The 70,730-nt window shown below is 44.9% G+C and overlaps 3 protein-coding genes across 6 annotated transcripts in view; all 3 read left to right on the plus strand.

The window, feature by feature from the left end:
• TTL (tubulin tyrosine ligase) overlaps positions 1-6,087 on the plus strand; it is a 22,688-nt gene extending 16,601 nt beyond the window's left edge. For both annotated transcript variants that reach the window (XM_054575564.1, XM_054575565.1), the window contains exons 6-7: positions 2,681-2,824; positions 5,036-6,087. In XM_054575564.1, the coding sequence (XP_054431539.1) occupies positions 2,681-2,824; positions 5,036-5,150 (259 nt within the window). In that variant the 3' untranslated portion in view covers positions 5,151-6,087. The remainder of the gene's footprint in view (positions 1-2,680; positions 2,825-5,035) is intronic.
• An 8,504-nt stretch (positions 6,088-14,591) lies between these two features.
• On the plus strand, positions 14,592-35,241 carry POLR1B (RNA polymerase I subunit B). The gene is made up of 15 exons (XM_054575566.1): positions 14,592-14,824; positions 16,041-16,208; positions 16,443-16,589; positions 17,797-17,929; positions 18,816-18,952; positions 19,616-19,839; positions 20,798-20,969; positions 22,216-22,387; positions 23,074-23,355; positions 25,022-25,155; positions 28,323-28,493; positions 29,068-29,224; positions 31,902-32,098; positions 32,549-32,802; positions 33,407-35,241. Exons 1-15 carry the CDS (start codon positions 14,648-14,650, stop codon positions 34,287-34,289), a joined length of 3,408 nt encoding a protein of 1,135 aa, XP_054431541.1. The 5' UTR covers positions 14,592-14,647; the 3' UTR covers positions 34,290-35,241.
• A 2,726-nt stretch (positions 35,242-37,967) lies between these two features.
• On the plus strand, positions 37,968-41,421 carry CHCHD5 (coiled-coil-helix-coiled-coil-helix domain containing 5). Of its 3 annotated transcripts, none has more exons than XM_054575530.1 (4): positions 37,968-38,140; positions 38,970-39,110; positions 39,438-39,603; positions 41,375-41,421. In XM_054575530.1, coding segments are annotated over exons 1-4 (333 nt in total). In that variant the 5' UTR covers positions 37,968-38,138; the 3' UTR covers positions 41,399-41,421. The 3 variants fall into 3 exon arrangements, with proteins under 3 accessions (XP_054431505.1, XP_054431506.1, XP_054431507.1); XM_054575531.1 differs by having other exon boundaries at positions 39,438-39,570; XM_054575532.1 differs by having other exon boundaries at positions 39,438-39,540.
• Positions 41,422-70,730: the final 29,309 nt, after the last annotated feature.

Below are 70,730 nucleotides of genomic sequence, written 5' to 3' on the forward strand. Positions count from 1 at the left end.
ATGGAACTTTGGGTTTTATCTCATGTTTTAGACCTGTAATGTATCTGCATTGTTATGTGTCAGGTTTCATGTTTTCCACAAGGATTTCTCATTGACTTGGGGCCACTTGTACATAAGGCTGTCCTTTCCCCGCTGCACTTCAGGTGCCTTTGCTACAAATCAGGTGGCCGTTTATGTGAGACTCTGTTCCTGGGCTCTCCATCTGTCTTACTGGTCTGTTTATCTGCTGCCATTACCACCCTGTCATGAAGGCTGAGTCTTTTTCCTTAAATACTTTTACATAGAGGCCAGCAGAATATTTACAACGCTCTGAGTTCCATTTCTTCAGGGATTATAAATGATTAGGATTCTGATACCAAATAAATCAAGTATGCTGAAGAAAGAATTCCTATTCCAGGCAAAGCACTTGTTGGATATTTGCTGCAAAACCCTCCCCACCCCCATTCTCTGCAGAGAGTGTTGGTACTTTGGTGCCTGGGGCTCTCTCACCGCCCCCAAGGCATTTACCCCACTACCTGCCCGAACTGCCCACTCCACCTGAACAAAGATTCCTGTATAAACGCTCTGATGATGAAAAAACTGTTTTTAAAGTGAATTATTAATCTTGAGCTTCCATCAGATAAAAAGTAATATTTAGTTTCAGTTTGGTTCTGGCTCTCAGTTTTTCCTCTTTGTGCTGGAGCATAATGTTCCTTTTACTTTTGTCCTCCAGTATTTTTGGATTTTTTTCCCCACTTTTTCTCCCCCCTCTCTCTCTCTCTTTTTCTTTACCCTGAGCATCTATTAAATATTTTTTCTTAATTATAATGTTTTAATTAAAACAAAAGTTAAGTATTGTATAGCATAGGGATAGGATATAGGGGAAAAAAATGTGATACATGGCTTGCCAGTGCAGGTTAAAGATGAATGGAAGAAGAAATTCCTATTTCAATTGGTCTTTAAATGGCTAACTGTCCAAAATTATTATTATTATTATTATTATTATTTTAAAGGTTTTATTTATTTATTTTTAGAGAGAAGGGAAGAGAGGGAGAGAGAGAGGAGAGAAACATCAATGTGAGGGAGAGACATCGATCCGTTGCCTGTTTTACATGCCCGACCAGAGACTGAACCCGCAACCCAGGCCCATGTGCCCTACCCAGGAGTTGAATCGGCGACCTTTCATTTTGCAGGATGATGCCCAACCAACTGAGCCACACCGGTCAGGGCTCCAAAATTATTTTTAAAGGTTTAAACATACATATAGAAATATTCTCCTTTTGGGGAAAAATAAATAAATAAAAGTAGCCCTGCCTGGATGACTCAGTTGGTTGGAACATTGTCTCATGCACCAAAGGGTTGTGGGTTCCATCTCTGGGCAGGACACACACCTAGGTTACGGTTTGATCCCTGGTCTGGGTGTGTACAGCAGGCAACCAATGGATGGATGTTTCTTGCTCACATTGATGTCTCTCTCTCTCTCTCTCTCTCTCTCTCTCTTCTCCTCCTTCCCTCCCTTCCTTTCTATCTAAAATCAATAAACATATCCTCAGGTGTAGAGTAAAAAAAAATTAAAAATACATAAAAGGAAACTGATATTTGGAGAGAGGGGAGTGGTGGAAAGAGCTTGGAAGGGCAAGACCCTGGCCCATGTTCACAGATGCTGCAGGTCTTTAAACTCATGCATTGAAACCTACCCACACGGACACATCCTAGAGTTAGTCACATGGAAGCCTGCACATTTTTCCTTCTAACAGTACAGTTGAATAGAAGGACAGCTATCTCTAGTAATCTTAGAGTCACCATAACGTATTTTATTACTAAGATAGGTATTTTCCCCAACATTCATTGGGGAAAGATTTTCATAAAACAGAAATGGCCTAAGTATTGTGGGACGGCTGTACTAGAGAACTGTGATTTGTTACTCATAGGTTCCTTAAGTAAGTACCTCATTGAACCATCTGAGCACCAAGAGTAGGTATTATTTTACCCCTGACTTTATGGAAATCAAAGCTTGGCATGAAGAGGTTAAAACGCAGTCCAACATTCTGGCAGCAGCAGCCTGAAACTCTGACCTCACTTGCTTAATCACTATGTTTCTGAGATTCACTTTCAACTTTTATATTTTGTTCTTGAAATTTTTATGTATTGCATTTTCAATTTTTCTGTGTTTTTCCATTTTTTCAAACAATAGTAGATGTTGATAATTATTCTGTTTCAACACTTAGTTTCAATACATGAAGCTCTTCAATCTTTTGATTAGTAACAATTTGGCAATAGAAATGGAATAAGCAAAAGAAATGAATGAGGCCAATATTCTTTGTGCAAATTCTGCTCCTCACTGATTAGTGATCCACTTCTTTTATATGGAAAAAGTACATGGAACTATTTTATTTATGACAAACAAAATGTGGCAGCAGCCATCCTGTCGGGGGGACCCACTTTTACAGGGGTCACAGTGACAGCACTGAGCTGGGACAGCAACCTCTATTTGTGAAGACATGGTTGGTGGCAGAGTCTTCTAACAAGCTGCTTGATGAGGAGCATTGTCTTGAATGATCTACTAGTAATAACTTTAAAAGAGAGAATTAAATCAAGGGTGATTTATGTCCACACACTGGATTGCAGTCATCCAGGTCCACCTCGTCTGCTCCTCCTGCCTCGCACCCTCCTCTCAGCCAGCTCTCCCCTCTGCCCTCAGGAGCTGCCTCATGAGCGTGGAGCCCGCCATCAGCACCCGGCACCTCCCTTACCAGAGCTTCCAGCTGTTTGGCTTCGACTTTATGGTGGACGAGGAGCTGAAGGTCTGGCTCATTGAGGTCAACGGCGCCCCTGCTTGTGCTCAGTAAGCCTAACACCACTGGGTTGTAATGAGTGGAAGTTGGTTCCACAGTTGGAATGACCTGTCTCAACAGGATGGTGCACTTGCCTAACCCTGGACTGCTGCCAAGGAGGAAGTGACAGGACAGGAGTCCCTGGGGGTGGGCCCTCTGGCAGGGGCTTTGCTGAGGCACTTCCTTCCCCGTTCCCCCTGTGCGTGTTGAGCAGTGACACAACTTAGATCGGTGGTTGTTGCTGTGAGAGTTTCAAACAAAGCTCGTAGTCCAGAGGAGACTCTCTTGGGTGACAAGCAGTGAGCAGGCTCCTGGAGTGGAGGGAATAGTGATGACCAAGAAAGTTAGAGCTCCTTGGGCAGCAACTGGTCTGAGAGGCATCGGAGATGCAGTGGAGCTGGAGCTGGGACGTGAGAGGAGCGGGACAGGTGCCTGGGGGAGGAGAGAGAGCTTTCAGGACAGGGACACAGCCTTCAGTGGGACCTTGCTCATTGCCAGGCTCCGTGAGGGGCGCAGGTGAGCAGAACCTGCCCGCCCTCGGGGAGCTCCTGCTCCTCCTGGGGAAGCCTGGCTGCCACGTGGTGTCGGTGTGGAGCCGTGAGGAGCGACGAAGGATCAGGTGAGCCAGGACTGCACCGTGGAAGGCCTTACACCTAAGGGAAAGTCGTTTGGACTTGGCCCTTAAAGCCTGCTCATTCTTCTGAGCTCTACATCAATCATTTTCTCCCTGTCCACCTCCTGGAGAAACTTAGGAGACAGCCACATAAAGATGAGCGTCCTCAAGGAGGTCCGCTGGAGGAGACAGGCGGACACTGCCTGATTCGTTACTGCATGAAGCATATTGGTACACGTCTGTAATAGAAAATAAACAATTCTGTTTTAGGTATATGATTTTGGAAGGGGAGGACTTCTGGACGTGGTGGGGGGACTTAGAGTGAAGTGGCCTGGAAAGCCACAAGGGACCTGGGCCACACTGAGAGGCAAGCAGCAGTCGATGTGCCAAGTCCCAATTTTAGTCACCACCAACACGGCCTCACAGGCCTCCTGCCAGTGTCCAGTATGAGTGGGAGGCTGAGTGGCTTGGAACATAGAAGCATCAGCCTCAGGGCAGTAAAAAGCGACTGAGGGGGTGACTAGGGTGGGGGAGAAGGTCCTGTGATGGGGAGGGGGACAGCAGGGATCTGCCATTGCATTGGGAAGGTGGGAAGCAGACTGTGTGGATTTTCTGCCTGGTGGAGATTGGAATGCAGGACAATAAAACTTCTGTTTTTCTAGACCAGGGCGACCTGGGCACCGCCCTTGGCTCTAGCCGCCTGGATTCCAAACGTGTCTTGAGCACGTCAGGTGTGTGGCCCAGAGCACAGTCTAGATGTGGGTTTTCTCTCTGGACCACAGTCTGGTTTTACCCTGCATTAGAGGCCGTGCTGCGGGGCCGTCTGGGGCCTCGTGAGCTGCCCTAGGGAACAGGCAGAAGACCTACAGGGAAAAGTGGCAGCGGGAGGTGCAGGGCTGTGTTGCTCTTTGAAGTTTTCCTCCTTAGCCTTTCTGCTTTGGTGCCTCCCTTGTCTGGATAAAGTCCAGACCCCGGGACCTGGCCTCCGGGTCCTATGTGGCTGGGCCAGTGCCTTGTCTGCGACCTCAGCCTTCACCGATCCACTTCCCCAAATGCCTGGCTTTCTCCCCTTCATGCTTCTCTTTTCCTCGTGCTTCCCTGTTCTCCCCTCCACAGCTCACTATCTTTCTCTCCCCGTCCTCCCTCCTTTGTTATCTTTGTGTCTGCCTTTGTCTCCTTCATCCTCTGCCCTGTCCTCCACTCTCTGACTTCATTCATTCCCGTGGGCTCATCTTAGCTGTCACTCATAGGGAGTCTCTCCTAAAGTCCCCTCAACCACACAGAGTGAGTGCTTTCCATGGGGAGGCCCGCCCCTCCGTGCGTCCCTACTGCAGACACTAAGGTGGTCTCTTGGAATTGCCCATTGGCCCTGCAGTTCATGTCAGGGCAGTTCTCCGTTCCCCTGGGAGGCCTTCCAGAAACATGTGGTGAGGGGGTGCTACCTCTTCCCACAGGGCCTCCTATGGTATTTGTACAGACAGTGGAAGCCAGTTGTACAAATATGGTCATAGGATGGAATTTCTCAGAAGATCTTGGTGAAAAAAACTTTGGTTCCTTGTTTGCACTTTGATGAACTTCCTCAATGATATTTTTTTAAAACATGTTTCAGGAAGCTCTATGCAGAACTGTGCCAGGGTATCGTGGACATAGCCATATCCAGCGTCTTCCCGCCCCCTGACGCTGAGCCACAGCAGAGCCAGCCGGCGGCGTTCATCAGGCTGTGATGAGGGAGAAGCGTGGGGTCCGGCTCCAGGGGAAGGAGAGACATCCGATTGCTCCACGTGAAGCCAAACTGAGAAAAAGGCAGCTCACAAAGGTGCGATGGAGGAGACAGCGTGAGAGTGAAGGTGACTCCCCAAGGGGCTCTCGGGTGGAGCTCTCTGCACTGCTGTTGAGATTTGAAGACTGCAGCAAATTTCCCCAAGAGGAGAGCAGAATGTCCTTCTAAGGGGAAAAGGCAGGGATTTGGTTGTTTTCTGTTTTCATCCTTTAAAGAGTTGGATTTCTATCCCAAGGCAGTGTTGTAAGCAGCGCCTCTTCTACCCGGGGACCACTGGACCTCAGCGTGGTGTCTCCATCTGCTGCAGCCTTCGTGCCTTAGCTCTGTGCCCAGCTGCAACCTCTGTCTGCACGGGGATTGGATGCTAGAGCATTTGGGAGCTTGCCATGTGTCCCTGCTCATTCCCCCATGACACTCTGCCTGTGAAATCTGGACAGGCATGCACCGGCAGCCCGCAGTTTCGTGCTGTGTGCCACCTCGCAGGCCAGGGTGTTCTCCCCATCCTGTTCCTGATGGCACTGGGTAGGTTGCCTGTCAGGGTTGGTGTGGGCTGGGCACCAACACACCAAACACTGTTCTCAGTCTGCTCTCTGCATGTTTTAGAAGCTGAGCAGCAAGTTGGCCACAAACTCGTAAGCATCAAATAAGCATGAGAGAGGAAAAAAAATTATGTCTTGCTTTACTTAATGGTTGGGTGTCCTTGAAATATGGTGGATCTGTTATCTGTTTTAACCAGAATTCTTCATGCACTTTTGCAAAGTTCCCTGCTGTTCACTCTTTTTTGGTTTTCACTTTTGTGAAAACCCTTCTGGGGGTAAGAAGAAGGTAGAACTCCCCTCCCCTCCAGGGGGCACTGCCCCCAACACAGCATTCTCCCCAAGCACCTTCTGTGGGAGCTGGAGAGGCGGGTTTTGTTCCAGTGAGGAGTCTGTCTCAGGGAGAGGCTCTCAGTGAGTGTCTGTCTCGCCTGAATGAGAGTCTCCCAAAAACAAGAAAGACGTGGTTTTAGAGTTTCACACAGCATCTTGTAGGTCAACAGATGTGTCCTGTCAGGTGTGGTTTTCCCTTACTGGATCGAGGAGTAGTATTCTGCAGACTTTTCAGGAGGCCATGTCACTAGCAATGGGAAGAACGAGATCCATTTGTGTTCAATGAGCTGAGTGAACGGGCCCTTCTTAGAGAGTGATGGGATCCCAGCAGAGCCATCGACAAGGCACCCCTCCTTGGAACGTGCTGTGTGCGTCCTTCATGTATATGTGTACTCCGTTAGGCATTCTACTTGCACACAAAAAAAGCAGTTCTGCAGTCGGGGAGTTGTTTTCAAAAAAGAGAAGAAAAGGCAGCAGTTCCTAAAATATGATGAGATGTGGGAGCTTACATGTGTGTATAGGATGTGAAGGTGTGATGTCCAGTGAAGTGGAGAAAGGCCCAGCTGGGTTGGCTTGCATGGGTGGGGATTTGGGATTACAAAGGAAAGTCCTCGTGACCCACAGTACAGGTCATGACGTTGTGCTGAGCACAGTCAAACTGTCCGTGGTTAAAGTCACTCCTGGAGGCCCGCGCAGTTGCTGGGTTGGCATTTGGGGACTTAGCAGACCATGGCCAGGTGCACACCGCTTTAGAAAGTGTTGGATACTGGGTCCTTAGGACGTCTGTGTGGGGAGGTAATGGGGAAAGCATGGAGGTTTTTGTAGCGCTAACCCACATGAACACAGATGTGTAATGATCTTTGAGACCTAAGTCAATTACAGGAATGTTTGAGGGTTTTCCAGCTGCTACAGTGATAGAGCTAAGAATTCAGATGTTAGGGTCTTGACAGATTTTCTAACAAAGCCGAGTCAATAGCATATCTGTGAGGAAAGTGAGGTTCTAAAAAGAAAGTGATACCTCATTCCTCATGTCTTTTCAATAAATATCAATTTTATGTGTTTATTTCTGATCAGGGGTGATTGGCTCAGAACTCTTCTGTGCCCTTCCGTGCTCTCCTTGCACAGATGGTCTTGCCTTGCTGCCCAATCGGTCTTCCTATGTGTGTCCGTGTTCATGTTGCCAGTTGCTGGGGAGGAGGTGTTATTCATTGGAGATGTCCACTCCAGTCTTGGCTCTGTCATTGGCTGCTCAGGGTCAGATGAGCCGTAACCTCTCTGTGCCTTAGTTCCTTGTCTCACGGAAGAGATTTTTGCCTGACCCGGGACTACCTCACAGGCTTTAGTGCAGACAAGTGAGACTGGGAAGACTCAGGAACCTACAGTACCAAGGTTCCCAAAGCTGGCTAAGTGCTGGAACCACTGGGAAGCCTCTACGTGTTGGTGTCCACACTGCCCCCCTCCCCGCCACCCCCGAAGATGGAATCAGAACCTCAGGCAGCAGTGTGCTTTGTAGTGCCATGAGAATGAAGGACAAACATATGATTATTACCTTGGAAGAATCAATGCGTATGGCTTTTAAAAAATTCCTTTTGGAAGAATAGGCATTTCTTTAATAATGTCCAGGCGTTGACACGTGTATTCATGCTACAAGCAAGTGCCGTCTAGGCAGGTTCTTTCTTTGCTTCTAGTCAAACCTGCCTTCATCTGCTTAAACAGTTTGTGAAGCCTTGGCAACAAGTGTAAACAGACAGGAATTTGTCAATCTGCTAAATATGCATTAAGGTTACTAATTATTGAGAGAAAAGCCCCTTTCCTCACACTTAACTCCTGTGCTATTTAGAAACTCAGTTTTAATCAGAACATTCAAGTGCCTCTGCCCTGTGGTATGCTGGAGCAGGGGCTGGCATACTTGCAGCTGAGACGATGTTTTCCTAGCACCGTGGATGTTTATCACAGACCTGGAATGTGTGGCAATGCTGGATGGGTGGGGGTCCACAGGACCCACGGGGCAGTGAAGCTACAAAGTGTGTTTAACAGTTGCGGTTGTGTCACGTGGGGTAGGTCCAGCCCTGCTGTGCATGTGGTGGGGACTCTACTGGAGAAGACAAGGCACCAGAGTGGTTCCCACAGCATGTGGGTGCTGTAAAGAAAACCCAGTGATACACTTGTCTCTGATCCTGGACACAGACTCTGTACTAAGAGGAAATGACTTCTGAAATGAGGTGATTTTATGAATATTTAAAATGCCTGGGGCATTAAAGTAAAGTAATAGGATTTCAAATCTTTTTGTCCCCTTTGGTTCTGTCATTTTATTGTTGGTGTTGACTGTCCTAGGATATCACTGGCTGTCTGAATCCATGATTCTGTTACCCAGAGGTAGGCAAACTTTCTGTAAAGGGTCAGATAGTAAGTATTCTAGGCTCTGCAAGCCATAAAGGGGCTTTGATGCATTTTCTTCTTTTTTTCCCCAACATTAAGGAAATATACAAAACATTCTCAGCTCAAAAGCCATACAAAAATAGGCCAGATGTGGCCATCGTTGGCTGAACCCAGCATGTCATCCAATAGATAACCCAACAGATTTTCTCTAATAACTTAGATGTACATAGATTTTGAAAACCTTCAACATGTTGCTTAAGAAAACAGAAGGCCACACACACGCTATAGGGCTGCGTGTGTGCCCAGAGGAGTCCTGAATTCCCTCAGCTTTCACCTCTGTCTGCCCAGGAGGGTCTTCACAAACTAGAAGTGAAGACTAAGGCAGAACTGTAACCTCCTTCCTGTGCATGAGGGCATGCCCCACACACACCTGTGCATGCACACACACACTCACACACATACACACAGTCCCTTGGCAATGATTTGGAGGCTTACTCGTTCCAGGCATTTAAGGAAATCTCTATTAAATCAAATGACCACTAAGTTAACTGAGCAGAGACTTCAGTATCCACACACAACAAAGAATACACATTTTACAGGATTAGTTAGAATTACGACAATAACTCCTGGAGAGGAGGGAGCATCTGATTTCCAAAGTTGCCCCTTATATTGTTAAAATTTTCCAATTTTCAATGCAAATTATGGTATATGCAAGGAAAAAAGAAAGTATGGCCTGTGAGGGAAAAGGCAGTCAATAGAAATGGTACCTGAGGAAGCCCAGGCATTGGAGTTATCACAGAAACACTTTAACTCAGCTATTTACAATGTGTTTAAAGAACTAAATGAGACTGAGAATGATGTGTCATCAAAGATAGAATATCATTAAAGAGAAAGAAGTTGTGTGTTGAATAGAGCCAAGTAGAATTTTTGGCATTGAAAAGTACAATGATACAAATGAAAAATTCAGTAGAGGTATTCAAAAGCAGGTTTGAGCTGGCAAAAGAAGGAATCAGTGAATCTGAAGTCAATTGAGATCATCCAGTCTATGGAACAAAAAGAAGGAGGAGGAGGAGGAAGGAGAGGAGAAGGAGGAGGAGAAGAAGAAAAATAAACAGTGCTCCAGAGACCTGTCCAGAGACATGTATGCATACCAACATATACAGAACAGGGGTCCTATTAGAAAACGGGAAGAAAATATTGGAAAAAATACTGGCCAAAAACTTACTCACTTAGATTAAAGACATTAAAAATGCATGCAAGAAATACAGCAAACTCTAAGTAGGATAGCTCAAAGAGATCTACACCAATACACAGTAATCACTAAGAAAATAACTTTAAATGTATAGTGTTGCGTTGCGCAGTGGTGAGACGGGGGGCACTGCCAAGGGGAGCACCGCCTGGGTTGCTCCTGGGAGCTGAGGGAAACCTTCCGGGGCCCAGCTGAGATGGGAGCAGGGCTCTGAATCCCTCAGAGCCCGTCCTGGGGTTGTCGGATGAGGGGGAATAAATACAAGTCATCGCAAACACTTCTCTGTTTGCCAGGAGAGGGGACGTGGCACATCCCTCGCGTGGGGAAGGCCCTCAGTCCCTTTGTTCAAAGGTTTTTATTGAAAAGGTTATCAGTGGGGCTAGGTTAACAGGAATGTACAGGTTATCTCATTACATCCATGTTAATGTTCACAGAGAATGGGTGATTGAAAGAAAACAAATGGCAGGAACATACCTATTTACATGGGTCCAAGAGGAGACTAGTGAACAAGAGAGATGACTAAACATGAGAGTGTAATAAACATAAGAGTGCCTAAGGGTATAGGGTTAGGGTCTGTGAATAATGTAAATTTCCTTCCCAGCATGAGCTGGCCATAGCTTCTGAGGGAAAAACAAAGCACACTTTAAAGAATTGACTTTTCGGCCTGATTTCCCTGGGAACCACCAGATCTGGTTTAGGACTGACTCAGGGGGAAGGAGCCGCCAAGAGACGAGGACACTACTTTCCGATGGAATGAGGACTCTGGCCACGTCCAAGCCAAGCCGAAGGGTGCAGGCCATTTTGCCCTTTCTCCGTGTCCCCCAGTTTCTTGTCTGCTGCCAATATTCGATTGGCATCTGTCTTAGGTTGTATATCTCAGCTCAAGATAACTTACCTGTCTTTGATCACTGATTATCCATGGCAAAGCAGAGAGGCAGGAGCTACATCCCTGCCAGGGGGGACAGGTTATATCTCCTCAGGAGCCTGTTTCTCCAAGGCCTCCTGATTATTTCCAGCCTTCGGGCCCTCCAGCCTGTCGGCGGGGTTACAATTCCTGAAACCAGACAGGGCGTTTCCCAACAATACAGTAAAAGAGACTTGGGACTAAAATGTTATACTTCAAATAACTATTTAACAAAAGTGAAGGCAGTAGTGAAGAAATGAAGGGAGATAAAGGCAAATAGAAAACAAATAGCAAAATGGCAGACATAAATTTTACCTTATCAGTAGTTTCATTAAATGTAAATGGATTAAACACTTGAATCAAAAGGCACAGATGGCACCCTGGCCAGTGTGGCTCAGTTGGAGCATCGTCACCCACACCAAAATGTTGTGGGTTCGATTTTTGGTCAGGGCACATACCTAGGTTGCGGGTTTGATCCAGGGTTGGAGCATATATGGAAGGCAACTGATTGATATTTCTCACATCAATGTCTTGCTCCCTCCCTTCATCTCACTCTAAAAAGCAATGAAAGAATGTCCTTGGGTGAGGGTGAAAAAAAGGCACAAATGGCAAAATAGATTAAAAAAGAAAACCAAAACTACCATGATCCACCTCTATGCCATCTACTAAAGACACAAATAGGTGAAAATAAAAAGATGGGAAAAGATATACTGTGCAAATAGTAACTCAGAGAACTTGAGTGGCCATACTAATATTAGACAAAATAAGCTTTAGGAAGCGAAGTTGTTACTACAGGCAAGAGACTGTTTTATTATTTTTTCCTTTTTATTGAATTTATTGGGGTGACACTGATTAATAAAATTATACAAGTTTCAGGTGCACAATTCTATAACACATCTTCTGTACACTGTGTTGTGTGTTCACCACCTCAAGTCGTCATCCTTCACCATTTATCCCCCCATATCCTCCTCCACTTCCCTCCAACCCCCCTCTCCCCAGCAATCCCCATACTGTTGTCTATGTCTATGAGTTTTTTTTCTTTTTTGCTCAGCCCCTCCACCACCACCCCACCCAGCCCCAGCCCCTGACAGCTGTCAGCCTGCTCTCTATGAGTCTGTCACTATTTTGCCTGTTAGTTCATTGTGTTCTTTAGATTCCACATGAGTGAAATCATATGGTACTTGTCTTTCTCTGACTGGCTTATTTCACTTAGCATAGTGCTCTCCAGGCCCATCCGTGCTGTCACAAAGGGTAAGATTTTCTTCTTTTATGGCCACAAAAGACATTTTTTAATAATAAAAGGGCAAATCCTTCAGGAAGATATAACAATTATAAACGTATGCACCTAGCAACAGAACCACAAGATACATGAAGCAAAAACTGGCAGAACTGAAGAGAGAGAGAGAATTTAACAATATTAGTTGGAACTTTTCAATCCTCCATTTTCAATAGTGAATAGAACAGCTAGTCAGAAGATCAAAAAGGAAATAGAAAACACTATAAACCAACAGGATATGACCAATATCTATAGAACTTTCCACCTAACAACAAAATATACATTCTTCTCAAGTGCACATGGAACATTCTCTGGAATAAACCATATGCTAGACCACAAAACAAACCTCAGTAAATTAAAAATTATTGAAATCATACTACATCTGTTCTCTGACCACAATGGAATAAATTAGAAATCATTAAGAGAAATTTGGGGAAATCACAAATATGTGGAAGTTTAAAAATACAGTTTTAAATAATCAGTGGATCAAAGAAATAAATCACAAAGGAAATTAGAAAGTACTTTGAGATAAATGAAAATAAAAACATACCAAAATGTATGGAATGCAACTAAAGCTGTGCCTAAAGGGAAGCTTATATCTTTAAATGTCTACTTTAAAAAGTGATCTCAGATTGCCCTGGCCAGGTGGCTCATTTAGTTGGGACATCATCCTATACACCAAAAAGTTGAGGATTCGATCACTGGTCAGGGCACATACCTAGGTTGTGAGTTTGATCCCTGCCTGTACAGGAGTCAAATGATGGATATTTCTCACATTAATCTCTCTCTCTCTCTCTCACTCTCACTCTCTGGTCAGTAAACATAGCCTCACATGAGGATTAAAAAAGTAACCTCAAATCAGTAAGGTTTTTTCCCCACCTTAAGAAAGTAGGGGAAAAGAGTGAGTACATCCACAAAATGTAGAAAAAATAATAAAAGTTAAAGTGAAATGAAGTCAATAGAGAATAGAAAAACAGTAGAGCAAACCAATGAGACCAAAAGTTGGTGCTTTGAAAGATCTGCAAAATAGACAAAACTTTAGCTAGACTAATCAAGAAAAAAAAATAGAGAAATCAAATTACTAAAATTAGGAAGGAAAGAGGAGACATTATTAAACACAAAGAGGATTATAGAGGAATACTATGAACAACAGTATGCCAACAAATTAGATAATCTATATGAAATGGGAGAATTTCTAGAAAGACACAAAACTAATGACACTGACTCAAGAAGATATAGAAAATTTGAGTACACCTAACAAGTAGAGAGACTGAATAATCAAAAACATTTCCAAATGGAAAAACCCAGGAGAGCTTTACTGGTGAACTCTACCAGGTGTTTAAAAATATATAGAAGCAGAGGGAATACTTCTCAGGTCATCCTATGTTAATATTCTTGATATCAAAACCAGACAAAGACATCACAAGAAAGCAAACAGCAGACCAGTATCTCAAGAAAGAGATGAAATGGACTAGAGAGAGGGGTTCCAAAGGGACAGAACACTTGGGAGTGGTGTTTTAATTCCTTATCTTAATTGTGGCAATGGTGTCATGAGTGTGTCAAAACCTACCAACCAATACAATTTGTGTGTGGTTTATTGCCTGTTGATTTTACCCCAGTACCACACAAACGCACACGAAGTTGAGACACTTCAGGCCCAATAAATTGCCTGATAAATCCCCATTCTGAGATAGTGATTCCTAAGACTCAGACTAAAGCAGGGATCCCCGCCCCTAGGCCACCGACCGCGGCAGAGCGCCAAAGAGCAGGAGGTGAGCGTCAAGCGTTTCAGCGAAGCTTCATCTATATTTACAGCCGCTCCCCATCGCTGGCTTTACCACCTGAGCTCCGTCTCCTGTCAGATCAGCAGCGGCTGTAGATTCTCATAGGACCCCGAATCCTAATGCGAACTGCCCATGAGAGGGATCTAGGTTGCATCTTCCTTACGAGAATCGAATGCTTGATGATCTGAGGTGGAGTTGAGGCGGTGATGCCAGTGCTGGGGAGTGGCTGCAAATACAGATTATCACCCTCAGACTGGACCATCTATTTAAACAACTCACGGCTCCCACTGATTCTGCATTATGGTGAGTTGCATAATTATTTCATTATATATTACAATGTAATACTAGTAGAAATAAAATGCACAATAAACGTAGTGCGCTTGAATGATCCTAAAACCACTACCGCCCCCCACCCCCCACGTGGAAAAATTGTCTTCCATGAAACCAGTCCCTGGTGCCAAAAAGGCTGAGGACCCTTGGGCGGCCCCTTGGACGCTGCCATCCCCCCACCCCTAGGACCCGGCCCACAAGACGAGGGGAGCTGAGCGGGCAGCGAGGGCAGACCACTTCTTGGCCCTGCCGTGAGGAGCTTTTGCAACTCGAGTTGGGCAGAGAAAGCAGTCAGCCAACATTTCCTAGAAAGCCAGACGCTGTGCTCTGCCCAGGATCCGCACCAGCAAAGGTCGGAAAGCGGTCTCGGGGAGTAGGGGGGGACCCTCGAAGATGGCTCTCCTCGAGCCCTGACTGATGAAGGAAACGAGAGCCACAGGGCAATGCTGAGTTGGGCAGGTCGTACTGTGTCTCGGTACAGTTTCAAATCGGCCCCTTCACTCCACGGTTTCGGTTCCAAGTCGACCCTACAAAATGAACGGGCCGAGATCCGGCGGAAGTAGAGGCGCTGCATTTTCCAGCAGGCCTGTGGATGCTGTTCGTCTTTCCGGCGCTGGGCAGTCTCGCGGCTGGCAGGCGTGCGGGGCGGCATGGATCTTGGAGGCCGTTGGCGGGACTTGCCCAGCGGGCCCAGTCTCAAGCACTTGACCGATCCCTCTTATGGGGTCCCGCGGGAGCAACAGAAGCCGGCGCTGCAAGAGCTGACGCAGGCGCACGTCGAGTCCTTCAACTACGCGGTGCGCGAGGGGCTCAGCCACGCGGTGCAGGTAAGTGCGGGAACTCCAGGCTCCCCGCAGCTCGGCGCTCTCAGGCGCTGCTAGGTCGAGCGGAGGAGAGGGCCTCGCTGGGCAGGAGGCGGGTAGCGGGTGGGAAACGCGGGAAGGGGAGACCCAGGAGGCCGAGTCGGGCACAGACTGGAGGCAGTTCCAGACAGATGAGATGGCTAGGAGGTCATAGTATACAGTAATCGTAAGTAGCTGTATGTATTTATCGTGCCAGGCTCAGCGCAGGTTCAGCGCGGGGCTTGAGCTCAAGTCGACCAGGGGAAGTTGTATTTGTGATTCCTGGATTTATATGGGATTGGGAACCATAGTGTTTTGTAGGACAGTGGGTGCTGAATAAGAGAGTAAGTGGCCCGCATGGGTTGAGCTTCCCAGCCATAGTAAAGTGTTTATAGTTAATACGTAAGAGAGGTCAGTGGGATAGCAAGGCTTTCCCCAGGGAGTAGTACAGAAAAGCAAATGCTGTGGAAAGGAATAAACCGCCGTGGTAGCACCTTTTTCTTTGCATGGCTCTGGCTTCAGTAGGAGAGTACGCAGAATGAAATGTACAAATATCAGCCTAAAAAATGGCATTAACCCAGGCTTGTGTGGCTCAGTGGATTGAGTGCTGGCCTGCGAACCAAAGGGTCGCCTGTTCCGTTCCCAGTCAGCGGTTGCAGGCCAAGTCCCCGGTAGGTGGTTTGCAAGAGGCAACCAACCAGTGTGTCTCTCGCACATTGATGTTTCTCTTCCTCTCTTTCTTCCCCTCGTCCCCTCTCTAAAGATAAATAAAATCTTAAAAAAAAAAAAAGAAAAGAAAAAAGAATGGCTTTAAAGTGTCAGGTCCTGTATCAGGTGATGCTTCCATATCCTTAGGACTCTGTTAGCAGCACTCCTGTCAGTCTTGCTATGTATGTAGAGGATACAGGGTAAGAAAGGAGAAGGCCGGCTCTTGATTCAGAGGACAGCATTGTTCTGTACGCAGTGGTATCCCTGGAGCCTGCCGAAGAATCTGAGGCATGATAGACACTCAGATATCTGAGTTAATGCTTTATAGTTTTTTGTACATAGTGAGGGTATGAGTAGACAGGATGTAGCTTGAAGTGTCTTTTTAGATGTGTCACATTAGCATAAGAGGCAACAATATTTGTAGAAAATTCATGGTATTAATGAAAAGATGCCTTGGAAATGGAAGCAATTAATAGTGTCGATTGTATTTCAGGCTATACCTCCCTTTGAATTTGCTTTCAAAGATGAGCGTATCTCCCTTACTATTGTGGATGCTGTCATCAGTCCCCCCACAGTTCCCAAAGGGAGCATCTGCAAAGAGCTCAACGTTTATCCTGCAGAATGCCGGGGGCGGAGGAGTACCTACCGGGGAAAGTTGACGGTGAGTGACAGTGACAGTGTGTGACTCACACACTGTACATGTCTGAGAATATTGGTGTCCAATAAAATGTAACCAGAATTCTGCTTTCTTAGTACTGTCATCCAGGAGATACCAGCTTTTAAATCCAAAGCATAAAGTCATCTAATATATAGTCTTCTTCCTGTTTTAAAATACCCATTTGTTCTTGTAGATCCAGATACTTTTCTTTTTTTGTAAGTAATTTTTTTCATTTAGGCCGACATCAGCTGGGCAGTGAATGGAATCTCAAAAGGAATCATTAAGCAGTTTCTTGGTTACGTTCCCATCATGGTGAAGTCCAAGCTTTGCAACTTACACGGCCTATCTCCAAAAGCCCTCATTGAACACCATGAGGAACCAGAGGTAATTTCAGGGGTCCAGGGCACTGAATGACCAGGTGACAATAGAAGGGGCCTGAACTGAGAGTGAGAAGATGTGAAGCTTGCCAGTGGGAGTCAGTTTTCTTTCTCTGCCTCTAATTGTGGATAGGGAAATGGGGCATATATATCTTGCTGGCCTACTGTGCGCAGTTTACTATGAATTTCAAATGAGGCAATGTATGAAACACTGGCTGTGCAATTAGAGGATATTATAAGGGAAGAATTGATAGGTTTTTTCCCCCCTAGTTTTCTGAGTGGTATATACTTAGAGACATATTTCTGTTTTTAAAGCCATCCTAAACCACAAAACATTTAAAATGCTCTACGGACAGTAAAATTCTGTGAGCATATTAAATGCTTCACATGCCTTCCCTTTGCATTTCTTTTTAGTTGGTTAGGTGGCTTTGCAGTATTGTGTTGAAGTAATCCAAGATATGCAGACTGCCCACAATAGAGACTGTTACCTGATGGGAAAAAGGTTTTGGTGTCAGAGCTGGGTATGACACCAGCTGCTGCACTGTCAGTTGTACAGCTTTAGGAAGTTAGTCTCCCTGAGCCTGTTTAGATTTCACTGTGACATCTAAAAATGGGCACAATAGCTGTCTTACTCATTGTTATGAGGATTAAACGTTGTGATAACATAGAGCACCTAGCGTGATATGCGTTCTTTATAGTAGCTCTTTCTTTATAACAAAAATATGATATATGCTGGAGCGATTAAAAAATATTTTTCTGTCAATTTGAATTTCTGGTTTTCAGAGCTTTCATACAATCATCAGTTTTTAAACTTATTTGGGAAGCCATACTTGTCTGGAAGCAAAATAGTTGCTCTTTTCATTTTTAGACTTTTCTTTTGGATAAGGTGTTTGTTTGTTTAATGTCATTTGAAGACTGAAGTAATTTTAGGGAACAGAAAAACAAGTTAGAGCAAACCTGTCTCGTAGACAAAGGACCATGACTTCCTTCCATACTCTCTCCCAGGTTCCTAGACCTTTTCATGTACTTGAGAAGACTTAATTTACACGCTGACAGTTTCCGAGGGATCTGTGGCCTCTTTTACCTGCGTGTTCCTCCTCTTCTGCACATTGCACTGGGTCTGCTGGGAGTGAGGTTGATGTTTGCAGTTGGTCAGTTTCATATTTACAGTTAGTTTTCTTTGTTTAACAAATTATAATTCATCTCTTTGACAGGAAATGGGAGGCTATTTCATAATCAATGGCATTGAAAAGGTCATCCGAATGTTGATTATGCCTCGGAGAAATTTCCCCATTGCAATGATAAGACCAAAATGGAAAGCCAGGGGACCTGGCTATACACAGTATGGTAAGTTGTAGTGATTTTTAGAATATTCTTTTAGGAAATTTTTAAACCTTTTTTTTTTTAAAGGAGATGTGCCCCAACTGGTGTGGCTCAGTGGGTTGGGCACTGTCCTGCAAAGCAAAAGGTTGCTAGTTCGATTCCCTGTCAGGGCACATGCCTGGGTTGCAGGCCAGGTCTCTGGTTGGGGGACTGTGAGAGGCAGCCAATTGATGTTTCTCTCAGACATCGATGTTTCTCTTCCTGTCTTTCTCCCTCTCTTCCCCTCTCTCTAAAAATAAATAAACTCTTTCAAAAAAATTAAAATTAAAAAAAGGAGATGACTCTAAATAGTCTTTGATTTTTCTCTCATATACAGAGGTGGGCCAAAGGAGGTTTACAGTTGTTTGTATGGAAAATAATACGATAATTAATAAATAATCATACAAAATAAACCCTGTGTCTCGTGTACTCACAACTATAAATCTGCTTTTGCCCACCCCATATGTAAACTTTTGTTTTTCTGTTAAGCATTTCTGTGTTAAGATTTCATAGTAGCAAACCTACTTCCAGTTACCTTTCTCACTGAAAGAATGTGTATTTATGTTTCTGCTTCTGAAGCTGAAGGGTACCCTGACTTGGCCAGAGGTGGGTGTGGGCCCCAGAAGTCTTCTGGTTCGGGCACCACAGCACTCCCCTGGGGTCTCCGGGTGACAGTCGCTCGGCCTCTGAGGGAGATTCTGTGCCCCAGGGGAAATTTGGCACGGTCTAGAGACATTTTTGGTTGCCAGTCTCAGCTAAACTTAATGATTTGGCTCTAATTATTTCTAAGAGGGTAAAAATAATTCAGAATAAAATGATTGAAGCAGTTATAGTGTCACTGAGTTTCTGACTTTTCGTCCTGTTTCAACAGGAGTGTCAATGCGCTGTGTGAGGGAAGAACATTCTGCTGTCAATATGAACCTTCACTATTTGGAAAATGGCACAGTTATGTTGAACTTTATTTACCAGAAAGAATTGTTTTTTCTTCCTTTGGGATTTGCACTTAAGGTGTGAATTACTGAATGCATATTTTTTTGTCAGGAAGAGTGTCTTTGGAAGTCGTATCCCATGCAGAATGCACAGGTTCTCCTTATCAGAGTTCGTGCTGTACTAAGTTACCTACTGCTCCATGACACATTGCCTTGGAATTCAGTGGTTTAAAATACAGCAGTGAACATTTCTCTCCCAGTTTCTTTGGTCAGGAATGTGGGCAGTTCTGGCCGGGGTCTCCAGGTTGCAGTGCAATGTCAGGAGGGGCTGCAGTTGTGCAGAAGGCTTGACCAGGGCTGAAGAATCCACTTCCAAGGTGGTTCCTCCTTGGCTGGAGGCCTCAGTTCCTCACAGCCCTCTTCCTCAGAGCGTTAGCCAGGAAAACCACAGTGCCCTTTGGGACCTAGCTTTGAGAGTCGTGTGTTGACTTCTGCCATATTATCTTAGTCATATAGGCTGTGATTTGGTGTGGGAGGAGACTGCAAGCTTGTGGATTCCAGGAGGTGAGGATCCTTGGGGGCGTCTGGGTATCTCTCTCATAAGCAGTGACCTTCAGTTTAACAATAATGGAGTGTTAATTTTTCTTGGGTATTGAAAAAAAAGAGAGAGACTTGTCACTGAATGAATTGGATGGTTTACTTATTATTAGTGATTCAAAAGAAAATGTGTTTTCTATTCTAGGCGCTTGTTGGCTTTTCTGATTACCAGATTTTTCAGGAGCTCATCAAAGGAAAAGAAGACAACTCTTTCTTTAGGAACTCTGTTTCTCAGATGTTAAGAATTGTTATGGATGAGGGTTGTTCCACACAAAAACAGGTCCTTAACTATCTGGGTGAACGCTTCAGAGTAAAACTCAATCTTCCTGACTGGTATTCAAATGAACAAGCTGCAGAGTATCTGTTTAAGTATGTGTGCTTTTGCCTAAACTGTTTCGGGCCGGGGGAGGGGAGGTTACTGTTTTTTGTGTCGGTGTAGTTGGGGCTGCTGATTCCGCTCTAGCCAAGCAGGGGCTAGCTTTGTTTCTGTGGCCATCTCCGCCTTTCTCTGGGTTTGTGGTAGTATCGTTCTAATTCTAGCGTACTTTCTTTCATTTTGAAATAACTTCAAACTTCCAGAATCGCTGCAAAAATAGTACATTGGACACTCATGTTGACTAACTGTTAACACGTACTACATTTGCTTTACTTCTGTACACATAAAATAAATGTTTTTTCTTTCTGACCATTTAAAAGTTGTAGGCATGATGTCCCTTTATTTTCCCAAGGCAAGGGGCTCTGTCTTCTGTGAGCTGCTCTATATTGATGCCATCCAGTACACAGCCATGGGCCATGTTGAGCGCTTGAATGGCCACTGCAGCTGAGAAACTGATTTCTTAATTTTATTCCATTTAATTCATTGAAATTTAAATAGTCCTTGTGGCTTGTCACTTCCATGTTGGCCAACACAGCTCTAGACCTTGTTTGTGACTGTATTCTGTTCTTTTGCTGATAATGCCTATGAGATAAAGAGCATTTTCTGAATATGAGTAAGAACCTTTTTTTTAAAGATTTTATTTATTTATTTTTAGAGAAAGGGAAAGGAAGGCCGGGGCGGGGGGGGGGGTGCAGGTGGAGAAACATCAACGTGTGGTTGCCTTTTGCACGCCCCCTACTGAGGACCTGGCCAGGAACCCAGGCATGTGCCCTGACTGGGGATGGAACTGGCGACTCTTTGGTTCGCAGGCCAGTACTCAGTCCATTGAGCCACACCAGCCAGGGCTAAGTAAGAACTTTTAAGTAAACATGAATTGGGGGCCTTGGTTAATAGAATGGCAGGCAGTAGTAGCAACTGAATTGTTTCACCTTTGTCTTTCTATTTTGATAGCCAGTGCATCTGTATCCACTTGAAATCTAATACCGAAAAGTTTTATGTACTTTGTCTCATGACCCGGAAGCTGTTCGCTTTGGCCAAAGGAGAGTGCATGGAGGACAATCCTGATAGTTTAGTGAATCAGGAAGTGCTCACACCTGGGCAGCTCTTCCTCATGTTTCTGAAGGTGGGTGCATGCTGCCTTCACCTGGTACCTCTGTGGACTGGGCGACAGCACCCGGCAATGTTGTTTCTGGCATGTTTATAATTTCTTGTTTTGGCCATGTGTATCATCTCATTTTTCTATTTGTTTATCTAGCAGTAACGTACTTAAATATCCTAGTTCATACCAGGTTCAGAAATGTCTGATATTTTTATGTAAGTCAAGTATAGACAACATCAAATTTTGATCATAACATTGATGATAAAATATGAGTGGCTTGTATACATATAGTGCTCAGTCCTCTCCATTTGCAGGGTCCCTATTTACAAATTCACCTGCTCACAGAGATTTACTTGTAACCCCAGCATCAGTCCTCGCAGCTTTTGTGGTGCTTTGCAGACCTGCGCGGAGGGGTAAAATTGGGGTGTCTTGATGCCCACGCTCCCAGCTGAGGTCTAGGAGGTGATGTTCTGCCTTTTTGCTCCAGCCTTCATACTGTGAACAAAAGCCTGTTTAGTACATTTTTCACATTTTTGTGTTTTTTGTTGCTGATTTTGTTTAAAATAGCCTGCAGGTGTAGTGCTGAAGACCTGTGTGAGATCCTTAAGTGCAAGAAGGCTGGGATGTGCCTTATGAGAATATACAAGCATTAGATGAACTTTGTTCAGTCACGAGTTAACAGTGCTGCTGGCTGTGAGTTCAGGGGTAGTGAATCAGCAACATAAAGCAAGGTGTCTCTCATCAGAAACACATGAAACAAGCTTATGTGTTGACGAGAATGTTGTGACTTGAGAATTTCAGGAACCTCATCCTGTATGTATCTGGGAGTAATGGCTTACTGCTTCCTAATTCACTGTTCCCAGCAGCATTACAAAGCATAGTTACTCTCAATAACTGTGTGTGTGTGTGTGTGTGTGTGTGTGTGTGTAGAGACTGTTGGCATGGCACAATTTCTTAAGTTGATTTGGTAGTATTTATATTTTGAATATTAGCCCTAAAATTTAACCTAAGAGATAACATAGTGAGATGAAAGATGGAGAAGACTAAAGTAAAAATCTCTCGGTTCCTTACCTAGTCAGAAGCTTTCATTCAAGTTCTTACTGAGGTAAAAAAATTTTTTTCTGTCTGCTCTAGCCATAAAACTAGATTGAAAATTTTCACCAGCCTAGAATTGCCCTGATAAAAATTGATAAGAGGCAGAAGTTTTCTATTACTGGTAATTTCAGTATAGCCTTTCACATAAACTTTAATTTAAATTTTTTTGTTTCAGGAAAAAATGGAAGCATGGTTAGTATCTATTAAAATAGTTTTAGACAAGAAGGCTCAGAAGACCAATATGTCTATAAACACTGAAAATTTGATGAAGATTTTAAATCTGGGAAAAGACCTTACAAGGCCATTTGAATATCTTCTTGCTACTGGGAATCTGCGTTCAAAAACAGGTGAGACTAAGTAGATAGGCTTCAAAAATTAATCTTCATTTTAGTTTTGTTTTTCAAATTATTTACTTAGTGTAGACTTTTATCACTGCAAGAGGTTTGATTTAAATAAGCAGACTTTTAAAGACAGGTTTCAGGTTATAAGTTTTGACAAGTGTATATCACCCTGAAGGACTTTGGACAGGTGCCCGAGTGGCTTAAATCCAGTTCTAATTATCTGAGGAAACATCACCTGGGCGGGTGGCCTGAGAGGGTTCTTACATTCGCCCATCCCTAAACCACTCGCATCAGAATGGCCTGGAAAACTGAAAAGTGGCCATTGAGGACCCAGAAATCTGCATTTTTAAACATATGAAACTGATAGTTTCTTTTAGAACTAATGACTGCTAGTGTATTATCCAGCTCTGTCTGGTGAATCCCATTTAATTACTTACTATTTTGTTAATCTGTTTACAGTTTCCCCACAGTGGAGATTGCGGAGGAGATAGGGAACAAGTCAGGGCTGATAGTTTGTGAAATAAGGAGATTTTTACTGCTTTTTGTAAAATATTCTTGTTCATCTGAGCTAGTAAACTTTGTGATAAGCTGCTCTGTGCTTTATAGTGTGCTCTGAGGTTTTTCATTAGAGTCTCAAATAAAAAAAAAAATTTTGTTTAGCATGTTTTTTGAATGACTTTTGTTTTATTAAGGTCTTGGCTTCCTGCAAGATTCTGGACTTTGTGTTGTGGCAGATAAGCTGAACTTCATCCGCTATCTCTCCCATTTCCGCTGTGTGCACAGAGGGGCTGACTTTGCCAAGATGAGGACCACTACAGTGCGCAGGCTGCTGCCAGAGTCTTGGGGTTTCCTTTGTCCCGTGCACACCCCCGATGGGGAGCCCTGTGGTCTGATGAACCACTTAACCGCCATATGTGAGGTTGTCACGCAGTTTGTGTACACGGCATCTATTCCAGCTTTGCTCTGCAACCTGGGTATGTGACAGGGTAGCAGTCTTCAGCTCCTATGAGCCTCCAGTCACAACATTTTTGTTACCAGATGGTACACAGCCTTATTTTCTGAGTTTCTGGGTGTGTGCGTTTTCACAGGGTAAGGCTGTGAAGTGACACCGCCTTGGGGGCTGAGCAGAGGATTCCTGTAGGAATTGGGCTGGTTTCTTGGCTTCCGCATAGAAGGTCAGATGCACTCTAATGGTGCCCTTTCTCTGGGCGTTCTCTCTTTGGCCCTGGGGGTCTCCAGTTGTGATTTGGACCAGAGTTTTCTGTGTCCTTGCTGGTCTGTGTGTGGAGTCTCCACTGGAATGTTTATATGCTAACACTTCTAGTTCACAGAATTCAGGCGGTAGACATTCTTAAGCAACCAGAAAGGCATTGGGTCAAGAGTCAAGAAAGTTCTGCTTAAAAGTATTAATTCTGGTTAGACTGGCCTTTCAGAAGGGATCCCCAGGGAAACTAACACAATTACTCGAGATTGAGAGGTCATAATTAGTGTAATTTGCAGGTTCTCTCTCTATAAAGAAAAGAATCACTTTAGTTGCTACCAGTAATTAAAATGTCAGAGTTCAGGAAAAGGTAAAAAGGAGGAAAAAAAGGTGTAGAGGTGGAGAGTGTGTCCCATGCAGAAGAAATGGAAAAGGCTATGGTACTAGGAACGAAGACAGAATGGAAAATGCCTGACACCAGGTGGGTCACCTGTGACACTTTGTACAACACTTGCTGTGTTCAGCAGGTATTTATGGATTGGAAGAGTATCCTCTTTTTACTTAATTACAATTGGTTCTTGATGCTTGTGGTACTTCTGTTCTATAAAGTCACAGCTAACCCTGGATTTAGGGAAGAGCCATTGCTCCCAGGGAGGTTAAAGGTTCAGCTCCTATGAGCCTCCAGTCACAACATTTTTGTTACCAGGTGGTACACAGCCTTATTTTCTGAGTTTCTGTTCATTGTGATTCCCTGACATCTTGATCGAGGTCTCAGCCAACAGTGCTGTATGCTTCTCTAACACGTACTGTCTTCATGAGGCACACACAGCCCGTGCTCAGCCACACTGGGCAGCTCTGTGCTCAGGGGCCATTTAAGCAGTGAAACCCACCAACAGAAAGCACAAGAACACAGGGCACGTGGCACTGAGCAGGCTGTCAAGACGATGCTTGTTCACAGCCTGAGCTAAGACAGGAAGACACCTTTGACTGCAGTGGGGAGCATGGGTGGTGGGGCAGAGTTGTCACTGAGTGACCCCAAAAAGCACCATTAGTTATTGGTCCTGGGGTTACAAATAAATTTTAGCAAGTAGGCAGATTTGCCGATACAGAATCTGTGAATAATGGCGATCAAGTGTAGTTAGATTATTGGGAAAAGTTATTATGTTTACATGGCTCAGAAATGGAAATATAAAAGGTGTACACTGAAAGCCTCCCGCACGCCTGTCCCTGCTGGTCTCCCACAGGCCAGAGTCACTAGTTCTTGTGTGTCCTTGCTGCAATGACTTGGAAGCTTACTTAAGAAACAGAAAAACATTCTGGTTGAGAGACAAGATGGCTAGATATCTAAAATGATGGTAGAACTGTGGACGCATCTGGAAGGAATGTCTAATGTTGGAAAAAGCGTCCTGGTGTTATAACCCTGTCTGTTCCTTCCCCAGGGGTTACTCCAGTTGATGGAGCGCCACACCGACCTTACACTGAGTGCTACCCTGTCCTGCTGGACGGTGTCATGGTTGGCTGGGTGGATAAGGAGCTTGCACCCAGCATTGCAGCTTCTCTCCGGCATTTCAAGGTGACATTGAGTCTTTGTGAATTGTTTTCTCCCTTGATCTTAGGTTTCAGTCCATTTCTAGTTGTTGAGGTGGACACAGGGCATTCTAGAGTACTCCTAGGTCTGGAGGGTCAGAAGCTGATTCTGAGAGTACCTTATATCCCCTACTGACCTTGTAGTTGGGTCAGTGACAGATATTTGACCCGTTCACTTTTTTTTTTTTTAATTAGTTTCACTGAGGCCCTAGTCTGCTAATCTAACAAATTTTAACTTTTCTTCTTTGTAAGTTCTAGTAACATGTAGAGGACCTCAAATATGAGCTTTATATTTCATATAATAATTTTAAAGATATGCAAAATATGTCATACCCTGTTGCCTTCTTGTTCTTGAAAATAGATTAAAAAGTTAAAGAGAATGACATTCTTTGGAATTTCCTTCTAACAAGAGTCTTGGCCGTTAGAAGACTTATTCTTTGGCAGTTGGATGTACTGTAGTTCGTGCTGTTTTATTTCGTTTAAGTTTTGGGGTTTTCGTTTTGTTTGTTTTTTGTTTTGTTTTTACCCATATTTTGTCATATATAATTGTGCACCTTTTTGCCCAAATTTTTGAGGGGAAAATAAGGATATGCATTATACATGGGTATAATGATTACATACCATGGGTATTATAATCCCATGTATAATGCGCACAAAACGTGGGCAGACATTACACATGGCAAAATATGGTAGTTTTTAGTTTTTAAAATTACCTTACTTTGATAGAATTTTACACTTAAAAGATGTTTGGACAACACAGAAAACGCCCATATGCCCATTGCTCAGATGTACCAGTTGTTATCATTTATTTGCTCTTTATAAACAGGTACATTTTTTTTTTTCCTTTGAACCATTTGATGGTAGTGTGCAGACATGTCCCCTTTTCCACAAAGATTGCAATGTATTTTCTAACAGGAACTTTTTTTGTTCAATAACCGCAGTATACTTACCAAACTCAGGGAGGGTCAGGTTGGTAGAGTCCATAGCTGATACTCAGATTGCACCAGTTGTCTCAGTAATGACCTTTAGAACTTTTTTTCTTCTGCTCTGGGACTACTCCAGAATCACGTGTTACATGTAGTTGTCATGTCTCTTTATACTTCTTTAATCTGGGACAGTTCCTTAGCCTTTCATGTCTTTGACTTTTTTTAAGAGTGCAGGCAGCTATTGTGTAGACTGTCCCTTAATTCATGGTTATGTGTCACTTTCTCATGATACCATTTTTAAGAGGCATGCGATGTTGGCTTGTTCCATGACCAGTGATGTTAACGTTTGATCACTTCAAAGCTGTGTTTTTTAGGTTAATCTACTTTGCTCAGAATACTTTGTATTATTACAAATTTTCTCTTATTAGTAATTTGTGGCGAGGTACTTGGAAGCCCTTTTCTTGTCCTCATCAAATTTTTATCCACTAGTTGATGTGATGCATTCTCTGCAGAATTATTACTGTTTCATTGGTGATTCTTTGCTGAATTAATTATTACTGGTTGTTTTCTAACCCCATCATTTGTTCTGTTTGTTGCCATTCTGTAAGGGAGAGCTTTCCTTTCTCTTCCATTTTTTTATTTGTTCATTTATGTACATCTGCAGAGATTTTATAGATGCTTGTTTTATTTTGAGAGTATTCTGTTACTATTGTTTATTTCGATTCTCTATCAGATTTGACTCTCTGGTCTCTGTAGGGTTGGTTGTGTTTTGTGTTTGTAAATATACATAAAATTTACCATTTAACCATTTTCAAGTGTATAGTTTAGTGGCAGAAAGTACATTCATATTGCTCTGCAGCCATCACATCCTCTGAACTTCTGCGTGGTCCAAAACTGAAACTTTGTGCTCATTCAACAATACCTCTGCATCTGCCCTTCCTGACCTCCTAGTGGAAGACCGCACTGTGTTTATCCATCATCCATTGATGGACGCTTGTTTACCTTTTGGCTGTTGCAAAATCGTGATGCTATGAAAATAGGTGTGCAAATTTCTGTTTGAGTCCCTGCTTTAGATTCTTGTGAGTGTATATCTGGAAGTGGAATTGTAGTATCATCTGAGATTCTGCATTTAATTTTTTGGCATCTTTGTGAAAAAATTATACTATTTTTTCCCTTAGACATATTAGGTATATTAATTCATTCCCTAATAAGAGTGATGAATGATGATTCATAAATTCCTGGAATAAATCCTACTTGGTCATGTTTTGTTTCCTTCTTCATTTAAGAAATATTGATAGTTTCTTATGCTAATAATTTATTAAGATTTTTTTAAATTGACATTCATAAGTCTCTGCTTTATTAAAAGAATGAAGACATTTTCCTTAGTTTTCAGTGCTCAGGAGCAGTTTGGGGAACATTGGGCCACCTGGTCTCAGGTCTGAAAGAATCTCCGTGAGACCATCTGCTCTCTGATGCTTTCTTTGGCACCTTTATTTTTAGTGTGTAAATCAGTCTTCTTTAAGCTTTTTACCTCTATTAAGGTTTCTTTTGGTGACACCATTTTCCCCATTTCATCCTGGTTTCTTAGAGGTATACAAAGTACACTCATAATTTCAGGTTTTGTCTTTATTATAATTTCTTTACCTAGACTTTTTTTTAATTTTTAAGAATTTAATTCATTTATGTTCCTGTTTTGATTTTTATTGGTACTGTGTGTGCTCGGATATATGAGTTTTATTATTTTTTTCAAATTTCTGTAATTTTGGTTTGTATTTTTTCTTTCACCCAAGAGTTAATAGAAGATTCTTTCATTTTGCTTTTTAATTCCCAAGTCGAAGGGTCTTTCATTAAGTGAATTTTAAAATAAAACCAGTAATCTGTATTTTATACGTCAGAGATAGCATTTCAGTTAGTGTGTCTACATGTACATTCTTGGTTTACCTTTAAGAGATTTAAGTCTTTAAGTCAGTACCAGTTTGCCTGATAGTGGGGCTGAGCCCCAAGAAAGTAGAGCGTTACCAACTCGAGGTATGGGTGCGTGGCATTCTGTGAGGGGATGGGGCTGGGAGGGCACTGTTTTATTACCTGCATAACTCATATAAATTCTTAAGATACTTCTTTTCATATTTAACCCCCCTCCCCATTCTGCCTGCTTCCCTGGGTGGAAAGGGATAGATGTAAAACACATCGTTTGTTCTGGTTTGAACTCTCTTTTTGTTGAAAACAGGTGTTGAGAGAAAAAAGAATTCCTCCCTGGATGGAGGTGGCCCTTGTGCCCATAACAGGAAAACCAAGTCTGTACCCAGGACTCTTCCTCTTCACCGCTCCTTGTCGGCTGGTGCGGCCTGTGCAAAACTTGGAATTAGGCAAGGAAGAGCTGATTGGAACTATGGAGCAGGTACGTGGACTGCGTGTTTGGTAGGTGTATGTGACAGTGTCATATGTAACTTACACAGTCTTTAACTGTTGCTTTTGAAGTGTTTCTGCTTAATAGCAATTTGGCATTTGAAAGAAAGCCAGGACTTCACTTCTGCCTCCTCTGTGACCAACTGGAAGCAGTTTTCATGTATCCCCTCACTCCACTCACACATCGAGCCTGAGAGAGTCGGTGTCGTGTCACCTGCCCTTTCCATCCTGCCCAAGCTCCCTAGGCTCCTTTGTACCCGGCTCTGCCTCAGGTGCTGAGGCTGAACCATTCCTTTAGATTCTCTCACAGTCTTTGCCTACATCTTTGCAGTTGCAAGACTCAGCTTTGCAACTCCTTAAAAATGTCTTTCTTCCAGCCTCCCTTCACAGTTGGTCCAGGGGAGATTTATAATGAAGTGTGTGCGGCCCGTGGTAGTTCTGACTGGAGGCTTCCTGTGGGTCCCCTCCGTGTCCAGTGTGCTGGGTGGGGAAGGTTGCCTTTCAAGCCTTTGAGTGCTGAACTCAGAGAAAGAATTAACGTGTTAGCATTCGTCCTTCCTCTCCAGCTCTTCATGAATATTGCTGTCTTAGAGGACGAGGTTTTTGCTGGCGTGACCACCCACCAAGAGCTCTTCCCTCACAGCCTGCTGAGTGTCATTGCCAACTTCATCCCTTTCTCCGATCACAACCAGAGTCCGCGGAACATGTACCAGTGCCAGATGGGTGAGGTGGCACGGGGATGCTGGCGGTCACACTTACAGAAGACAAGTGCTTATAATTCTTTTCCTTTGAAATAATTTCAAACTCAGAGAAAAGCTGAGACTGGTACAGAGAACACCCATAAACCCTTTACTGACATTTTGTTAATATTTTGCCCCATTTATACTGTTCTCCATTGGAAGGTAAGCTGCAGGCCTGGTGCCTCTTTACTCCTAAACACTCCAGTGTGTATTTCCTAACAAGGATGTTCACTTGGATAACCGTGGACAGTTACTAAAATCAGGAGATTTAACATTGATATTATCATACTGTTTTATAGTCCTTATTTAGATGTTGACCATTTATACCAAAAGGAGGGTTTATGGCAGTTTTTTTCTGTGTAGCATCTAGTCCAAGATTACCCCGTATTGTTAGTTGCATTGTCTCTTTAGTCTCCTTTAAGTTAGAACTTTAGCCTTTCTTTTTCTTGTTATTGGCATTTTTGAAGAAAAAGGTGATTTTGTAAAATGTTTAATGACTTCAGTTTGTTGAGAGCTTGTGATTCTGTTTTTTGATGCCACAAGCTGTCTTCATCATCATCTGTCCAGTGCTATTCATTCCTGCCTGATGTTACCATACTATTTTATAGTCCTTATTCAGACTTTGACTAATTGTATCAAAAACATGGTTTAGATTTCCTGGAGTGTAATTTCCCTTTGGCCTGAAAACTTCCTTTAACATTTGTTATAGTTGCAGGTTGCTGGCCACAGATTCTCTCAGTTTTTATTTCTTTGAAATACTTGTCTTTATTTCCTCTTTCCTTGGAGGAACTGGGTATACAATTCTGATTTGACAGGACTTTTCCCCACACATAAAATACTGATTAGCTGTCTACTCTTGGTCTCTCATTTGTAATTAGAAGTCAGTGGTTATAGGTTGTTTTCCTGTATGTAAACGTTATTTTTCCTCTGTCCTTAAGATTTTCTCTTTATTTTTGGTTTATAGTAGAATGACTATAGTATGCTTACATGAGATGTTCTTTGAGTTTGTCTTGCTTGGGGTTCTCTGGCCTTCTTAAATCTGTCTTTTTAAAAAAATAAATTTGTAAAGTTTTGTGCCAGTATTTCTAAAAATAATGCTTTTGCCCCATTCTCTCTCTCCTGAGATTTCAGGTGTGCATCACGTAGGTTAAACTTTTGATGTCATGTGAGTCACTGGGTTTCTATTCTCTTTTTCCCATCTTTTTCTTTCTCTTCAGATTGAACCATTTTTATTGATCTGTCATCATGTTCAGACTTTCTGTTCTATTTCAGATATTTCTTTTTCCAGCCTAGAATTTCCATTTATTTCTTTTTTATGGTTTTAATTTTCTGTGAGGTTCTCATCTTCATCGTGAATGTATTTTCCTTTATATCTTTGAGTAGTTACACAGTGCGTGTTTTAAAATCATTGCCTGCTAATTTCAGAGTCTTGAGTCATTTCAGGATGTCTCCATTCATTGCATTTTTTTTTTTTTAGTAGAGTTAATGGTTTCCTGTGTTTTCTTTGTCTAGTATTAATAATATTGGATCATATTGTGGACATTGTGAATGAATGATATGTCTTAAAGACCATGAATTCTGTTATGTTCCTTTGAAGGGGATTGGTTTTTAGATTTAACTGGCAGATAACTTAGCTGAACACAGCAACTAAAGTCGCTCTTGAGGGCTGCTTGGAAAGGTCCATTCAGGACTTCACCAACGACCTGGGATTGGGTCATATGATGAATTTCAGGCTTTTTCTATGTGGTTCTCTCCTTTCTGAAATTTCCCTCATTTTCGGTTGCTATGGTGCTCTGAACTCTGTTTCTCAATTCTTAAAGCCAGTCAGACTGTGGCTTTCTATCTAAGTTGTAGCCACTACACTGTCTGGGCCCTTAGGTCAAATAATAATAGCAGCAGCAGCAGCAACTGACCAGGAAATTCACCCAGTGCAGTTCCTTTTGTCCAAATGTAAATTCCTCTTCCAGTTTCTGACTGCTTTTGGTTACTGTCCAGTACTTTGAGGTGGTGTGTATGTGTATGTGGTTGGTTTTCTTTTGTTTCTTTTTCCTCTGGGTATTAAGTGTTAAAAGTCATTATGTAGACGTAATCCTCTACTGCCGAAAGTTTTCTGTATTTTAAAGAATTCCACTATGCATGTATATTTACTTTAGTTCTTAAAATCATTTGTGTTGAGTTGATTCTCTGTTCTATAAAGTGGTACAAAGAGTCTTAATACCCCCTGTATGCCAGTACCCAGAATTAACAAATACTGACATTGTGTGCTGTATGTGTATATAAGAAAGTAATTAAATAGTAATTACTGTCCCCTTTTACCCCTTTTCTTCCCCAGCAACATCCTATGGTTTTTATGTATCCTTTATATCCTCCCACCTTTTATTATATTACACATGTCCATAAACTAGGTGTAGAATTGTTTGGGGTGTGTAACAAATATATGTAAATGGTATCATATTAAACACATTTCTGCCCTTTTTCTTTCTCAGCACTATTTTCATGGTCTGGTTGTGATACATGCACATTTGTTCATTGTCACACTATAAACATAACCACCTTGACTGATTGGTTCATTCTCCCTTGGTGATTATTGTTCCCAATATTGTATATCACATTATAATCAAGGGGAGAAATGAAATAATAAAGTGTTTGTCCCTTTGTAGGTAAGCAAACTATGGGCTTCCCACTTCTCACTTATCAAGACCGATCCGATAATAAGCTGTATCGTCTTCAGACCCCACAAAGCCCTTTAGTGAGGCCGTGCATGTATGATCACTATGACATGGACAACTATCCCATTGGGACCAATGCCATTGTTGCTGTTATTTCTTACACTGGCTATGATATGGAAGATGCCATGGTAAGTTTTACCAAGAATAGTTTCGTTCTTTTAACTGTTTTCTTTACCGTGAGGTTACTGAAGGACCATTTCTGTGTCCCCGAGGGCCTCGTATTTGGCATGTGAGTGTTCTGTTAAATGGTCAATTCCTGCTCAGAGTTAAAAGTGGCAGCCTTGAGGGTTATGCACTAAATATTCAAATATGCATATTCCATGCACATTTGAGTGTGGTTGAGTAGATGTTGAGTGAATGTAAAGTAGTCTTGGATAGTTCTACCTTTTGTGTTTGTGCACGACTGGGTTTTAGGCCACTTATAAGTAAGTGTCTGGGCTTTAGTAGCTAGGGTAGGTAACTGGGAAAATGTAGTTTTTCTATTGAATGCCAGTTAACCTAAACTGAGCATAATTCTGATCAGTTGTATTTTGCAAATTCTCATATTTCTTCACTCCCTTGATTCTTTGACTTCCTAGATTGTGAATAAGGCATCTTGGGAACGAGGCTTTGCCCATGGAAGTGTCTACAAGTCTGAGTTCATAGATCTCTCTGAAAAAATTAAACAAGGAGATGATAGTTTGGTGTTTGGAGTCAAGCCTGGTGATCCGCGGACTGTGCAGAAGTTGGATGATGATGGCTTGCCATTTATTGGAGCACAGCTGCAGTATGGAGATCCATATTATGGCTACATAAACGTCAACACTGGGGAGAGCTCTGTGGTGTTCTACAAGTAAGTCCTGGTACCTGGTGCTAATTTTAAAGGCCATTTCTCAGTGAAATTGGTGGAAGTTGTTGAAAGTAACAGTGTTTTAACAGGAGATTTTTGGGGGAAATAGGAGTGGTGGTAGTTCAGTTACTGATGCAGTGATAAATGAATTGGCATTTATAAAATGAGACAAAGTTTGCTATCTGTTGTGCTGCCTCTGCTTTGCTACTTGTCAGTTATAATTGATGAGAGTTCTGGTTTATTTTAAAAGTATATTATTCAGACTTGACCATCTCTCTCATGCATATTGTTAGGAATATTTCACAGCTAAAATGTTGAGTTTATAAATAAATTTTTTAGCTTATTTTACATCTCTAAAAGGGGTTTTAACAGTAGGTCTTCATACCAGTTTCATAATAGTTGTTTTAAGGAACAGTTCTGTAGTTACCAAAACCAGTAGCCCTATTCATAGATACTCTTAGGGAAACCAACTCTGTCCATATTAGAAAAGAGTTAAGAATAAGTTTTGCAAATGCCCTTTATGAAGTACTAATCATATATAAAACTTACACAGCTGTATAAGTTTAGAGAAATGGCTTGACCTTTTGTATGGTTTAATTTTTCCTAGGAGTAAAGAATATTGTATTGTGGATAACATTAAAGTGTGTAGCAATGATACCGGAAGTGGGAAATTCAAGTGTGTTTGCATCACAATGAGAATCCCTCGGAACCCAACCATCGGAGACAAGTTTGCCAGCCGTCACGGTCAGAAGGGCATCCTGAGCAGACTGTGGCCAGCCGAGGACATGCCCTTTACTGAAAGTGGAATGGTCCCAGACATTCTGTTCAACCCTCACGGGTTCCCCTCCCGAATGACTATTGGTATGTTAATTGAGAGCATGGCCGGCAAGTCTGCAGCTCTGCATGGTCTCTGCCATGATGCCACGCCCTTCATCTTTTCAGAGGAGAACTCGGCCTTGGAATACTTTGGTGAGATGTTAAAAGCTGGTGGCTACAACTACTATGGCACCGAGAGACTGTACAGTGGCATAAGTGGGGTAGAACTGGAAGCAGACATTTTCATAGGTGTAGTTTATTACCAGCGGTTACGCCACATGGTCTCAGACAAATTCCAGGTCAGAACCACAGGAGCCAGAGACAGAGTAACTAACCAGCCCATTGGGGGGAGGAATGTGCAGGGCGGGATCCGTTTTGGGGAAATGGAGAGGGATGCTCTTTTAGCTCATGGAACTTCTTTTCTCCTTCACGACCGCCTCTTCAACTGTTCTGACCGGTCAATAGCCCACGTGTGTGTGAAGTGTGGCAGTTTGCTCTCTCCGCTGTTGGAGAAGCCACCCCCTTCGTGGTCAGCCATGCGCAACAGAAAATACAGCTGTGCTGTGTGTAATCGCAGTGACACTATCGACACTGTTTCTGTGCCTTATGTTTTTCGATATTTTGTAGCTGAACTGGCAGCTATGAACATCAAAGTAAAACTGGATGTGATTTGATTTGATGTATCCTTTTGGGTTAGGAGTTCTATCAGATTAAAACAAAACATAACTTCAATGAAGGTGTTGCTTTATTACTCTGAATTTTTTTCCAGGGTTGTTAGAGCTTTCAACTAAGACCTGGCAACCAAGAATTCAAGGTTCTCAGTCTCTCTGGTAATAACCACTGCAGTTGATTTTCATTGTATTTTTTCAAAATTTCCACATTAATAAACAGGATATACAGGGAAAAGTTTCCAACCCCAGGTTCTTCCTATGGTGCTTTCAACAGGCAGTGACTATCAAACACTCACTGTCCATCAAAGAGATGGAGAGTACAAACATGATGTAAGCCATGTGTGTGGTTTTGTATTTTCTAATTAAAGTAAAAGGGCGGAATATTTTTAACAGCTTTATTGAAGTGTAATTGTACCAAACACTGCACATCTTTAGTGTATTCAGTTCACCAGTTGGGGTAATAAACATCACCTCTGAAAGCTTCCTGTGCCCCTTTGTGGGGGGAGAGGGGAGAGAGAGTATTTTCTAGCTTTTATTATTTGTGAACACTAAACTTGACATATGTCCTCTTGAATTTTTAGGTGACCCAATACAGTATTATTATACAGCGTTGCAAACAGATCTCTAGATACTCATCTTGTATTAGTAGTTTATACCCACTGAATAACAATTTTCCCTTTCTGTCTCTTGCCAGCCCCTTGTAACCACCATTCTACTATTTATGTGAGTTTGACTCTTTCATGCAGTCTCCGTCCTTCTGTGACTGGCTTGTTTCACTCAGCATAGTGTCCTCTAAGTTCATCAAAGTTATGTATGTGGCAGTATTTCCTTTTTAAGGTTGAATTATCCCTTGTGTGTGTATAGTATATTTTTTAATCCACTTACCTCTTGATGGATATTAAGGTTGTTTTTATAACAAATAACATTAATACTCTATTTTATTAAATGTAATACAGCCAGAATGCCATTTCAACATGTAATAAATATTAAAAATGTGTTGAGATATTTTACATTATTTTTTCATACTAAGTCTCTAAAACCCAGTGGCTGTTTTTTCCTTTTCTGTGTATGTTTCTTTGTATTTCATTGTTCTGTATTCTGTTGATGGATATTTATTTGGGCTGTTCCATTTTTGGCTATTATAAACAGTGTTAGCAGTAGATAGCTTAATGCCAAGTATAAGGTATTATATGTTTAAACTCTCCTTAGATTATTATTTTCTGACTCTGGCTTTAGGTGTCTGTCACTAATTATGGGGCAGGTAGGGCCAGACTGAGAAGTATTATCCATTCAAGGTATATCCTGGTTTTGCTTCATGAAACTTGAAAAAATTTAGGAAAGAGACCTTGAATGTATTGACACTTCCCTCTACGTTAGTAGAATCCCAACTAGATTTCCCCACCCCATTCCAGTCTGTATGCCTCACAACCCCACAGCTGACATCAATTGTTCAAGTTTCTCCAGGTTTTTTTAGCAGCACCAAAATTGGAAGAAAACATAATTTTTTTCTAGCTTTTATTTTAAATTACAGATTCACAACTGCGAGATTGACATTGAGACAATTTAACAGTTTGGCCCTTTTTTACCAGTTTCACATGCACTCATTTGTGCATGTGTGTGTATAGTTCTGTTCACTTTTGTGCAGATAGATGTGATGACCATAGTCAAGACAGCTGCTCAATTTCCACAGGCTCTGCTGTGTTCTCTCTTCCCTTACAGCCAGCCCCACCCGAAACACCATCTTTAACCCCCGGCAACCAAGAAACTGTCCCTCGTCTCTAATTTTATTTCAAGAATATTATATAAGTAGAATCATAGTTGTAACCTTTTGAAATTGGCCTTTCCACTCAATGTAATTGCCTTGAGATGCATTAAAGCCACTGTATATATCAGTTCATTAATTTTTGCTGCTGTGTAGTCCTCCTTGTAGATATGCCAGTGTATTCCACCAGTTACCTGTAGGGGCACATTTTGGTTGTTTCTGGTTTTTGGTGTTTACAAAGCTGCTCTGAACACAGTTTTTGCATGAATATACATTTTTCCTTCTCTTGGGACAGATGTCCAAGAATGAAATTGCCAGGTCATGTGGTAGTGGTGCGTGGTTTTAGAAGAAACTGCCAACCTGTTTTCCAAAGTGGCTGAACTATTTTACATTCCTACCAGCAATGAATGATCATTTCTTCCACATCCTGACCAGCACTTGGTGCTCCTGTTTGATTTTAGTTGTTCTGATAGGTGTGTAGTGATGTCTCATTGTGGTTTTAATCTGCACAACTCTTAACGGCAGATGATGTTGAACATCTTTTCATGAGCTTTTCTGCATTTATATCTGCTCAGTGAAATGTCTGTTTGTTTCTTTTGTTCATTTTCTAAGTGGGCTATCTTACTGTTGGATTTTGAGGCTGCATTTTATATTCTAGATAGAAGGCTTTTGTCACAAATGTTCTGCAAATATTCTCTCCCAGTCTGTAGCGTGTCTTGTCTTCACAGTTCTTTTTGCAAAGCAAGTTATTTTTATTTTGATGAAGCCCAATTTATCAGTTTTGGGGTTTTGGTGGGTCATGTTCTTGATGTCATGTCTAAGAACTCTTCACCAAGCCCAAAGATTTTCTCATGCAGTCTCTTACAGGTTTTGTAGTTTAACGTTTTACATTTTTAAAAAGGTAATCCTTATTTTTGTTTTCCCCCATTACCATTTAGTCCTCTTACACCATCTACCCCCAGCGGTCACCACACTGTTGCATGTCCATGAGTCCTTTTTCCTTTTGCTCAATAGCTTCACCCCCCGCCCCCCATCACCACCACTAGCTGTCGTTCTGCTCAATCTATGAATCTATCCCCATTTTCCTTGTTCAGTTTGTTCATTAGATTCCACATATGAGTGAAATCAAATGGTATTGGTCTTTCTCTGACTGGCTTATTTCTCTTAGCATAATGTTCTCCAGGCCCACCGGTACTGTTGCAAATGGTAAAATTTCCTTTTTTGTTAAGGCCCAGTAGTGTTCCATTTTGTAAATGTGACGTAGTTTTATCCCCTCATCTGTTGATGGACACTTGGGCTGCTTCCATATCTTGGCGACTGGAACGCTGCGACAACTGTACGTGTGTTCGTGTGGCCGCAGCCAGGAGCACCCCGGCGTGCTTGTGGCTGGACCGGTGCTCTGCCTCCACCGTGTAACAATCAGGCCCAACCACAGGTGCCGCTCGGTCCAGGCCCTCCCTCCCCCGGAATTGTCAGCATTCCGGGAGGAACTGCAGAGGAGCCTGGCCGGGAACTCACATCTGCCCCGTTTCTGAAGGGTTTACTCTAGTGGGCAAGACGGACCAGGGTCCTGCTCTGAGGTGACGCCCCTTCCTGCCAGAGCCCTGAGAGGACGGTGAGCCCATGGGTAAGGCCAACGGCGAAGAGGTGCCCAACCAAGTAGCAAGCGCAGATCGTTGAGGGCCGGGCCACTAACTCCAGCCGGGTGTCAGGACCGTGAGCGGCTGTGGCCCAGCTGAGCGTAGCTCTGCCTTGGTGCGGAAGCAACCCTGGACTTACCAATATTTACTTCCGGTGGAGGCTGGGGGCTCCGCATGGGTAAAACCGGAAAAAGAAATAGATATGGCGATGGAGCCGGCAGCACCTCCATTGAAGGTCGGGGCCGGAAGTGGTTAGCAGGGCGCTGCCATTGCAGGTCCGGGCGGAAGGAGAGGCTATGAGCCACCGTGACAGGTTGGCGCTAAAAGCAATAGGGTCGCTGGGCTGCTGTTCCACCGGAAAAAAAGACAGGAGGGCGCCGCCATGACAACCTGACACCGGAAAAGGCTGGGAGCTCCTCCCCAACTGATTTCCCTGGCATCCGCCTCAACATGTGAGTAGCGGGAGCGCCTCCCTTGCGCGCTTGCCGCTCATGCCTTCTCCTTTCTGGTGACCGGGACCCGGACTGGATCCGGGAGGAGGGATGGTGTTTCTTACTTGGATCTCCTAACTCAGGACTCAGCTCCATTACCCACTCCCCGCGTGTTCAGGCCCCGCCCCCCTCGTTGGAACCCAGGACTTTGAGGTCCACTCTCACACCCACCCCACCTGCAGGACCCCAAACCTGTCCTTGGAGTCTCTCGTTTCGCCCCCCCAACCCCCTCCCCCTGTCACCCCACGTTTTCTCTTGAGCCTTTCTCATCTTCCTCGGACCCCAGAGCTCCGCAACAGACTCGTTCTAGACGCTGGCCCTGTGCTGCCCTCCGGGCCTGTCCCAAGAGTTAGCCTGTTTGTAGCATCCACCAGACAGACCTGGCCCCCAGCCTCACCCAGTGTTTCCAGATAGTGCCGTGAGGACCCTGCGACCCATCGGGGCCCCCAGTGTCCCTCCAGTGTCCCCGCTCTAAGAGCTTTACCCGGGCGTCAGACCCCGACACCCACCTGTGGCTCCCAGAACCTTCCAGAGCTCTGGGTCCTACTTCTAAGGCTCCGCGAGGAAATGTCCGGGATCCAGGACCCTCTGCTAGGACCCTGAGCCCATCTTAGAGTGACCAGACCTGTTTAAGGGCCCCCACCACCTACCCTGAAGCCCTCGGCCCTCTCCAAAGCCCGGCACCCTGCAGGCCCTGTTCTAGGACCCGGCAGACCAAGGGTCCCACCCCAGGCTCCTTCCACCCCTACCTGTACCCAGGTGAGAACCCCCTTACCTGCGTGTCCCACAGGCAGGCGGCCCTGGAGATCACTGCCCGCCACTGCGGCCGGGAGCTGGACCAGTACGGCCAATGTGTGGCCGCCAAGCCCGAGTCCTGGCAGCGGGACTGTCACCATCTCAAGATGAATATCGCTCGATGCACCTCCAACCAGTGAGTGTGGGAGAGTGCGGGCAGGGGGACAGTGCAGGAGGGACAGTGCAGGGGTAGGCAGCTCGGAGGACAGTGGGTAGGTGGCCGTCCAGGAGTTGGCAGTTTGGGGATAGTGCCGGGGCAGGGTGGTGAGGGGCAATGCAGGGGCGGGGTTGGGGGGGATTGGGTAGGCAGTGCCAGGGACATTTCATGGTGTTGGGGTGGGCAGATCTGGGTCAGGCAGCACAGATGGGGAAGGACAATGTGAGGCTGGGCATTGTGGAGGGGTGAACAGTGGGGTGGGGCAGTACAGTGGAAGCCTAGACACCTGAGGTACCCTCCCTGCAGCCCAGTGATCCGTCAGATCCGCCAGGCCTGTGCAGAGCCCTTTGAGGCCTTCGAGGAGTGTCTACGGCAGAATGAGGCAGCTGTGGGCAACTGTGCAGAGCAGGTGCGCCGCTTCTTGCAATGTGCTGAGCAGGTACAGCCTTCGAGCCCATCCTCAACTGAGCAGGTAAAGACCTGGTGTAACTCTCAGCCCCGCCCTCCCAGCACGACCTTGAGGTGCATCCAGAATCCACAATACTGTCACCTCTTGCCCCATTCAAGCCCCTGCTTAGGCCCGCCACATGCCTTCCAGGGCACCTGTCCTACTGTCCCTCTGGTGTCCCTGAATCCTCACATACCCGCCTCTGCACAATGGCAAGGGAGCACTTAAGAACTGACAACTAGCCCTGGTCGGGTTGCTCAGTTGGTTGGAGTATCCTACCATACACCAAAAGGTTATGGGCTCAGTTGTGGTCAGGGCATGTACTTGGGTTGCGGTAAGATCCTGGAAGGGCGTGAGGATGGGTTAAAAGGTTGTATTCCTTTAAATGTATACAGTATATAAACAGACATAGTATATGTGTGGTATTAAAATTTGACGAATGGGTGTAATTTGAAATAACTGCCTGAAAATACTTCTGGGTGGTGGGAGAGGGTTGCAATATTGAAAAAATGTTGAAAAACCCTGGTTTAGATGTTTACAGGACTGTGAGCTCCAAAGGCAAAGGTCAGCTCTTCACCAGCCCCTCTGACACTCTCTTATCTACTACCCATCTCTGTCCTTGTGGCCCCGTCTTCCCTTCTTACTCCCAGGGGAGAGGCCTTCTGTTGGGTTTCCATGTTCCTCTTACTCCTTCCAAGCCGTTCATTCGCTGTGATGGTCCCCGAGTGTTCCGAAGAAGCCTGACTTATTCTGCTGTATTTAAAAACCTTTCCACAGGCAGGTCTCAGTTCCGTGCTGTTTCTGGGCCCTCATCCCCCATCTCGAGCCCTGTGTTCTAGCCCCAGGAAATGGGTGCTCACTCGAGCCCGTGTCTGTCCTGCTGCCAGGCTTTTATCCAGCTGCTTTCTTCTGCTTGGAATGCGCCCTAGTCCTGCTGGCTGATTTCTATTCCAGCTTAGATATCACCTGCCTCAGAAAACCTCCCCCAGTGGCCCATCCCTACGGGCTTTCACAGTCCTTGAGCTCCCTCATATGCCTCCATGTCACTGCTTTGTAACCACTGCCCTCCCATCACCTGTTCCAGAGGCGTTCTTGCTAAAGATGGGGCAGAAGCCCTGTCCCCAGGACCTGCAGCCTTGTGTTTTTATGAGACAGGGGTAAGTGAAAGGTTCAGGCCCCAGGAACTACTAGCAGGAAGAGCTTTTATTTGTTAGGTAACATTCAGTAGCGATCATATACTGCCCACGCTAGTTTCTTAGTCATATGTTGGTGATGTTTCTTCAAGTTTTTTGGGCATCTGAATAGTAAAGACCCCACTTTCCCACCTTAGGACCAGTTGTTCGTTCTCTCCTTCCCTCCTGGGACAAGCAACCAACCTGTCCCCATAAAACATGCTCTTCAAACACTTCATGTTCTTGTAGCCCCTGATTTAACATGCTACTGATATCCGCCCCCACACACACCTCTCTATCCTGACTTTGTTTTCTTTGTAGATACTATAAGTAGAAATGTTTCTGTTCATTTGTTGTCTCTCCCTCCTTAGAATCAAAGATTTATGCCTGTTGTATCCAATGCTGGGTCCCTGGTACCTATAGCAAGGCCAGGCACACAGCAGGTATTCAGTACCTACAGCAAAGCTGCCTTCCCTGCTCCCAGTGACAGTTCACTATATCCCTTGTTCATGGGCTCTGCGAAGGCAGTCTCCGCTGAGTCTACACAACCACGCCATGGTGGCCCCAGGGCTGGGCACAGAAGAGAGACTGATACATGACAGTGTGTTTTTCCCCCCCAACAGGCACAGCCACATTCTGCCTCCTGAGGACTCTTTGGACCATATGAAAACTGGACAGGAGTGACTGGCCACTTAATGCCCCCGGCCCTGAAGAGTGACCAGATGCTGTCCTGAGGGCCCTGGACGTCTATCTAGTTAGTCTCTGGACATTAGGACTCACAATAAATAAAGACTGTACACCCAGCTTTGGGTCCTGCCTTCAACACTTGAGGGCCCTGGAGAGCTGGCTGGGCAGAAACCCCAGTCCTCTGTGCCCTGGCATCCCCAAGTGTGACAAGGAAGGGCCTGTCTCCAGGGCCAAGGGTACCCCCTCTTCCCTTGTTAACTGCCACAGCCATTCTTGTCTCCTGCTTCATGGACATAGGGACAGGTCTTTTCCTCCCTGCCATGCCAGCACTTGCCAAGTGTTTATCAAGTGTTTACATAAGGCTTAGGGGGCACAAATAACATCCCTTTTCTTCCTGAGTTTAGCACCAGTTGAGTGATAGACTGGGCAGCTGGGGCTCAGTCCCACTGAGGACTTCTGGGAGGTTGCATAGAACATCCCTCAGTTACTCTCCAAGGGGCAGCTCCCCATCTGCGCTGTGGGCTGTTTTGAGGGCACCAACCATCTAGCACTTATGCCTGCACTGTGTAGTCGGGTGGACGCTGCCATCAGAAGAGCCTAGAGAAGAGGGAGTTTGTGAGCAGCACTCAACACACAGAAGGCAGTGCCAAGTGGACCTGGGCAGTGGCTGTTGCAAGGACTTCCTGTCCCCCTCAGGGTGTCAGGTTCCATGGGCACAGCTGGTGGTCACAGGCTCCCACAGGTCCTGAAGGGCAGGTCTGCAAGAGAGGGATCCCAGAGTGCTGAGCTCAGTGTGCCCAGATTCACCATTTAGACCAGTCGCTCCCCCTGGAGGTGACTCCAGACCTCCAGAAATTGAAAGTGACGCCAGTGCTGACTAGACTGGCCATTTGAAACCTGAGGCTTGTGCCCTGGCTTGCAATAATGAGCTGGAGTCTGTCCTGGCGATTTGATCTTAAAGACAAAGACAGCTGGCAGTTGGTATAGGACCTAAGGCAAAAGTCCAAGTGGTGGTCCCTGAAGGGCTGCGGGGACCTGGCGGCTTCTGTTCCCAGCTCCAGCTTCCTTGGACTGTAGACTGAACCCTCCAATTTTCTGTGCATGTTTTCAGCCAACCTCAGAGCTTCTGAATGTGTTCTGCTCCATGAAACTGAAAAGTGTGATAGCAGATGAGATTGAGACTCCGTTTCAAAATCTCCAGTAGGCTAGATCAGCTCCCTGTGCAGTGAGCTCAGGGGCGCAAGATGGAAGCCTTGAAACTGCACCACACACTGTCAAACAAGTCCTGGGGCCAACCCAGATGAGGGGGTGGGGGTGGCAGGGGTGGCACCTCTTGACGGCACTTAGCTGCAACGAACTTTGTCCATGTTTAAAATACCATAAAAAGTTCCTATTCCTGTGTATTGGTAAACTATTTCTAAGAGTTTTTTACATGATCTGAATTTCCAGATTGCCATAAATTTCTTGAGTATCATAATTTTTAAGGTCTACAGAATCTAGTGAAATCCCTTTTTCCTTTTCAGTTTTATTTAATGATTTTAAAGAAAGAGGGAAATACCGATTTGTTATCTCAGGGAGCGAGGGAGAGAGAGAAACATCAATGTATCCTGTTTATACATTTATTGGTTGATTCTTGTGTGTGCCCTGACCAGGGATCAAACCCACAACACTAATGCATCAGGATGGTGCTCTAACCAACTGAGCTCCCTAGCCAGGGCCTGGTCACTTCTTGTGCGTGCCATGAGCAGAGGTTGAACCAGCAACCTTGGTGTATCAGGACAATGCCCCTTTTTCCTTTCTGATGGTTATCTGTACCCTCTTTTTTTCTTCAATTTTGACAGGTCTTTATAAATTTTATCAACCTTTTCACAGAATCTGTTTTTGGCTTTGTTGATCTTTCTTTTGATATTTGTTTTTAAGTTTACTCTTTTATTATTACCTTATTTGGGATTTAATTTCCTGGGTGTTTTGGGTTTCTTTTTTTGTTTTTTTTGCTTTTTTGACATGAATATTTAGTTCACTGGTTTTCAGTCTTTTACTTTTTAACCCCTGCTCTTAAATTTCCCATAGAGTGTGGCTTTCTATTTTGCTTTTTTTGTTGTTGTTTATCTCAGATTTAGTTTAAAATTATATTTCTTAATTTCTAAACATGGGAATTTTTCTAGTCATCTTGTTTAACTGCCTTTGGGATGGGAGCATGTTTTATGATTCTAATTTTTTTGAAATATGTTGAGTTCTTATGGCTGGGTACACGGTCAGTTTTGTCAATGTGTCACATGTGTTTGAATCATAATCCTCGGTTCATGGTGTACTGACATCACTTGGGTTCTCCCAGAAACAGACTCAGGGCCAAGGATTTGAGAGATGCTCCCAAAGTGCATTGGAGGGCAGTGAGCAGTGGCACAGGGCAAGAGAAGCAGCACCCCAGGGACATGTTGTCCAGCAGTTGGCACTGTGGGCAACAGCATCATTCTCTGGGGACAGCTGAGAACATATTCTTCCCACTCAAGAGGTGAGGCTGTTTATACATTAACCTCATCAGTCACCTTGTTGAGGCTACTTTGGAGGCTGCAGTTTGTTTTTTCTTTTCATCCTCACTCAAGGGCATGCTTATTGATTTTAGAGGGTTAGGGAGAGAAACATCAATTGGAGATAAATGGATCAGTTGTACACACCCCAACAGGAGCTCAAACCCGCGACCTAGGATTGTGCCCTGACCAGGAATCAAACCCAGGACCTTTTGGTTTATGGGATGACACTCCAACCAACTGAGCTACACCAGCCAGGCCTGGAGCCTGGAGTTTTAATTCTCTGCCAGTTCCGGGTTCATGTCAGTGGTGGCCACATTGTGGTCAGTCACTTCAGGGGCCACTACCTGTTGCCATAGCTGCCACTGCCTAGCTTGTTTATGGTGCATCGGCGGCAGCCGCCATCCATCATCTGCCCCCCGCCCCGTGCTGCCACCCATCACGGCCCCCATTGGTGGAAGTGTCACCATAACAGGAATGCCTTCAAAATGCTTGGCTCAGTTCACAAAGTAGTCACATTCATCCAAGGAGGCCACCTAGAAGTGGGCAAGTGGGGAGAACTGGTGGGGCTGGGGAATAGGTAACTGTGTTGGAGGTGGTGTGCAGATGCTGAGTGGAATACGCACTCAAGGGAGTGAGGGTGTGGCTCCAAGAATCTCCATTTTGTCTGTGAGGGTGGAGCTGACTTTATGGACAGAGATAATTTCACTCTAATGATGAAAAGTATTTCAGTCAGCACTTACTTACAGTGGATGAGCACCTAGTTTATGGTGCCAAAACTTTCAGGCAGAATGTATGCAAACAGAAGCCAGATAATCTAAGGAAATTCCTCATCTTAAAGTAACCTGGCTCGAACCATGAAGTGTGCTGCTTTTCAAAAGTCCTGTGCCGCGCCCCAGACCAGTTAAATCAGAGTCTCTTGGGGGTGAGACCCAGATAAAAGTATTTACTTACTTTACAATCTATTGGGTTGGTCAAAAAGTCCGTATGATTTTTTCTGTAAAATACAAGACATTTTTTTCATCAATAACTTTATTGATTTGGATATTTTGAGAATGTCAGCTATCTCTGGCTATTGGCTCCTAGTGGGTAGAGGCCATGGGTGCTGCTAAACATCTTCCAATGCATAATATGGCCCCACAGCAAAGTAGTATTTGGCCAAAATGTTAGCAGTACCAAGAAACTTCGCAAACCTTTTGACATGTTCAACCAGTCACAGCATCTTCTCCACATACTGCACAAATCTTTTTTTTGAGATTCAGTTGCATTTTTACCTTTCTTGAAATAATAAAACATGTTGCATATCTTCTTCCATCTTCAATATTAAAATGGCTACACAAAAATTCACCAATTTTGATAAGTTTTTTTAAATGCACATTGATATGACACTTGTCTCAATACAATCTAACAAAATTGAAGTTAAAAACAACTAAGCACTACTAGAGCCATCTTACAGAAAAAACTAAACAAAGTTTTTGGTCAACCCAATACTTCTACCACCTCCTCCCGGTTTCTGTTTCTCTCCCACCCCCAAGTACAGTAGGATTCTTAGTACAGTAGTAAGAGGGACCCTTTTCAATATATGAGAAATGACATTTGAGCAGACTTGTTGCCAGTCCTGGGAAAGGGATCAAATCCCTGGTAAGAGCCAACACTGGGATATGGTAAAAGTTCATTTCTCTGTTCAACCCAGTGACGCCGTAGGGCTCAGAGTCCTCCAGCTGACATTGTGCTCCTGTCAAGCAGATGAAGGGAGAGAGCGCAAGGATCATGCAAGACTTTAGATGCCAGTTCTAGAAGTGCTGGTGTCTGTCACCACTGCCATCAGCCAGAATTTAGCCCTTCCTCACTGTAAGGGATGCTGGGAAGGGCAGCCTACTGTGATGGCAGGCAGTGGGCCCTCAGCATCACCTCTGCCACACTGATACCCTGCACAGTTTGGGGACAGTACTCAACATTGTAGCATTCCTGAAGTGACAGGAACACACTGGCGTGGATGGAAGAGCTGTGTGGCCTGGAACAGCTTTTCAGTTCATAGGCTATCCTGCAGCCTGTGTTCATGGAGTAGGATGACTTTGCAAAAGGCTTTTCAGCTGTACAGAGCCTTTCCCTCCACCCACGTTTTTACACAAAGGGGTCAGGTTCCTAGAATAAGTCTTCCTGTTGTTTCTAAACCACATTAAACTCATTGTCTTGGCAATGTCCCCAGCCCTGAAGAGAAGCTGGAAGTCCACCTTGACCTGATCAAATAGTGGCTTGGTCTCATGGACTTCATTTGAAGGAACTGCTCTCTTGTCCTTCATTTTAATCTTGGTACCTAGCAGATTTGATAAGGAAAAGAAAAAGGGGCTTAATGCCTAGACCTCAAAGCAGAAACAGGCAGCTCCTAGCTGACCCTCAACATTTGCAGCCAGGGCAAGAGTGCAGTGGAGGCCCTTAAACCAACATGTCCATTATTTAAAATTAATAAGTCAAGCCCTGGCTGGTGTGGCTCAGTGGATTGGGCGCTGGCCTGTAAACCAAAAGATCGTGGGTTCAATTCCCATTCAGGGCAAATGCCTGGGTTGCAGGCCAGGTCCCCAGTTGGGGTGTGTGAGAGGCAACCACTCATCAAGGTTTCTCTCCCTTTCTTTCTTCCTCCCTTCATCTGAAAATAAATAAATAAAATCCTTTAAAAAGAAACTAATAAGTTAAGCTAAGAAGATGCTAAATGAAATCTGTTCTGTCCTACTGCCATGTTAACTGTTAACAAAATTAAAAACATGTAAAGCTATGGCTCTTATATAATAAACATTGTCAACACATCAAAGGCACTACATTTAATATTTATTGCTCATATCTGGGTTATTGGTTGGATGAGTAATAAAAGATAAGTAGCAGAATTATTAATTATTTCATTAAATTATTTTTTGCCTTCATTTCAGCAAAATCAGCAACTAGTTAAAAGTTAAGATTTTTACTTGTTTTGAGAAGGAAGAAAGTGGGTGCACGGCACTGCTATGCAAGAATCTATAGGCCCTAGTCGTGTAGCTCAGTTGGTTAGAGTGTCATCCTAATATACCAAGGTTATGGGTTTGATCTCCAGTCAGGGGACATACAAGAAGCAACCAATGAATGTATAAATAAGTGGAACAACAAATCAATCTTTCTCTTTCCCTCTCTCATCAATTTTTAAAAATTTTTAAAAAGGGCCCTGGCCGGTATGGCTCAGTGTATTGAGTGCTGGCCGGTGAACCAAAGGGTTGCTGGTTCGATTCCCAGTCAAGGCACATGCCTGGGTTTCAGGCCAGATCCCCAGTAGGGGGCGAGCAAGAAGCAACCACATACTGAAGTTTCTCTCCCTCAATTTCTTCCTTGCCCTCTCTCTATAAATAAATAAAATCTTTAAAACATTTTTAAAAGGAATCTATGGCATTTATGATGTACATTTCTGATGAGAATGTAAAAGCAACTACTTTGGAAAACAGTCTGGCATTTCCTCAGAAAATTTAAGTGAAGTTACCCTATAACCCAGCAATTCCACTCCTGGGTATATTCCACCCAGGAGAGTTGAAAACAGATGAGGCCTGTCCAGAAGGTATCTGGCCATGCAATATGAAAAATAGGGACATTTATTGAAGAAGATACAAGGTACAAGAAACATTGTACATAGGACAATGACTCCTCAGTCCCCTTCAAAGCAGGCACCTTGGGCCCTCACATAGTTCTCCCAGTCACCATCAGCTGCTCCATCATATTTTCCTGAATCTCATCAACAATCTGAAATCTCTTCCCTTTCAAAGGTGATCATAGTTTTGGGAAAAGCCAGAAGTCTCATGGTGCCATATCTGGGCTGTGGTGGGGCTGAGTCACCCGGATGATTTGATGTTTCACCAAAAAACTGCATGAATGTGATGCATGAGCAGCTGCATCATTGTGATAAAGCAGCCAAGCATCAGTTGCCCATCATTGCAGCCTTCTGAATCATCCAAATAGTTTCTGCAGAGAAATGTTCAAACTTAATGCAAAATTTGATGCAAAATTAGATTCATTGCTCTACTCGCTCATTTTGAATGCAATGGCCACACAGTACACATGCTCATTCAATGGCGTCTACCACCCCTACTGACTAGTACAGTGAAGTTGTCATTGTTCATGCATGTGCATTCCAGTCCACTCTCCTTGGCTGCCAGGTTACATCCATGTCATGTAAACTGTTCTTATTATATTAACCATAGCTGGAGTTTTTCTGGACAGATCTCATATGTTCACACAAAAATGTGTGCAAGACTGTTCATAGCAACATTATTTATAATAATCAAAAAGTGTAAACAACTCACCTATTCATCAACTGATGAACAAATAAACAAAATGTGGTCTATCCATACAGCGGGATATTATTAAGCCATAAGACAGGGTGAAGTACCAATACCTGCTACAACATGGATGAACATTGACATGCTAGGATAATGCTAAAAGAGAAAAGGCAAACACAAAGGACCACATGTTGTATAATCCCATTCATATGAAATGGCCAGAATACACAAATCCAGAAATAGAAAAGTAGACTCATGGTCACCAGGGACGAGGGAGATGGGGAATGGGGTGTGAATGCTAATGAGCAGGAGGCTCCTTTTTCAGGTCATGAAAATGTTTTGAAATTTGTTGTGATGGTTGCACAACTTTGTGAATATATTATAAACCAACCAATAGTGCACTTTAAAAAGTTGGATTTTATGATATGTGAATTATATCTTAATAAGAAATATTGTTATAAAAATTTTCAGCCAGTTCATTCATTCATTCAAGCATTTATTAAGCATCTACAAAATGTTAGTCACCATTTTACACGCTTGGATTACATAAAATAGTGAACAAAACAGATTAAAACACCTGCCCTCATGAAAGTAATAGATTAAAAGAGAATACAAGGAGAAAAGCTTAGGTAAAAGTGCTATAAAGAGGATCTGTAAAAAATGAAATGGTTGCAAATGAGTTTATTGCAGAAAATTGGCTGGGAATTGCGTAACGCCGTCTCTGTTGGGCCCAGAAAGAAACAACCCTTGTGTCTGGGACCTTATCTGACCCTCTGCGAGATGGACTGTGGCCAAGACATGTCTCCCTCCTGATGTCCCTGAGCCTCTCTCTCCAGTGAGTCATAGTGCTCCAGGGATTAGGCTCAGATATGCACCAATATATACAAATGTGGCTTTTAGCAAAATGAGCACAGACTGCTCCTCTCTTTTGCTGAGTGTTTATCAGGCAAGATGCTTACGGCCCTGAGCATGTTTGCTCATCTGTAAAGTAAAGCCAAAAATATTCTTCTGATTGTTTGTTGTTTGCACTGATGTGATAATATTATATACCAAGTGTTCCACCCACTGCCTAGAATACAGTCTAACAACCATCAATTCCATTTACTTCTGCTGAAAAATATAAAGAGGAATAGAAATATACATTACTATTTAGCAGTATATTAATAACTCAGTTTATGCATTTTTAATTGAACCTCATGTAGAAGGGAAAGAGGAAGAGAGGGAGAGAAACAGATTGATCAGCTGCCTCTGGTACGCACCCCTACTGGGACCAAACCTGAAACCTAGGCATGAGCCCTGACTGGGATTCAAACCAGTGACCTTTTGCTTTGTGGGATAATGCTCAACCAACTGAGCCACATTGGTCAGGGGCCAAATTTGTCATTTTTTAATAACACAGTATTTAAGGACAGGAATTTAGGACCAGGTCTACCATGAGGTTGAATGAATATTCTATGTGACAGATTGAACAGTCTAAGGTCCAGAGGATCAAATGACTTGATCCTTGTTTTCAAACAACTGAGCTAAAGATTTATCATTTATTGCTTAACATATAATCTGTATCCCTAGTCTAGGATTTAATTTGGAAAACATTTTCAAAAGTTTGTAAGACTATAAAATGTGTGTTGCGACCATAGCTGATAGGCATGTGAACTCATAAAGTGGAGCCAACGCTGAGGTTTGTTAAACCGCAGATGTCTGGGCCCTAACCCTTGCGTTCCTCATTACAAAGACCTGGGGCGGGAACTGAGGTTCTGCTTTTCTGCCAAGCTCCCAGATGAGGGGACCTTGAAGCTGCCAGACTAGAGAGCACACTGAGAACTCGGCACAAATGAAGATGAGCAGCCCCGCCCCAGCATCTGCTTCGGAAGCTCCCCAGGGCCAGTCACCACACCCACCTGGTCACACACCCAGCACCCAGTGCCCCCCAGCACCCAGGAGTGTGGTGTTCATAAGGATCTACAAGAAAAAGGTAGCAGACTTTCTGGGGGCAAGAGAAATGGGGGAAGGAGCACAAGTGGGCATAACTTTTTATTGACTCTGTTCAGCCTTTTCTGTTTTTCCTACCAATTGTTAAGTACAAGACAACAGCCCTGGCTGGTGTGGCTCAGTGGATTGGTGCTGGCCTGCAAACCAGAGGGTCACCAGTTCAACTCCCAGGCGGGGCACATGCCTGGTGTGGGCCCAGCCCCCAGAAGGGGCGTGTGAGAGGCAACCACACATTGATGTTTCTCTACCTCTCTCCCCACCTTTCCCTCTCTCTAAGAATAAATTTTAAAAATCTTAAAAAAGAAGAAGAAAGTAATCTTACTTTTGAAATGAAAACAAGACAACAGACCCAAAATGGAGTCAGTGATGCTAAATCCCATGTCACCAAACTGAGACTTACCAGCACTGTAAATAGTTTCAGCTTTCCCAGAAATGGAATCTCAAACCAGTCAACAAGCAACCTCCTGATCAAGACTGCTAAGTAACCTGGCTGAGAGATCCCTGACATTCCCCGAAGGAAAACAGCCTTGCAGTAACCAATCCACTTTTCTGCCTGTTACGGCATCCTTGTTCCCCACTCCCCTCTGGCTATAAAGGTCTTCTATACTGCCCAGCTCCTCAGAACTCCTTTCTGTTTGCTAGATGTGAGGCTGATCATTTGAATCGACTTTTGCTCACACTCTTAATATTTTTAATACCCTTCATTTTATTTTTTAACACTATATATTTTACGTAGTGACCCTGCCCCAAGAAAAAAAGGTTAGATCCCTATTTTTGATTCAGAAAAACAAGTCAGGAGAACAGGCATACATGGAAAAAACAGAGGAAGCACCCACACAAGTGCACACCCGTGACCAGTCAGATCACAGGACAGAGACGAGTGAGGGCCTGAAAGGGCCCGGAAGAAAAGCTCCTGCTTACGGAGCATCCTGCGGAGTGGCCCTGGGCCTAGACCTGAGGCCCCACCCCAGCCCCATCTGATGCAGGCCCTGCCTCAGGCTAACCTTAGGTCTCCCTCCTGGAGACCAGAAGTTTCTGCTGGCCCATCTTATTTACAAGTGTCAAGTAACAAAAGTTACTAAGAGTTACTACTTATGGAAGGCTGGGGGCGGGGTGGGGGGGATGGGTACACGGGGCTAGACAGGCCTATGGATGCTTCCAGAAGTAGGGAATATCTTTAAGTCCAATGAACTAAAAGCCAGATGAGAATCTGGGAGTTCAAAAGGGAGAGGGTATTTTGAGGGGGCGGTGGGGGGGAGGGGAGAAGCCGTGAACTAGTTCTGACATGATTTGTAAGCGTCTCTGTGGAGAGCAGGTGACTGGGTGGAGGAATTAGAGGAATTAGCAGGGATGCCTCGAGGTGAGGCAACTTGGACCTGGGAGAGCCAGGGAGAAGGATCTGTAAGAGGAATTTCAGGAAGAGGGATGATAAACTGCCATTGCTCTCCTGATCAAAGCTGGGAACAACTTCTACCGCAAGTAACTGCTGACCCACTTACTCGTCCATTAAGTATTTATTGAGCACATTGTTGTGTCAGGTCCTAAATCAGAAAAACATTTTGGTTAAATACAGAAGACTTAAGTGACCCAAAAATGTCTTCCTAGAGACCTTTTAGAAGGCACTAACACCACAAGAAGCCAAGGCTGCCCGGGACAGTGGCAGGCCCCACATCCCCCTCCCCCTTCCACAACCACGGATGCGGAAAAGCCGAGGGAGCGGGCGCCTCTTCCCCGCCGGATCTTCCTGTTGCCTCCGACCCCACAGCAGCTGCTGTGCTTGCCCGGCAGAGGGCAGCCAGGGCCAGACAGCACTTTTCTAGCCACTTGCTTCGGGAACAGGACCGATGGGTACCCAGCCCACTGAAGATTGGACACAAAGCCAGCTTGCTGGTGGCAGTTGCCCTAGAAGAATAGGGCACATGGGGAGGCTGTAAAGAAAGATGTTTTGAATTCTCCCTGAGCTGTGCGGGTCCTGCCTGGAACATTCTGGGTCCCGGCACCCTTTCCTGCTCACCTTTGAGAGGATTCTGAGATGAAGGTGTCACAGGTAGGCACAGGTAACCAGGTTCTTGGTGATTAAAGAACTGAACCGAACACACAGAGAATTTATAGCAGAGAGAGAGAGAGCAGATTTATTAATAAGCAATAGTACACTTCACAGATTACAGGAGCGGACCAACCAGAAGGGATGCTATTCTTATAGGAAAGATACTTCCTGGTTAGTTTTGGTGGACTTTTATTGCACGCACGTGACTAGTCATATTATTTTTAAGCTACTGCGCGTGTGGTCTCTCATGATTTTCCTTGATTGTCCACTTTGGTCGGGGGGGAGCTGCAATGCTAATTTATTATAATGCTATTATATTGGAGCAGGGGTCATGCAGCATCTTCTGTGCAGGTACAGTCATGATTCATCATGACTCAGAGCTTTTCCAGGAAGTGGGACAACCTATCTTAGAAAAGGGTCTCTGTTCTGTATCAATGTCCTTTGTCCTAGTCCTGGGGCACCTCTGGAGTTTCCTCCTTCCTGACTATCTCCTGCTTCAACTCCCCCCTGAGAGACAAGGTTCTCAAAAATCTTTTTGGGGTTGTTGAAGGGTGATGATCCTTCTTCTGTAACTTCTTCCAGCTTGGAAGTAGTCCCTGCCTATTGAGAACCACAGAACTCTCTCCCTAGTCTACCTAGAGGCTGAAGAGGAACTCCTGAGACCTCCAGGGACACTGTATGTTGGTCAGCTTCAACATCATCCCCCTAGGGACTGGTTGGAAACCCAGGTTCATCATCACCTTGATATGGAGCTGCTTAAGCCTAGAAGATACAAATTTAACAAGTAAACTAAACAAACAAGGTCCTAAGTGTAATAAGAACAATGATGTTATTAAGGGACCTAGGGGGGGTAGTAGCCACCTTAAGCTAGGGAGCCAGGAGGTCAGGGTATCTGTAATCCCTTGGCCCTGTTTGTTGTATTTATGTAGCCACTCTGCCTGTTTATAAATTCTTCTTATGTTAGTTTCAACCATTCCAGAATTATTTACATAAAAAGTGCAGCAGGTCTTATTGATGACAGCACATACCCCACCCTATTCTTCCAGAAAATAGTCAAGCGCCAGGCGATTATCCATGACTACATTTGCCAATGAGTGTGTGGACCTTGATAGTCCAGCTAGAGCATCGGCAGTATCTTTGGAGACTTCTATAATCTTAGTGAGTTCCCTCAGGGTGGCCTCATGGTAGGCAAAGCCTCCCCAGGGATACCAGTGGCTATAGTGGCAGCAGCTCTGGCAACTACTAACCAAAAGCTTGCTTTTTTTTTCTGCTGAGAGACTACATTTCAGGACCATGGGTTATGTTTATAAGAGTAAGGTTTTGAGGTGTCAAGATCTCTAAGTGTAGGCACCCCCATGTTTAGACTAGCTGAGATGTGTATAAACAATAACATCTTGAAGTTCTGAGCTATCTGTTAGCCAGTGACTGGGAGTCCCACACAGCCAGACGAGGCCCGGGGCTGCTGCAAGGCTGTGGCATCGGTGGAGTTATATTTGTTAGGGAGGGCGTATGGCAAGGGGGAAAGGCAACCCTTTAGGGGGCCTAAACTATTTCCCTGATCTTCCCTTTTCACAGGAGGAGGTGGAAATTTTGCTAATACTCCTCAAGGGGTTGGCTCAATTTCCAACCAACACATCCCATAGTATCGTTGGTATCTGCATTATTAGTTTTGTCAAAGTAACAATGGGTATTATTAGGAATGCAGCTAGAATCATAATTCAGGTAGCCATATGTGACCGATTTAAAGGTTTAAAAATTTCTCCTTCAGAAAGATTCTCTAGAAAGCTGGAACTTGAAAGAGAAGCCAGGGCCTCAAATGGGTTAATGGTCCTGGTATGAGTATTATTATAACATGGGGTGCATCTTATAGTACTGTTGCATTTCAGAGAGGAACTGGAGTAATTAAATGACTTTAATTCTAGCAGGGTCATACAGAAGCACAAAGGAGAGTTCCACTCTCATCTGACTCTTAAAGGAAAAAGAATGCATGTAGTTAGCAGAAGAATTTAAAGAATTGATTATGGATTCATTAGCTCTTGGGTAGGCTTTTATACGAATCTTATATCTCGAAGGAGTTTCTGGGTAAGGAGGACATATCCAACTTTGGGCCAGATTTTCTCCTGCTACAAAGGTTTGAGAAGCATGTCCTGAAAATTTTCATCCCATACCCCTATAAAGGGTATAGGTGAGCAGAGAATGATTAATAGAATCAACAAAGTGATTTTCATTTTGGGCACTTAAAGATATGGTTCCACCCAGAAGGAAGTAAAAAAGCATCCATACAGAAGACAGTACTAATAGAAAAATTCCAACATCATTAATCATTACTTACCTATTAAGGCTTCTTCCTTTTAGACAGGAACCTGAGGTCCTCCAGTGGCTCACAGGTGTAGTCTGGGCTTTGGGTCTCCAGCTGGTCCTGAGTCAGATTGTGATCGGAGGGAGCCGGCTTTACCCTGGAAATGTGAACTGCACTATTGACCCCTAAAAGTTTTACAGCCATAGTGGTACTCAGGACTCCCTGGTAGGGTCCTTTCCATTTTGGATGGAGTTGGTCTGCTGGTGATCCCTCCTTACAAATTTTAAGGAGTATCCAGTCCTCTGGAGACATAGTAGTTTCAAGGTTCCCTTTCGGGGCTGGTAAAACTTTATTTCCATATTCCTGTAAAGCTTTTTGTGCTTGTCCTAAGTTTATTATAGACTTAACTGTTTGCTGAGTCTCTGTATCAGATATTAGATCAAGAGTTAAAACGGGTTGGCCATACAGCATTTTGGATGGGCTGAACCTAATGTTGGCCTTAAGGGAGCCCCTAATCCTCAGGAGGGCTATAGGTGGCAACTTAGCCCAATTCTCAGAAGTCTCCTGACAGAGTTTTGCTAAGGTCCTTTTTCAAGGTCTGTTTCGCCCACTCTACCTTCCTGGAGGACTGCGGTCTCCACACAGAGTGGAGGTAATATTTTATGCCTAGAGCTTCAGAGGCTGCCTGAGGGATCCTAGAAGTGAAGGATGGCCCATCATCACTCTGTAGGGATTGTGGGAGACTGAATCGGGGATTTCCTTTAGGAGAGCTTTTGCTACTTTTATGGCCTTCTCTGTCCTTGTCAGAAAAGCCTCAGTCCATCTAGTAAAGGTACCTGTCAGGACTAGTAAGTGTTTATATCCTCTACAAGGAGGCATTTTGGAAAAAGCGATCTGCCAGTACTCTCTTGGTTAGGTCCCTCTTTGCTGAATAGTATCTGTCAGCAGAGGCAGGAGTGGCTTTTCCCCAGGGTCGTTGTAGGCACAGGTACAAGCCTGGCAAATATTCTTTATGGTATTTGCTATTCCCCTGCCTATGAATAATTTATTAACCATTATTGTTGTTGCTTCCCTTCCGATATGGAAGGAGTCATGCAAAGCCTTTAAGAATTTCCACTGGGAGGCCTGGGGAAGGAAGAATTTCTGGCCAATACATATCTAAGGTCCTTCACAGACACCACTTTGCTTGGAAGAGCAAGCTATTTCTCAGATGTATGGTTGGGCTTGATATCTGAGCCATTTACAGAGGAGAATAAGGCCATTTGTTTGGCAGTCCCTAGTGCTGCCTTCTTTGCTTTTTGGTCTGCTCTCCTATTTCCCTGAAAGATTGGGGACATATCCTTCTGGTGACCTTCGCAATGCATGATGTCACTTGCTCAGGGAGCCTAACTGCTTCCAAGAGGTTTAGGATTCCCAGTCCATGTTTAATAGGGGAATTCTTAGCAGTGAGGAGCCCTCTTTCTTTCCATGGGGCAGCATGAGCGTGCAGAACAAAGAAGGCATATTTGGAATCTGTATAGATATTAACCCTTTTTCCTTGTCCTAGAATAAGAGCTCAAGAAAGAGCCGTAATTTTAGCCTTTTGGGCCGAGGTCACAGGTGAAAGGGGTTGGCCTCAATGGTGTCATATAAACTAACTGCTGCACATCCTGCTTTTCGCTGCCCATTCTGTACAAAGCCACTTCCACCAATGAACCACTCTTCATCAGGGTTTTCTAAGTGTTGGTCTAACAAGTCAGTCCTTCTGGAGCGATTAAGATCAATAATTTCTGAGCAGGAATGAGTCAAATCTCGGAATGATTCTGTATGCATTAAAGTGGCTGGATTTTTATAATTATTTCAGGATTGTCCAGATGAAGTTCCTGATAATTAGTCAATCTATTTCCTGTTAGCCAGAGATGCCCTTTTATTTCTAATATTCCTTGTACCTGATGTGGAGTTAAGACCTTCAACTTCTGCTTGAGAGTTAACTTGGCAGCTCCCTTGGTTAGTTAACTTGGCAGCTCCCTTGGTTAGCACGGTGCTGGCTGCAACTGCTCTTAGATATGGAAGCCACCTGGTTGCTACATTGTCTAGCTTTTTAGAGAACTATATAACCAGTTGAGGTTCATTCCCTAGTCACTGGACTAAGACCCCTAAGGCTATTCCTTGCTTCTCTGCTATGTATAGAGAGAAAGGCTTAAATTAAGGATGCTTAAGACCTGGGCCTCGACTAGGGCCTGCTTGATTTTATTAAGAGCTGGATCATGTTCCTTTTCTAATATAATGGGTTCAATGTCTGATCCATTAGTAGCTTTGTGCAAAGGTTTAGTAATTAGTCCAAAGTTGAGGATCCAAATCCTATAAAATCCTACCATTTCTAAACAGGAGCGAAGCTGCTGTTTAGTAGCGGGTAGAGTTAATTCTATAATGGCTTTAGTTCTCTCCTGCAATAACTGCCTAGGTCCAGGAGTCAAAATATACCCTAAATAATTTACTTTTTGTTTGGTACCCTGAGCCTTCTTCTTTGATATCCAGTATTCTCTTTCAGTTAGGACATTCAGAGTCTGGATGGTATTTTGATTGGAAGCCTCCTTGGAGGGGCTGCAGGTTAGTATGTCATCTACATATTGTAAAATGGCTCTTCCTTGTAACTGTAGCTCTCGAAGATCCTTTTCTAATACCCTAGCAAAGAAGTGGGGTCGGTCCTTGAACTCTTGCGGTAATATACTCCAAGTGTATTACTGGCATAGCACCATCTTTGGATCAGTCCACTCAAACACAAACAAATACTGACAATCAGGATGCAAAGGGATGCAAAAAAAAAAAAGGGGGGGGCATTTTTTAAATCTAGTACTGAGTATCACCAGGTACTGTCAGGTATTTGTGAAAACAAATTGTAAGGATGAGCTAACACAGGATGTAAAAGAACTGCTGCTTCATTGACTAAACTTAGATCCTGGACTAGCCTATACTCTCCAGGGGGTTTTACCACCGGTGCAAGCTTTCCAAAGCCTCTGGCTTAATAGGATACTGCTTCCTGTGAGGAAAGTCTGACCCAGGCTTTAACTGAATTTTAACTGGTAATAAAGTCTTTGCTCTTTCTGGAATCCATGACTCCCAAAGTAGTGGGTTTACTGCATCCAGAACCAACTTGGGATCTCCTCCTGGTTTTGGTTCCTACTGATTGTCATGACCTTGCTTAACTCAAGTGTCTCTTCAGGGAACAACAAGATGGTTCCCATCCCAGCCGAACAGAGGTATAGGGTCCTGAGGAACAATCAAAAAGGAGTGTTTGCATATTTGACTCTCAAATTGACAAGTGATAGGGAGTGTATGGAAATAGGACTTAAGGTTTCCTTCGATTCCCATTACCTTAGCTTATTTGGAGGAAAGAGGTCCAGAGTAAGAGTTAAGGACAGAGTAAGTGACCCCAATACAACAAGAAAGTTGATTTTCTTACCCGCCACACCCAGAGTTACTTGGGGCTGCTCGGCACAGGTGGGAATATGAATATTCCCTGGGGCCAGCCTGTTCCTGGACACCCTGAGTGTAGACATGACTTTAGGTGATGACCCCTTTCCACTCTGGGAATGGGAGCAGTTGACCTTCCAGTGCCAGAAGTCAGAACTGACGGTCTTGCATAGAAGACAGGGTCCCAGAGGTGGTCAAGTGTAGTTCTTTGCCAAATGTCTGAGGTGCTCGCACTTATAACAGGTCTGATCATTTTGCCCCTGAGTCTTTTGAGGCCTCCCTGAGTTCTCCTGTGTGGGGCTGGTTTCTGCCAATAGTGCTACTAAAAGATAATGCAAGGAGCCCAGCTTGCTTCTCCCTTTCCTTCTTTCTCTACTTTCTTTCTTCCAAATCCCTATTGTTAAAGATCGAAAAGGTTGTATCCATGAGCTAGTCTGGGGGGGGATCTGTGGGCCCATTGTAATTTCTGAAACTTCCTATGAATATATGTGGCAGATTGACTTATAAAATGCTGCCCTATCAAGATTTGACCCTCCAGGGAGGATGGCTCCAAGTTCCTATATTTTCCGAAGGCTTCTACTAGTCTGTTTCTGAAGAGAACTGGGTTCTCTTCCTTGTCCTGGGTGATCTCTCTGATCTTTTCATAATTTACAGGTTTATGGATGCAGTTTTACCTTTCCGTTAACAGGCAATCTATCATTGCATTTCTACACTGGATTCCCAGCCAGGATGCTGGTCTGGGATGGCCTGAGTGGTAGGCTGGTTAGCATTGGGATTTTGGGCATGCAATTGGTCTGTATGTTTAAATCTCTCCATGGTGTGTCAAAGGTCAAAGTAAGAGTTTGGAAATTACTAGTGAAGCATGTAAGGCCCTCCAAGAGACCTCCTAGCTTGTCCTTGCACTGTTGTAGATCCATTGCAGAGAAAGGCACTTGTACTCTTATAGGGCCTTTGGCACCTGCTACCTGCCTCAAAGGTAGGAGTGTAGGAGTTGTAGGGAGACATGAAGCCCCATTCCTAGTATGTCCCGCTGGGCTGGGTTTTTCCTCAGCTAGTGGCTTTGTGAAGACCAGAGAATAAGGTGGTGAAGAGGAGCTTCTCCTGCTACCTCAGAGAGGTAGCAGGAGAAGCTCCTGGACTCTGGGGTTCACTTAATTCCCCCTGAGAGAAGGTGGGGAAACTGAGGAGGATATCTTCTAATTAATCAACACTTGGGCCCATAGGTTCTGACCGGGTGGGTTTGGAGCAAAACAAGGGATCTCAGGACAGAGCCATGAAGGCCTGCATGTATGGAACTTTGGACCATTTGCCTTCCCTCTGGCAGAATTGTAGTATGGTATTATAATTATTGCTCCTGTTCTCAGGCCATATCTCTCCATCCCCTAATTTATATTGGGGCCATGCAGTATTACAAAAGGTTCCCTGAAGAGCTCACTAACCTCTTCCTTTTAAAAATTGTAGGGTCAAATTTATCCCAGTTTCTAAGAGTGCAACCCAATGGCGATTTGATAAGGATGGAAGGTGTGATTCCCATTTTGACCACGGAGATCCGAAAGAGAAGAGGAAGATACTCCCTGCAATCGAGAGGCATCCCTCTATTCTTGCCTTGGGGGTTTTCCTAATGGGCCACAGGGCATCCCCTGGGATACCACCGTCCTACCAGATGTCTCTGGCAAAAAGGGCCCTAGTGAGTGTCGGCCGACAGAAATATGAAAGGCTTGAGAGCTGGATCGCCGTGGACTAACTCTACTTCTTTTCCTATGCTCGATTCAGAAACTCCGAATTCCCTGGACATTTTCTGCATAATTCATGGTCTTAGTGAGTGTCCGGGTTGTGAAGAACTGAAGGACAGGAACTACTTCAGCATCCTTGAGCAATTGCCTATAATCCTGATGGCCCCAAACCCACTGCTCTACCCAGGTGGCCTGAGTATGTTTCCATCCCTGTATTTTCCATCTACAGAAACCCTCATCTTCCTCTAAGCCTTCAGGTCTCGAGCAAAGAAGGTGCCTTACTAACAAAATAATTTCTGGCCCCGTAAACCACCAAGAGGGGCATCAAGATGATCTTATTATAAAATGATCCTTTTCCAAATCACAAAGAGGACACTCAGGGATTCTCGTATCTAATCTTTCCAAGGTTTTGAGAGATTGTCCCTGAGTCTGAAATTTCCCCAGAAGGGACATCAAGAGGTATCTAAAAGAAGTCCCTTCTTCACACTGGAGGTGGATCTCTTAGAGGGATGAAGGTGTGAGAGGGAAAGTTAAAATACCCCTATAGAGGTGAGTATACCACCTTAGAATTTTAAATTCAACTAACTGGGTAAGAGTGGCCCCATGTGGACATTTCCAGTAACAAATAACCAGCAGGTGCCTGTTAAGCAGCCCTGACCAATGTTGCTGCTTGCAATGATAATGTATACACGCCAAAGATGGGAGCAGCCAGTTCCTGCAGCTATACTTAGCAACGGGACTATGGAAATAGATATTCTGGATACAAATACAGCAAGAACCCTTCCTATACAACAGACAAGCAGAGTATAAAGGCCAAAAGTCAGCTGGGGAGGACAAGCGTAAAAGGCTGTCTGTGGGCCTGACGAGGAGGCTGCAAAAGGAAGTCACGGCGCAGGTGAGGCGGTAACTGGTGTCCCTCAAGGGAGGTCGACCTTTGCCTCTGAGGAAGCGGCCATGGCGGGGGCGGGGGGTCTTCTAGTTTTTCACAGTGTGCCCAACGGGTGCGCGCACAATTTTCTCGCACCGGGCAGGGTCTGAATGCCAGCCCCGCTGTGCATCCAGGTTACCCTCTCATGGCTATCCTCTCCAGGGCGCCCTTCTGGCTTTCTTTTAACTGACTGAACGGTGCTCGCAGTTTAGCGTCCCTCCCTCCATCGTCCATCGGAGAACATCAGACTAACCAAAACAGAATAAGGACACCCAATCAAGGAGAAGGCAATGGAAAGGGGACATCCCCAAGCAGTGGGGCAGCCAAGGGGGCTTACCGCTGTGGTGTCTTCTCCTTGGCTGGCTTACCAAAATCTGCCACAGCTGGGCACAGGTAACCAGGTTCTTAGGGGTCACAGACAAAGAATTGAACAAAACACATAGAGAATTTATGGCGCAGAGAGAGCAGATTTATTAAGCGATAGCATATGAGAGCAGACAGACTCTGAGACTGGCCCCCAGCAACCACAAGGATTGTATTCTAATAGGGCAGATATTTCCTGGTTAGTTTTTGTGGGCTTTTTATTGCACCTGTGCAAGTAGTCATACGATTTTTAAGCTACTGCACATCATTCTCCCATGATTTTCCCTAATTGGCCACTCGGTGGAGGTACCACAATGCTAATTTATTATAATGCTATAATAAGGACACGGGGGTCATGCAGCATCTTCTGCACAGGTGTAGTCATGATTCATCATGATTCAGTGCTTCTCCAGGAAGCAGGACAACTGGTCTTTGAACAGGGTCTCAATGTCTTTTGTCCTAGTCCTGGGGCACCTCTGGAGTTTCTTTCTTCCTGACTATCTCCTACCTCAAAGGGTTATTTGCTTCTCATCCCAGTGCAGGATGGTGGCACTGTTTCTGCTAACTGTTCAGAATCTCTTTCTTGGAGGTGTAGGCCCCAGGGCAGGAAGCGACCTGGCAGCTGCTAGTTCAGGAGTCACCACTTCAAATAACTTCCAAAGCAGCAGAGGCCCTAAATCTTGAAGCCCACTTAGGGTGAGGTGGTGGGGACAATGGTGGCTGCAGTGAACTGGAGAGACAAGCATTGTCTGAAAGCGCCTAAATTCAACTGTCTGTGAGTAAAATGACACATAGCCATGGATGGAGCTGGGACACTGGTTCCAGGTCTCCTCTTCATTATATAGTGAGAAAACCAAGCTCCAGAGAGGGGAAGCTGCTTACCCAAGATAGGCCCCAAGCCCCTTCTGCCCCAGAATCTGGTCTCCCTAGTGTTTGTGCCTGGGGGCGTGGGGTAAACATCAAGCTGCAATCTGTGGGGATGACTTGGACTTCCGCATCTGCCAGCCCTTGGCTGCTGACGAGTCTTGGATTGCTTCATTTCCTTCCTTGGCCCCCGATCCTGTTTGGAGAGAGCAGCCTCCATGAGAACACAGGGCACTCCTGTTCCTTGCCGTGAGTCAGCCTCTGAGCTGACTTGTGGGCAGCTTGACTCCAAGACGGAGTCCTTCCGTCTGCTGCTTTTTCCAGTGAGTGCATGCAGCTGTGGAGCTCCGCTTCCTCTGCCCACCTCCCTGTGGCCTGGACCTTTATTTACATGGTTTTTTTTCCTCCTTAGAATGAGGTCCTACTGAGAAGTACCCAGGAGCCTTTTAACCTCGAATTGTCCGATCTCACTGAGAAATAACGATGCAAAGCATGAAGTGCTGTTTTTCTCATCCTATGCGACCTGCAGGATACAACATGTGGTGGCTGTTTTTTGTTTTGTTTTTTAATTCCTTTTTACACTCAGGCAACTTGGCACTGTCCTCTGGGCAGGAGGAGCAGACAGCCGCTGGGAAGGGGAGGCGGGTGCCGCAAAGCTTTAGCCTCAGCCTCCTGAGTAGCAGGAACTGGGCTGTGGCCCCATTACTGGGCACAGGAACACCATTGGGACCTGGAGCAAGTGGTTTGGATGGAGCCAGCCACGTGAAGACAACAGCTCGCTCTCACCGTGACTAACCCCATTGTCACGGAGCCCCTGCTTGCAGCACCTCCCAAGCAGTGTGTGCAAAGGGTTCTGAAAATCTGGTCTCAAGAATATCATTTGAGAGGAAGAAATAAGGACATTTACCCCTTTATTCAGGGAAAAAGAAACAGAGTGTGGATGAAAAAAGGGCCACATACTAAACCTGACAAGCTCAGGGGAGGCCTGCATGGCTGGCCTTACACACTCAGAGACCAAAGCAACCGCACAGGGTGGCCTGAAATTCCTAGGCCGGTATTTTACCCTAGCAAAGGTCAACCTTTACCTTAACTGAGCCTGTCTATTGACTTCTTTTTTTCTTTTTGCACCTATGATAACAACATAACTTTGGAATATCAAAGTAATTTCCTTTTTTCTGACCCCTCAAAGCACAAACACCTCACCAGAGCAGAGACCACAAATCCCCTCATTGTTACTCCTATTGTGTTACTTGTTAACGGTTAACTGTCCTGTACCCTCTGTGTTAAAGAAGTGTGTGTCTGTCATTTTACTTTTCATCCAGTCCCAGAGATTCAGCCCTCCCTTTGGTTTCTCCTGCCTCCCTAATCTATCACCCATGAATTTCATGTAACCTCCTTTGACTATAACGTGTAAAATAAGGTACAAAACTGCCATTCTCCGGAACCTTTTCTCAATCCGTTGAGATTTTGCTTCCTGGCAGTTGTCAGTTTGGCTCAGATAAACTCATTAAAATTCTTACAGGTTTGGATGTTTCTTACTTTGACAAGAGAAAGAAAAACAAAACAAAACAAAACAAAACAAAAAAAGAGATGAATGATCAGTTACCTGCAGGGCATGTTAGAAACAGGATGGGAAGAGGGAATGAGGGGACATTTCCTCAAATATCTTCTTGTGCTGACCTGATTTTTGGAACCATTTTAATGTTTATGTTTCAAAAATAAATAAAACTAAAATAAAACTCACAAAGATAAGGAAAACCCTAAAATAGAATATACACAGAAATAAGCAAATAAAAAGGAAGGTACTTTGACATCTATTTTATTAATTGATAGTAAAAATAATTGGCCCCTTACTATGTGTTAAACATTTGCTTACGGTTTCATTTAACCTCTGTGACATCTCTGAGTGGTGGGTGCTATTTCCTTCCTAGTTTTATGAGAGGATGGCAGGCTTCCGTGAGCTTAAGGAAGGTGCAGGGACTCGAGCTTAAATTTGTATCTGACTTGTATTAGATCTCAGTACTGAGATCCTGTCCTCTATTCGGCTCTGGGTCAGGCACGAAAGTGTGACTTAACATCCCTGGGTTCCAGGAATCTATGGTCTCAGTGATAAACAATACTGGGAAGCTGAAATAAAGGAAAAGAATAAGTCCCTTATCATTCAGAAAGGTTGAAAGGCCACAGGAACTTTAGGAATTCTGAGCACTCCTGTGGGCTGGCTTCCTAGAGGATATGGGATCTGAACCAAACCTTGTAGGGAGCATTCCTGTAGGTGTGGAAAAGGGCGAAGGAATTTGGGGCAGTAGAAGCAGTGGAAGCAGAGGTGTGGAGAGGGGCCTAGTGCGCAGCAGCCAAGAAGACCAGCCTCTGCAGACAGGCCGCACGGAGGGCACCTGTGAGACGTGGAGCTCGGAGTGGAGGAGAACAAGATGCTGGGAGGAGGGTGTCCACACGCGGTTGTGTGCACTTGGTGAATTCCCAGCCCCTAACATTGGCCCTTTGCCCGCAGCATATTAATACTTGATATTTGTTGGTCCCGTCCCAATTACTGGGCTCCAACATCACTAGGAAAGGCAGACACTGTATTCTGGATACACAGGTGAAAGCTGTTTTTGCATAAAGGGCAAATAAAATGAAATGGCTTCTTTAGTTGCTTTGCTTTTCCCTTCCATCTTTACTTTCTCAGCGGAGATTTACAGGCAGAAGGAGGCCACTCCCTGTTTGCTGAGCGGAGAACCAGCCCTGTAGTTTCTTTCTAAATCCCCTTCAGAGCTGCCTGCAGGTGTGTGAGGAGAGGTGTTGGGGGAAGCGCTTTTTGTGTTCTTGTCCCCTCCCTGGCCAGGGGGTTTGGTGCTCAGCAAGGACAGTGAGAGGAAACGGAAGAGGAAGCAGGGAGGCTGGGCTGGAGCGCAGACACCAGCTCTCGGGCTGGCTGGACAACACGGCGGAAGCATGAAGAAAATCAAAATAGGAATATTTATATCAGGCTAATGATGGACTGTATCCTGACTTTTTTTTCATCAGAGCCAATGTTCAGAGAAACCTGAAAAAATCCTTGGACAAGTGCAACACTGGCCCTCAAGGTGCTGCCTTCCACATCATCCCCTTTTGAAACAGCAGCAATCATCCCACAGGATAAAGCCATCACGTGTCCCCTTCTGATCGTGTCACCCCTGTGTCACCATGGTCCCTGTGCCCTTCCCCCACACACCCTGCCAACTTCTGTGTTGGCACCCAGGGGGGCACTATTCCCCCCCCCCCAGCCACCCTCTCCCAGCAGCCATGGGCCACCTGCTCTGGGAGCACTGGGACCCATTTTCCAAGCGCGCCCTCTGTCAGGGCGGCTCTCGCATCCTGTCTCAGTGTCCCAGTCTTTTCACCCTGGATTTGGAGCTTCTTAAGGACAGAACCCAGGTCACACTACTCTTTGCCCTAGAACAAGAGAACAAGACACAGTTTTTGATGATATTTCCTTAATATTGGGCGAATGGGTGGTTGCCCCTGAAAATAACGTTTCTTAAACTTTTTTAACCACAACCCTCAGTAAGAAATATTTTTTACACATGAGCCAATTGACACAGACTCACACACATGCGTGTGAGTGGAAATAATGGAAACAAAAGTGTCAAGAAACAATACATATTATAGTGGATGCACTCTGAAGATCGCTTTCTCTCCCTCTCTCTCACTCTCTTCCCTCCTTCCCTTCCTCCTCCCTCCCTCCCTTCCTCCCTCTCTTCCTTCCCTCCCTCCCTCATTGGGACTGGAAGGCAGAAAGCCAGGATCCGCAAGCACAAAGAGAAGCTGTCATTGCTAACGTGAGAAGAGTTCCCCTTCCATGCAGCGATCAGGTTATGTTGAGGCTGTAGGAAAAAGGGCTCCAGCTCTGATGCAGATGAGCCTGCGCCTTAAGCTTCAGGTGACAATGGCCTGGGCCTGCCCTTAGCAGTTTCCTGTTCAGGCCTCCGTACCTTTCCTTCATGCAGTCATCGACACCTCACAAAAGCCTTCCTCAACAGCTGGCTGCCTGGTTGCATTCTGTGTCAACATCTCTGATTGCTCTCATTACACTGGACTGTGATGCAGGTCCTTTTTATGGGCTGGCTGCTTGGGAGAGCGCCTGGAGGGAGCCGGCCCTGGCGAAGCCCGCCGGCAAGCATGTGTTGTCTGACTGACAAGACAAGTGGCTGCATGCATGGGGACTGCACCGTGCCTGTCTGCCCCCGTCGCTGCCTAGGCAGAGAGAGACATGCCAGGAAAGCTGCTTTGGAGCTGCCCAGCCAAAGACCAGTGACTGGGGTCAATAGTAAATTTACAAAACTCAGTCATCCCTTTGTATAGAAATCTCACAATTAAGACAGGAAGGCAATGAAGCTGGGATTCAGATTAAACTTTGGCATTCAGAAGTGGCTCTTAGGACTGGAGTTGCTAGGGAACCAGTGAGAATGACAGGTGACAACCAACCCAGGGCAGGGCACTGAAAGTCCCAGGGCGACCTGCATCACCCCCTGCAAAGTCACCAACTCTGGTGCCTTCGGAGCACCTTCCCTCTTCCTGTGCCTCGCCCTGAGCACACGTGAGTGGAACGCTGTGTGGAAGGGTGGGCACGCCGTCCCCTACTGTCCATTCCAATAGATCAGTATTCCATTTGGAAAGCTTTGTAATTGTCAGAAATGACAGATCAGAAAACATGAATCAATATTATGGTGGGGACATAAGTTGTGGTCTTGTTCGTCCTGTGATGGTGGTAGCCACACATCTTTCGTAAAGAAAGAAACACAACCATCGGAAGCTGCATGCCATAGCAGGCCCACCCCTTCAGAAAGGAAGCGGGTCAGAACATTCCAGAATGTTCCATCTGGTTTCTGCCTGTGTCTGGGTACTGCTCACTTTGTGTCTTTGTCCTTTCAACTTTATTGAATGCCTTCCAGGAGGAGAAAAAACTTAATTTTTAAAGTGCATTTGAGCAACTCTATGGATTAAGAATAAACAAAAAACTAGTAAATGTTCCTCTGAAACATTTACCTAGCTCCGTGCTCTGTTACGTACCCTAGTTGTAACCCATCTCCTGCACTGCCTGTCACAAAAAAGAAAGAACATGGCCCTTGTTCCCAGAAGCTTACTTTGTCCATTTGAGTAAGGACGGCGAGAAGGCCTGACCGGTGCGGCACAAAGGGCCTGAGCTGGCACTGCATGCAGCCACCCACATGCCCTGTGGTCTTGGGCGGTGACCGACTGCTTCTGAGCCCCCTGGTATTTTTGTCACCTGTGGAATTAGGGTAAATGTACTGTTCCCAGGCTGTGAGGAGGAGATGAGGGGACATACACAGGAGTGGCTAACATTCCTGAGGAAGTGGTAATTTTCTGAGGGGACCATGTGAACCCACTGGCCTCAGTGCACAGAGGGGAGGTGGAGGTGACGAGCCAGGTGGAGCAGAGTACATTTTTCCTGTTAGGAGTCAGCGGAAAATGAAGCTGGTGGACAGAGGAGGCCCTTGGTGGAAAGCGCCAGCCAGACAGCCAGACAGCGCTTTGTAGGAGGGGAAAGACTTCATGAAAGAGGTGGTTTAACAGATGAACGTGGCCCCCTCTGAGGTTGGTGGCAAGTGGGTGAGGCTGGAACCTGGGCAATAGCTGAGTGGTCAGGGGGTGAGCGCTGGACTTAGAAAGCTGGGGCTGTGAGGTGAGGGGCCCCAGGAGGACTCAGACTGGGGTCTCCCGCTGCACCCTCCCCTTGGCCTTTGCCTTTCTCCTCCATGTCCTCTGTCTTTACCTGGCCATAGCAGCCCGTGTCCTTCTATCACCCGGGTCAGTGTGCCCAGAAGCTCAGCTTCAGATGAGAGATGCTGCCAGCAGGCCGTCTGAGGCTGACTTGGTTGGGCTGGCTTTGCTAGAGTCATCCGCAGGAGGGGCTTTGAGGGCGTCAGGAGCTCACTTTTTCTTTAGGATGTGAGTGAGAAAAGCTGTGGCTGGTTAGACCTCACAGGAAGTTAGTCAGTTGGGAGCACTTGACACCAGCCGCAGCACAGTCTCTGGGTGAGAAGTGGGGGTGACACTTCTGGGCCCGCTGAGGCAGTTGCTTCCTCTACTCAGGCCCAGGAAATCAGGTCACCCTACCCCCACAAAGCCTGCCAGACGCTGAGGGACCCACCCCCTGGTGCCCCCGAGGAACCACCCCTAACGGGGCATCATGGAACAGCAGCTGGGGCGTGCACCCGGGTGAGCATCTCAGCCTGCTCACCTTGCAGATAGGTTTTGTTTGGTCTATACATCTCCCCCTGACCCCCCCAACCCTGCGATGTGATGTACCTCCCTCACTCCCTTTTTTCCTCATGTTCTTGCCTCTGCTCTCACCCCAGAGCCTGTGAGTTTACCAACCCTGTCCTAGCAGGGCATGGAGAAATTCCGAGATGCTCCAGGACCTTCTGACATGGCTGGGAAAACAGAACAAACACACAAGCCAGGAAGGCTGAGCAGCCAGACCCAGCCATGGGGCAGACACCACGTTCTGGAGTGGAGTTTAGACAAGATATCTTCTCCCACTGTGGCGTGATAAGAAGATGTGTGGAGGGAGATGCGGGAGTGACCTTGCTGGGAGGGGAAGGTCAGGGGGAGCTGGGGGAGGGTTTCTAAGGGGGAAGGTTTGCAGAACTGGGCTGCATTCCACACATGGGGGGACCGCTGTGGTGCGCGTTCAGGGAAAGTTGGCGTGAAGACACGAAACCCGGAAAGGTGGGGGTGGGGCTGGGAGCTGAAAAGAGGCACCGGTTTGGGAGAAATTTTGAAGGTTGTAAGACTCATGCAGTGTGTGAGTTCAAGGATTCAAAGGAAGGGAGTCTTGAAGCTTCAGAATATCTTAGAGTCACAGGGAAGTCATGAGAAGGCTGCTTGGGGAGGCAGTGTGAGTTGAGAATCTTTGCTTTAAATGTGTTACATTTGCTGGAATTTATAACTGCATGAGCAGGTGGACGTGGTGATCTAGGGCAGCCGTGGAGTAGGTGGCACTCCAAGGGAGGTGTGGAGAGAGGGACCCTGGGGTGGGATGGGGGGAGGCGCTGGGGCAGGAGACTGAGTGGAGCTGGACAGGGGCCAGGAGAAAAGACAACCTCAAGAAAGAGGTCTGCCAGCATGTTTTACTGCAGAGGCTGTGGGAAGACAGGAGCAGAGCAAAGGCTGGTGACAGGGGTTCGGCAGGTGTGGGCAGGGTACAATGTATTTCAGAGTCAAAGAGAGTGGATGCAGAAGAAGGAAGGTAACGAATACAGACCATTATCTCAAAAAGGGTGGCCAGGTAGACGTGACAGAGGGAACAAAAGGAAGCTCGTGGATGTTTGAAGGCAGAGGAGAAGAACGCAACTGTGGGAGAAGTACTGACTCTGCTAAGGAAACAGGCGAAGATGAAAAGGCCAGATGTGGAGGCAGGGTGGGTGGAGATTCTGATCTTGGATTTCACAACAGGAACTCTCACCCTCAGTCTGTGGTCCTCGTTCTTGCAGTTGGGTCACAGAGGGAAGTCAGGCTGTTGGCCAGGCTGGGCACCTTCTGGGACCCAGAGCACCAGCAATTATTCCTTTCTTCTTTGCCATGGGGTCCTCTCTCCCTTCTCTGTCAGTTCTTGCCTTCAGAACTGGTGGCTAGAAATTGTCCTGAAGGTTGTAAACATTAGTGACACCCCCTGATGGCCCCCGTTTTAGGTGCCCCGTTTTAGGTTCCACAAGCAGGTAGGTGGAAGTGGAAGTGGGTAACCCCGAGGAAGGGTGGGAGGGGACTGGGTTAGTCATCATGGCTCTTGGCAGCAAGCACTCAGACAGCCTTTGCTGAGATATTGAGTAACTACAAATTTAATGTTGTGAGCAGCAAAGTCTGTGTCTCCAGGGTATGGTCACCCTCGATGGTCCTATAGCAACCACCATGCCACTAGGGCTGTGGAGAGAGGGACATCAGCAGCCCCGAGATGACTGAGAGTAAACACATCTGGAGTGGGGGGAGGGGAGCTGGCAGTGGGAACTGTTCTGAGGTTTGAAAGTGGGAAGAGGATGGATGGAGTAAGGAAAGAGGACTTCATGGAATTGGGAGGCACAGTATGGAGGGAGAGAACAGGTTAGTGCAAGAAAGGTAAGAATAAAAGGGAAGAGAAGGAAAAAGCCTTTCCCTCTGAGTGAGAGTGAAGAGGAGCTAAGGGGGAGGCTGGTGTTGATAAAGGAGCTGTAGGTGGGCCATGAGGCCCCAACCAAGTGTGGCCTGAAGGGCTGAACATCCCCAGCCTTGAAACTGGTGTTTTCTCTTATACGTTGGGTGGGTGTCTAAACTGGTACAGTTTGGCAGTACCATGCAGAATGAAACCATTTACAGAGCCCATGGACTAGCCCAAGACCCTCACATCAGGACACACACACACACACACAATTTATCATGGACTTTTGTTCAGATGTTAAGAGAGAAGAATCAGGGGCTCTCTATGCAGTGGCAAGTAAGGGTTTCTGAGACAAGGTCAAGTGAGAAGAACAAGTTGCGTATGTGAGCACGGCATGATTTCATTTGATGAAAAAAAGAAAAATGGTATCTATTATAGTACAGAAAAATATAAATACCTTATATGTATCAGAAGAATTTTTTTAGAAACCACTTTATTGTGGTATGATTGACACACAAAAATCTGCACATATTTAATGTATACAACTTGAGAGCTCACAAGAATTGTCGATAGTAGTTGTTTGGGGGTCAGACTAGAAAGTCAGGGTTCTAAGGAGGGGCACTTTTAACTTACCCTCTTCTGTATCGTGTAGTTTTGAG

The sequence above is a fragment of the Pteronotus mesoamericanus genome, unplaced genomic scaffold (assembly GCF_021234165.1).
Source record: "Pteronotus mesoamericanus isolate MK-2021 breed Mesoamerican mustached bat unplaced genomic scaffold, CSHL_Meso_final contig_311, whole genome shotgun sequence".
Taxonomy (NCBI): domain Eukaryota; kingdom Metazoa; phylum Chordata; class Mammalia; order Chiroptera; family Mormoopidae; genus Pteronotus; species Pteronotus mesoamericanus.

Excerpts from the sequence above, each read along its gene's own strand:
- CHCHD5 (XM_054575530.1), top strand. Across the intron at positions 39,111-39,437 it reads GCTCGATGCACCTCCAACCA|CCCAGTGATCCGTCAGATCC; the intron begins GTGAGTGTGGGA and ends CCCTCCCTGCAG. Across the intron at positions 39,604-41,374 it reads GCCCATCCTCAACTGAGCAG|GCACAGCCACATTCTGCCTC; the intron begins GTAAAGACCTGG and ends CCCCCCCAACAG.
- POLR1B (XM_054575566.1), top strand. The coding sequence starts at position 14,648 with ATGGATCTTGGAGGCCGTTGGCGGGACTTGCCCAGCGGGCCCAGTCTC. Across the intron at positions 14,825-16,040 it reads GGCTCAGCCACGCGGTGCAG|GCTATACCTCCCTTTGAATT; the intron begins GTAAGTGCGGGA and ends ATTGTATTTCAG. Across the intron at positions 32,099-32,548 it reads ATGATATGGAAGATGCCATG|ATTGTGAATAAGGCATCTTG; the intron begins GTAAGTTTTACC and ends TTGACTTCCTAG.